Here is a 71,640-nt window from a genome sequence, read left to right as displayed (position 1 = left end):
ACCACGTCTGATTCCCATTTATAACACACTGACTGAAGTACATGTCAGGGCATTGCATATATATTTAGTTCATAGATTTGCATATCCTTTTCCAGTGAAAAGAGACCTTTTGACCCAGTCAGAACATGTTTGTGGATCATGCTGGTTACTGGTAAAGAGCATGTTGGTCACATAGCTGCTTTCCAGTCACCCCTCTGCCCCAAATGCCCACCACACCAAATGTCCATGGAGGTCAGATCCCTCCGTGGGAGCTTTGGAGGCACCACATGGATGACTAGAAGTAATGAAACCCAAAGAAAGGCAAATTCCCAAAGGATTTATGAATTCCAGCTTGCAAAGAGTCCATATTGTATAAATAAATACATATATATATACATACATATATATATATACACATACATGCATATACACACATATATTGTCCATTGATTCATCAAGGCAATTACTCTTTTGCATAGAAAATGTGTAGGCAAAGCACAAACTTCTGGCTATATAGAAACCTTTGTATTTGGTAAAATTCCATATGAAAGGCAGGTTTTTTTGTGTGAATCTGATCTTTTTTTCTCATTTGCAGACATAAATGAGAACATCACATGTTCCTTCTGACCCCTAGGTCCAGCAGCCAGTCCTATTTTTTTATTAAATCAAATTCTTCTTTGCTTTCCTTCCTTGCTCTGGGACAAGAAGTAGTCTTTCGGCTGTGGAAAAATAGAAAATATTGCCACAAAAGTCCTCTGGCCACATATCTATGGCACTTGTAAGAGACAATCCCATGTGCATTGGGAGAAGAAAACACATTTCTAGCTTTGTGTATTGTGATATTTCTTAACTTCTTCTCTCATTTTTTAGGCTGATCTCACAGTTTCTCTGAAGGGCAGAGTGTGGTGAATGAGTGTTTTAAGGTCTCTTAAAGAATCACCACTAAAGGTATTGGCAAAAGCAGATTTAATAAAAAAGTGAAAGTTGACAAAGTTTGTTGGCAAGGTTCACTGTCCTACTTACTGGATGGTTAAAGCACACAGAGAAAAAGCAAACTAGAATTGAAAATCAATCAATCTAAACCTGAAATTCATCCAAAAATTATCTACATGGAGGCTGTTGGGGAGTCTTTGTGGGGGAAAGGGTGAGAATAGGAAAGGGTAAGGATAAAAAGGACTAAGGAAGACCTTCCCGTTGAGTCAAAAGGTTCAGAGTAGATCCCCTTGCTAAACTACACCCCAGACTTGACCAACAGTTTAGGCCTAAAGGTTTAACAGCACTGAAATTGAACAGCACCTAGACTACAGCTTAATCTCAATAATTTAACAAATGATTCATATGAAATTTACTGCAGACACAACAGTAACTCACAGGCCTAACGTACTTAGAAATCTGAAGTGCATAGGCATCTAACTACATGCGCAGTGCATTTGCATATTCACACACATGCAGACCTAAAGGAGGGTATACAAGGTACATACCTGTGAAAATTTCCTGAATTCAGGGAAGTACTGATGCCGGATGCCTTTGCACCTTCTCAGTGGGTGAAGGGTTGAGTCTCAAGGAGTGGGGATCTCAGCCCAGGATCCCTCATTGTCATTCAGCTGTGGTCCCCCAAGTATATCCAACCTGGGAGCTGTGTGGCTCAGAGAAGGAGGTGCTGGTCTCAGCCTGCTGCAGTCCAGGAGAGCCCAGAGGGTCTCACTTTGGACCACTGCTTAGAGAGTCACAACAGACTTGGCTTTGGTCACAGTAATTTTCCATCCTGGTCACAATTTGTGTCAGTAACTTTGTTTGAAAGTTCAAAACCAAAAATGTTCCACCTGGGTGGTTATTCAGGTAAGAAAAATAAGTTCCCAAGGCTGTTAAAAAGCAGGGCTCCTTAGCCAGCACTAGTTGCTGGGAGCAGATAGTGTATCTGATCAGCTCATGAGAAGCTCAGCCCAGAGGCTGTCCATCAAGGCCGAGGCCTAATGAGCATTTCTGAGACCATGGTGAACCCCGAGGGGGAGTGAGGGATGCACCACCACACCGACATTTTGCCATTTCTTGTAATCTCCAAGTTAATAAATACCTACAAGTTTCCTCTAGAGGGCTGGGCTAAAGAACAAACACCTAAAGGACAAATATGTTTCATTTGGCTGCTTAGCAGCTGGAAAAGCTGTCCAGATAGTCAAACACAGTGAAGTGGTTGCCAGCTACATGGTGAAGATAGTTGTCAGGCCAGCAGCCAGCCAGAGCCAGCCAGGAGTCATGTGAGTTGAGTGATGGTGTTAGAAGGGGATGGAAAGTACAGAAATGAATTGGAAGCACCATTGGGAGGTAAGGGATAGGTCTGTTAGAAATACAGGAAAGAAGTAGGAACAGAGCCTTAGAGAGGACACAGGAGGACTAGAGCAGAGTCTAGGGAAGGTGAGGGGGCTTGACTGTTGCTATGGTGAGTGTCATAGGGAATGTGGTGGGACTCCAATACCTTGCAGTAGAAGGTGTTGGATAGAAAGCTGGGGAAAAATTCCTTACTTCTTTGGTTCATAAAACAACTCTTTCTTTTTACAGTTCTATGCTAAGCAGGTGGGAGGTTGCTAAAGAGTCCCAAATGCTCCTGCACCCTAAGGACTCTGGAGCGAGATGCCCAGGCCAGTAACCAGAATGTGGGACACAGCAATGAGCCTGGAGGCGGAGCAGTGGGTAAAGGGACCCTGGCTCCACTGGGGGAGCATTTAGCAGATTTTTATCAGTGTTACTGGAGGTGAAGAGGCAGTTCACCTGAATTCTCATCTAACAGAGATTTCCTTGTTTGCTTATAGTCTTATGAAATGAGGAAACTCTGCCCCGTAAGGGCAATAAGGAAGGGTAAAGTTTATTTTCTTGGTAGAGTGGAAGGAATCTGGTACAATTTAGTTGCGTATCAGGAGAATGCTGACACAAGCCACTCCCACTCCTCCCAAGAGGGGACCACCTGGTAGAATTTTTGCACTGGCATGTTTGAGTTGGATAAACTTGCACCAAGAGGCTTTGCTTTGTGCCTGATCCATGATGTTCATCAGTCCATTTGCTGATTTTTACTCAAGATAGATGGGCCAAAAGGAACTGAATTCCACTGCAGATCAAAACCACCAACAGATATGAAATGCTAGACAACATGTTACCCTGAATGTTCAAATGCTTTCCATTGGGATGGAATCTCTGGCACTGCTCCTTATTGACTTGCAACAGCATGTTTCCCAGGAAAATTTCAGTGAGAAATTCCCAGGAAAAGAAACAAAAAGGCATTTTCTGAGAGACCTAGAACCTGGATTACAGCAGTCTGTGTGGATGCTTAACCCACAGGGGAAGGAGAGGCCCAGTGCCAGGGAGCAAAAGAAGCTGGCTGCCCCACACGGCAGGAGCTGTGCCCTCACGGATGGGCACTGCCCTGTGGCACCTGGACAAAGGAAAGCAGAGCAGCTCTGCTGACTAGGTTAGGCCTCAGTCCCACCCCCAAATGAGCCCACAAAAGCTGCAGGTCCAAGGTGAAGCCAGGAGGTCATGTCAGCAAGTCCATGTTGGGATTAGCAGGGTATAAGGCTGGGCAGATGTAGAGACACAGTGTGGCTTGGCCAAGGACCGAGGGAGAACATAAATGTGGCTCCAAGCCAAGCCAGGGTTCCCAGTCAGGTGTCTCCCAGCTCATTCTCACACTTTGGCTGTCTTCCCAGCAGTGTGATCCCTGTTGTTACACAGCCTTACCCTTGCAGAGCTCATCTTGGGCAGAGGGAAGACTCAGAGGAATAAAGACTTGCAAAATTAGTGTTCTCACAGCCATGACAGTTGTCCTTAGACATTTGAATCTATAGGGAATGTCTACTGGAGGTATTTCAGTGCATAGAGATGCACTTATATGGCAAAACTTAAAGTTACCCAAACCAAACATCTCAAGAGGCATCACCTCATTTCTGAGCATCTGCTTCTACCGTAACACTTTTCCCTCAGCTCCATGTCCTGTCTTGCCATTACACACAAGAGGTAGTGGTTGCCTTGGGGCTCAGATCCAGCTGAAGGAAGAGCAAAGTGCTGTAGAATGGGTATTTGAGTACCAAATCACTTATGCCTTGATAGATAGAGGATCCTTCTCCCAGCAGCCCCACTTAGAAGCTTTTTCCCTGGTGGGGGCGTCGATTGCACTAATGGCTTCAGTTTGCAATGCTTTCTGTGGTGAAAAAGAAAGAAAGAAAGCAGAGCGACCAATAGGGGAAGACAGATCAGAACAGCCCCCCCAAAATTTTTTCTTAGCAAGGAAAACACTCATCTCAGTGTTAGAGAACAAAGGAGTAAATGCCAAAGGGGTCAAATGTCAGGCACGACCCTGATTTGCAACTCAGTTCCCCAGATCTGAGACCAAAGTTTGGGTTTTGATTGGCCTTTCTCTATTTGCTAATACCAAAAACACCGCTGTGGTATGGAGTCACATCAGTCTGATCCCTTAGGCTAAGCTTGGCATCTCTGCCACCCCTGCAGAGCTGATGTAGGCACTGTTGAAACAGAACCTGTAAGGGTTTGGGCCAGATAAGGATGGTAGTACAGACTCATTTACATCCCTTGACTCTTCTGGAACTGCAGTGTATTGGTATTTCTGAGGTAAAACAGGTATGGGGGTGAGGCGCTCTGTCCAACTGGCTGGAATGTGCTTGTGCTTTTCAAAAGAAACAATTCCCTGGCCAAAAATAAGTGTCTGTAGGGATGTCAGCACTTAATTGTCACTTCAGGTGCCAAGTTCTGTGTCCCTTATTAATAATAACCCACTTGACTACTTTGAAGGTCCTCATCAGCCATTGTCCAAGCCGATAGACACTTCTGCCTGCTCAGTACTTTTTTGGATAAATCCATGTTCAGCTTTGCAGGTTTTTGACAGTCCCTTCCTGAGAAGCTCCACTGTGGTGCTGTATTTCCACACTGTTCCCCCCCCCCCGTCTCTAGCCCTGGCCACTCCCTCCGGTTCTCCCTGTCGGTTCCTGTAGCCCAACTCTGCCCATGTACCGCCCTCGCGCCCTGAGAAAACCCCCCAAGCTCCCTGACCACACGGTCTCTCTGCCTCTGGGAACTGGCTGGACAACATGGAACAATAAAAGTTCCTCAGAGGCCACATGGAGAGACCTTCTCACCTCCTTGCTGTTACCGTGTTGCAGAGCCGACAGCCGCTCTGTCCTAAGCAGCCTTGCAGCGCTTTCTGAGAAGGCTGCGGCTTGCTCAACCAAACTGAGCAACACAACACTCCACCAGATCCAGATGTCATCCATGCAGAGAGGCATTTATGTGGATTACAGACTGATCCTGGCCAAGCCAAATATTTTGTGCTGCATCTTCCAGACTTGTTTTCTCCCAACAGCCTTTCAGATCTCACTTCTAGAAATGAGTGGAAAGCCTGTGGGATTGTGGCTCAGTACAGAACAGATCTGGACAGAAAACTCTCACTGCACATCCCAAAAACCCCTCCAAGAGAGAAGGGGGAACACAGGACAGGGCAATACCAAACAATCAGGTTGGCGCATCCCAAAAATGCCGTTTATGGATTAAAAATGTCTGTGTGTTTATTAACCAACACACCTGGCCCTTAGTGCAATGCAAAGGTGGTTCTTTCTGAATGGTTAGCACAGAAATGGATTAAAAATATCAACAGTGGACTGTGTATATAAAAATAAACCCCAATCTTAGTAGGCATTCAGCAAACTCAGCTGACGTTGAGCACAGGTTTGACCTTCTTACTGGTCCCAGCTGAACAGAAAGGACAGAAATACTTAGCTTGAATTTTCTCTCACTCCACTTTTGCACCAATATAATTTCATTGGCTCCAGTATAAATCCTTCATTGACAAGGGTGGATGGAGAGGACTATTAGACCTGTGGACTGGCAGGTACAGCTCCTCTGCTGGGACTCTTCCTCCTCAATCCTGTGGGAACCCAGAGTGCAGAGAATATTTCTCTGCCTGTTTTGAGGGGTTTCACCCCCCTGAACAACACAGCTTTTGACCTCTGTCCGTGGAAAAAATTGCCTACTATGAGAAAAGAACTAGAAATGAAACTAGTGTGAATTAGGTGATAGACTACTGTCTAAGATTGTCACAGGGTGAAAAATTTAGAGGTTTTGGGTTTGTTAATGTAGTAAATAGATAAAAGCAAAAAACATCAAAATGGAGGATTGTTGTTTTTCTCCAAACCTTCTTCTTCTTCTACTACTCCATATTATGCAGTAAAAGTAGTTTGGGATGATTGGACAAAGAATTCCGCAGTTCCTGGCTGTGTTACTAAATAATTGGTAGAAAAGTAAAATTAATGTACGTTTTTAGTAACCATTGGTTGATTTACCTTTAGAAAGGCTGTGTAATCTTGATAATTCGGCTTTCTCCTGTATTCTCTGCTTTGTGCTATGTCTGGATCATGCTAGTTACTCTTTTTCTCTGATAAGACTTAATAAACAACTATCAAGAAGCAGCGAAGGCTGGGAGTCCTGTTTGTCTCTGGAACTCCTAGCAAGGACTTTAAAAATTCTCTCCCGTCAGGAGAGATTTGATTTTGGCACGATCAGTGTCAAATCCCACATCCCTTACAGAAGGGCTGATACCTCACAGGCTCTCTCTCAGCCCAATTTTTGGAGTGTCCAGTCTGTCCAAAGGACTGGGGAATGGAGACTGAAGATAGTTCAGATTAGAGGTGGTTGAAAGCTGGATTTCCCCTCCAGCTGAAACTCATAACACACTGTAAAACATACATCCTGCTCCAGGGCCTTAAATGAGATTCTCTAATAGGGTGTCTAAGAGAAGGAAATGTAAGAAAAACCCCTCTAATTATCTGATAAATTATACTGGGATTGAAACAGAGCCTTATCCAAGGATGTGGATGATTTATCTCATCTTTTCCAGCTGGTTTCTAGCACGTGTAATGCTGTCAAGTGTTCCATCCATAGTTTTGTGGAGTCAGGCACATTTCCACAACACTTCATTTGTGATAAAGTAGTATTTCTTAGCTAAAAAGTGTCCATGAAGAAGACTCACAAGTTCCCAGCACTGGCTTTTCTCCTTGTTCCCATCTGCACACAAGGCTGATGCAGAGCAAACCTTCTACCTTTGCCTGGGTCAGTTGCACATTTCCTGCATTTATTGTTTGCCTGCTATCCTTCCTCTTACGAAAGGGAAGCTGGTGAGATAAATTTATTGGGACTGGTCTGCACTTGAAAGCACTGTCCCTGTCCTAACCCCGGTGAGGAATGCAGAGGATACGTTCTGTCCCCTGACACCCCTGGGAAGGGTCTCACAGGCTGAGGCTGTGCCAGTGGCAGCAGGTGAAGGGGATGTCGATTAGGGGGACATTGTTGGGTGGATGAGGCACATCCCCTGCTCTCCCTCCTTTCCCCAGATCCCTTATACACCAGCTGGCTCAGCATACTGCAGGCTCAGACCAGAGCCCCTCGCTGCTGGTGGGCTTTAATCCTGCCAAGGACCACACAGCACTACCAGCCAGTGCTTATTCATCTGGGCAGCACCAGTCTGTGCACACATGGCCACAATGTCCATTCCCATCCCCAAAAATCAAGGTCAGGTGGGACAGTCACCAGTCACAGTCACAAAGGATGCTCATAGGATGTCTCTGAGAGGCTTCAGATGAGCAAACTCTGTTTCTCTTGTCTTGAGTAAACAGGTTATGCTCTCTGATAAGCAGACAGGATAGAAGCAGGAAGGAAAACCTGAGGTATGGGTGTCCAGCAGCATTGCTGGCTGAGCAAGAAAATAAATCTTGCCTTTTTTTTTTTTTTTTTTTGTGGTAGGGAGTGTCAGGGAAGCCTTTCATCCAGCCTGCTTGTTTTAAAGGGAAATGTTTCCAAGAATGGAATATTTACTTAATACTAAAGCGCAGTCTTTGCCAAGCATTGAAAATGATAGGTTTAGCTGTAGTTGTCTAGCAAGAGCCTGTCTGACTACTTTTGTGTTAGAACTACTGCAGAAATCCTGAGTTTTGTACCAGGCTCAAAATTTGCCAGGCAACTCCAGCCATCCTTTCTAACTGGGAGAACTAAGACACTGGGAGCAGTAAGTTAACAACAATACTCAAAGCCCTTGGGAGACACAGCTCTTCCAAACAGCACAGTCATCACTCAGTCCTTCCTGGACCCCTGTCCCAGTTTTAAGATGAACTTTTAGCTGGCATAAGCCCCAGCAGGACTGCATGGCATGCTCCAGTCAAGCTGCCCTAGCAGGGCATCACTGCTGTAAGTGAGCCTGGCTGCTCTTGCTCCCTTTGGCTTCCCCTTCCCTGGCACCCAGAGGATGCCCTGCTGAAGCAGTGGATTCAGCCCACAGAGATGGCAGGCAACCTCCTGGATGTTTCCTGAGCTGGTTTGTAGCCAGTGTGGCAGGATGAAGCAAAGTAGCAGATGGAGGAACTGGTCGAGATGCCACATGTCGGGAACGAGAAATGGGTGTGGTTAAGAGTGTGAGGAGAAGAGATGATCAGCTCCATTCATCCCCCATGTGTCATGTAGAGGAGAGGAAATACAGTCACGTGAACTCACCCACATGAATTTTCCTGTTTGAGTGGTTTCAGTAGAAAATTTTTATCCTCCCATTTAAATATTATATTTAGAGGGGAATTTTGCCCAGTCCTACCAAGATGTCCTTGTTGCATTCAGACAAGCAAGATGTTTGCATAGATACTTCTCATGGGACCTCAGGCACAGCTTCAATGACTTTCTTTAGATGTGAAGGACAAATCCTTTTAAATCAGTTCATTCCTTCCTTTGGGAGCTGTGCAATTCCATTTTGCTCCCTGAGCAAATGAGAAAGCACTCCATGATGTCAACCCAGGGGACAGCTTTATACTGCAAATGAATTTTTCTTCAAGAAGGACCCTCTAACCCCCCATGAACATGGAAAGCAGTGAGTGAATTAATGAACATCTAATTTGTGCTGGTCTCTGAGTGATGCTTGCTCTCTGCTTCCCAGGGTGGCTCCGTGTGCCCAGTGCTAACTGCAGTGAGCAAGCAGCAGCTCTGGCTGTGCCTCTAGGTCTCATCCTGCTCTTGGGAAGCAGCATGCAGCTCTTCTGTTCCCAGTGTGAGCAGGAACTGGAGTTTTCCCTGTGTTGCAAGTCAAGGAGCACCTTCAGGCACAGAGGGACCCTGGGACAAGGTGCCCGTGGGAGTCAGGTGAGCTGATTTGTGTTTATGCAGCAGCACAGCTGTGCAGGGGCTCTTGTTTTCAGGGAGCAAAGTTCTCACTAATTTTATGAGCACAGCAGCTCTTGGCAAGCAAGAGCTAAAATTCCATGTACACTCACAGGGAGAGTGAGTTCCCCAGGCTTTAGGGCAGCCAGCGGTTAATAGGATTTAGTAGGTACCCACCAGAGGTGGGCTTAGATGGGGTGGATCACTAAGAAACCACCCATATTGAGTCATCCCAGCCAGAAACCTGGGAGAAGGAAACCAAACTAGGCACTGGTATGCTGGCAAAGGATGAATCAGTTCATTTAACAAACAGTGGGTTTTCAAAGGAAGAAAAGGAAAATGTTAACAGGAAGATAATGAGTTACACAGGATACCTAATCACTTCTGCAAAGCTTGATCTTAACTGGTGACTGTCCTTATCTCAGTGTCCTCAGAGAGGCAACTGCGAGAACAAAAGCTCTGGAAGTGGGAAGGTGGGTTTCTAGGGTGATGAGCTGCGCAGGTCTGTGAGGACCACACAGTGTGCAGGGGCTGGAGGGCATGAGCTGCAGTGGAGGAAAGGATAGATGCAGCACAGCCAAAATCTGCAGTCTCCTCCCACAGAGGGGTGTGTGGGAAAGGCAACTCCTGCGAGCAGTCACACATCAGTCCTCCATCAGCCAGGGGCAGTTCTGCCTCTGCTGCCCACCCTGATCCACAGCTGGCAGCCAGGGATGGGCTTGGCCCAGTGCATTTGTTCCAGCTTGCTTAAAGCAATTCTTGGTATTTATGGCTGATGCAGAGCCAAAAATGTGTCCAACACCCAGTCAGCTGGCTTTTCTCTGAGCCACACAAATCAAATCAGCCCATAATTGAATTCCCCTCTGTTGAGGCAAACTGGAGCTCGAGCACTGGGATTTCCTTGGATTGTTCCCTCTGGTGAGGCTGTTTCACTCATGTGCCTGGCACCTCTTAACGACCTCACATAGAGCTGTATGCAAATCGGCTTAATGAACTGGGGATGCTCTCAGCTGGCAAGAGGGAGGAGGAGCATTAAGCCATTAGTGTGGTGTGTTCAGGTGCCAACACCAGTGTCAAAGGCAGCAGTCTGGGCTCCTAGTGCCAGCATCTACGGTGGATGTGAGGCTGGGTGGATTAGACTGCTCTTTCTACAGTCCCACCATGCTTGCACTCCTTGCAATATAATCTAAATTTCCCTGTGAATAAACTGGACAAGGAGCCCCACGAGCCATGGGAAGTTTCTGCTCCTCTGGGAGCTCTGTGTTCCATGTGGGCTCTGCAGTCCTGCACCAGAGGCTGGTGGGGAGCACTCTGGCCCTCATTTCTCCCCTGCCAAAATGGCTGGTGCAGATTTGGTGCACATTTGATGCAGGTTTGAAGATAGTGGCCAGGTTCAGTCAAGAGTCCAAGTCCTCAGGCAAACTAAGGTGATGAGGTAGGTCCGAGGTCAAGCTGCGCAGTCAGCTTGCATGGCAAGGTCAGGGTCAGAGTCAGGATCAGAGTCAGGGTAATCAGGCTTAGAAACAGCCCAGTGGTCACCAGACAAATCCATAGAACCATTACAGTTGAAAAAGACCTCTAAGATCACAAAGTCGAACCACTAACCCAGCACTGCAAAGACCACCACTAAACCATGTCCCTAAGCACCACATCCTCATGCCTTTTGAACATTTCCAGGGAGGCTGATTCCACCACTTCTCTGACCACCCTTTCCCTACAGAATTTTTTCCTGATATCCAATCTAAACCTCTCTTGGTATAACTTGAGGCTGTTTCCTCTTCTCCTATTGGACACCCCTATGTGTGAGGCAGGCCCAAATAATGGGGTCAGCTCTCAGCTGTGCCATCTCCAGCCTGACCCCAAGCCCTGGGAGCCAAACCACTAAAGTGGTGAGCTGAGGGTGCTGCCAGTACCTAATTTCCAGGCAGCATACCACCATCCCCACGACCAGACCAGAGGCAACCCTCCCTCAGTCATCCTCGTTCCAAGCTGGAGGTGGTTTTAGGTAAGATCTTTTCACATCTTTTCACAGTATGTGATCATTCACCTCATACTCCTCCCCCTAAGTCACTCCAAGCCCCACAGGAACCTTGTGCCCTTTCTCCCTCTCTAAGAGGTGACAAGAAGGAGCCAAGCTTCCGTGTCACCACCTTTCTCTGGTGTCAAAGGACCATTTCTGGCCATTTCAGGTGCTTTGGCTGCTCCCCATCTTGGGGCCAGCCTGCCACCTCGTGTTCAAAGCTGGGGATTTTCAGAGTGGTTTTCCTCGGGGCATTGAAAATGCATCAGGCATTACGTGATTGGTTTGTATTCAGGACTCCTAAGGCCCAGAAATGAAGAAAACCTTGAGGAGCTTTGCTCTGTGGGGCAGCCAGGGTGCAACAGCAAACACTCCAGTGCCCCCAGTGCTGGCTTTGGTGGCATAGCTGATTTTGGGTAGTTTCTTGCCTGGTGTTTCACAACCCAAGCAAGGGTGAGCACTCCTGGATCCTCAGCAGCTGTTTTAGCCTGTCCCTGCTACAGTGCAGGATTTGGGTCCATTCTTGTTGTGGCATTCCCTGCAACTGGATGTGACCTTTCTTGCCTTGAGCCTGGCCCATGATTTTCAGCACCAATACAAAAAAGCCCGTGGAAGCTCAGTTGCTTTTTTTTACTGAAGGTCTCAAGCATTATTGAGGTGCTCATGGGCATCAGAGACTGAGATACAAGCTCCAGGTTCGACTTGTGGGGCACCAGTAACCACCAAGTGGTAGCTGGGGGCCAGGAGAGATGCTCAGGGTACCTTGCACAGCCCTAAATACCTCTGTGAGCCAAGGACTCCAGGTCCTCACACACCTCAGGGGCTTCATCTCAAACTGGAGCCTGCTCTCCTCCCACTTGGGTCCTTTTACTTTCACCACTCTTAACAAGCATTAAGTGTTCATTAGGAAGGATAGATGTTTATAGGGTGTAAGCTTTTTTTCCAGATTATTTTTTAGTTTTCCTAAATACTCCCAAGAGTGTGACAAATCCTCATAAATCCTATTAGTGGTTAATGAACCCAGAGGGACGTGTGCCATCATGTTGTTGAGCTCTGCTGTAGCTTTCTACGAGATTCTCTTTTATTGCTTCCATCTTTCATAATTTCTTTGATATTTCTCGTATCTTCACCATCACCCTTTCTACCCTTGGTATGCCATTTTCCTCCTGTCCCTGTCCTTTCTCAAGCAATGGGATGTGCCATATGTGCCCTACTCATGGGACAGGCAAACAGAACACGTGTGATGTACAGAGGCTCTGCAGGACAGCAGGTACGGGTAAAATATTCACAAAAAAATGGCACTTGCCCAACTGTATTGACTTTTGCAGCTCCCAGCCAAGGGGTGATGGCAGGGGAGTTGGAACTAGATGCTCTTTAAGGTTCCTCCCAACTCAAACCATTCTATAACTCCATGATCCCAGGAAGGCAGCAGTCTTCACTCAGCTTTCACAGTGGACACGTAGGGACAGCTGTAAAATGGTGATAGGTCAGAGACAGCTTAGAAATGGGGGAAAATACTGTTTTGTCCTCCTGGTTTTGGATTTAATTTCTCACACAGGCCTGATTCCTCTTCTTCTTCCACAAGCAAAGAACTTCCCACCTGTTTGATTACAGTTATCATTCACAGATATACACATGACTGCACAGTGGGTGATGACTTGACCAGGTACTACACACTGCTCAGCATGATTGTGCCAAAAGCCAATTTCTGGGGCTAAGTGGAGGCACCAGCTGCTTCCTGAAATGTGCTGGACATCACATGGTGTGTCTGTGTCTGGTGTAACCCGCAGATGTCACGCTGAGATGGGGCAATTCTGCCTCGTGAGTCACCACAGGCTGAGCAAGGCAGAGTTGTGCTGCTGTGTCTGAAGTGAGCTTCCCTTTCCTTCTCCTGTGGCTGGGCCAGATGGGAATTAGCCTGCAGGATCAGCTGTCTGTGTGTACTGAGATGAACCAAAGCAGAGCTTGACAGCGATGATTTTTCCCCATTAGTGGCAGGCTGCGGACACAGTCTGGCAGAGTGGCACCCATTGAATTCTGCCTGGGTATTGAAGAGCCTCTTGGCCGCCCAGCTGGAGGATGACTTATGGGTTTGTTTACTTGCTGGGCCTCCAACTCATGTTCAGTGCAGGCTAGACTGAGTCAAATATTCACATTTTGCTAATATGGCATGTGCACATCAGGCATGAGGAAACATGCTAGAACTGCAGAGACCCAGCCATGTGTGTGCACTCCTTGGGTTCCTTGCTCCTGAATACCAGTGCTCAAGGCAGGAGGTAAGGCCACGGCAGACCCTGTTGTTGGCTTGAGCCTTGGCTGCTGACCTGCTTATCCAAGTGCAAAATGGTGTGTAAGGTGATTAAATCATCTTCCAAAGAAGGTCTGGAATCCCAGCTTTTCCAGTAAACAACCAGGTAACTGTTTACTGGAACAATGTGAACCCCAGCCAAGAAATTGTCCAGAGTGCTAAAAATGTTTAAAATGACCCCGTATGTCCTCATAGCAGCAAGTCCTTTAATAAGATGAACAAAAAGCACAAGACACATTTCCAATTACTTTAACATGCATAAAAAATCAGGTTGTGCCTGGTCATGGCTCTGTGATCCTACAGTGGAATTGCTATTTGGTACTGACTTGCTCTTGCATCTTTATTGCTTATTTAAAATGTGGCACTGCTTGGACTGGAGTTTTGTAATAGCGGCACTTTAGGCTTCCACGTCTCTTGCCTCGGAAAACATCACATTAAAACTTGCTCAGCTGTACAAATCCCAGCCCTGCAGACAGAATACAAAACATCACTGGCGCCTTCCTGGGCTCCCTGCAAAGCACTGGCAAAGCTGACCCCAAATCTGCAGCAGTGATCACACCCCTGTGACTGTCCCCTCTCACCACACGCTGTGACAGTGCCCTGCTGGCTTCTGCTTCGATGTGACAACCTCAGCATGCACCAGATGTACCCCAGCACTGGAATGCCTCTACCTCCACTCCTCCACCAAAGTGTGTTTACCTCTGTTCTAGAGCACAGTTTTAAATTATTAAGCATTTTCCTGCCTCCAGGAGCTGGGAATGGTGTTTCTGGCATGAGGAGGGGCTGGGCTGCACAGGTTGTACAATAAACTGGTGTTGTCTATGGTACCCAGAACTGCTGGGGTTTTTGTGACAAATGTCTCCTGTCCCAGCTTTGTCCCACTGCTGTGTGGTGACATGTCCCTCTCTTTTGCTAAAATCTAACTTGGTTCATGGACACAATATCCCTTGAAAATGGGGGAATCTCTTCTCTCAGCTCGATCCCACAATGAGGGAGCCAATCTACCAAAACCCCCCTAAGATGGGAATCAGGACAGAACAACCTCAATAATGCACAGTAGGATCTGGTCTTGCTTTTTCATTGAGACAGAGGGAGCTGCAAGTGAATTTTTTTTCTTGTGGTTAGCCTTGTAGAATGCATTTTCCCAAGTTCAGGCCTATCCAAGCATGGAAAGAGTCTTGGAGACTGAAGAACATCTCCTCAAGTCCTGTAGGAAGACCCAGAGCACTGAACTCTTGGCTGTGTGGGTTCTGAAGGACCAAGAAACATCAAAGACTGTTGAGCCAAGCCCTGCACAGGCTTGCTGATGTAGGCCCCAAGGAGCCATGGTGGCTGGTGGTGGCCCTGGACAGTGATGAGCTCTTGGCCCAGAGCAGTCTGTGGGTGACTGAGTGACCTGTGGACCTTGTACTGGCAGCAGTGCAGAATCTCAACCAGCTCAGAAATGGGAAGTAAAATTAGTCCCACGGAGAAGTTAATTGCCAGCTCAAGCCTGGGCTGTAGGAATGGACAGTTGGCACTGGATAAATCTTTGTGACTTCTCTGGATCAAGGACCAAGAATGTGGAAAATCCCAACTAGGTTTTCCTTATGATCCCCCTCCTGTCTGGACTTTGTTTTCCCACAGTCTTTGGTTTTCCCTTTGGAAAAGATGTGTGCCTTTCCCTTCAGCCCTTTGGGATGGAGCTAACCCCATGCAGAAGTGTTGAATGTTGCTGAGGTGGAGGTGGACACCTTGTCAAGACTGGGAATTAGGCTGGGCAGGGTCAGAGGATGCTGCTTCATGGTGTTGCACACCTTCTCTCCCAGCCATAGGTGGTGGTGTAGAACTGTGACATTGGTGGAATATGGGAACTTTTCTGAGCTCTTGAGGTACAGATCACAGGTGAGCATTTCCTTCTTACAGATGAATGGACAGTAGGTGTCAGGAGCAAAGGGTAAAGGCTTCTGAGGCTGTGGAAATCTGATAATCCTTGATGCCCCTCATATCTGTTATAAGCTCTGTGTTATAGAAATTCTCTATAGAAATATAGAATGGTTTAGGTTGGAAGGCTGGAAGGGACACTTAAAGGTGATTTTGTCCAAGGTCTCTGCAATGAGCAGAGACATCTTCAACTAGATCAGTTTGTTCAGAGTCCAGTCCAACCTGGCCTTGAATACCTCCAGGGATGGAGCATCCACAGCTTCCACCATAATCACTGTAAAGCATTTCTATCTAATTTTAATCAATCCTCCTTCAGTTTAAAACCATCACCCTGTGTCCTATTCCAACACACACAGATTTTGTGTTTGTCCCCAGCTAAAACATTTGTCCTTCAGTTGCATTCTAGACAAAAAGATCCTGTGCAGAAATATGTTTAGGAGCATCATTCCTATATAGGCTCCTAACATGTGCCAGCAGCCATGGGAGTTCCTGTCTCTGGTAGGATCCAGGTGCTAGCTATTCACACATCTGGCTTCCAGCTGTTTTTTGGCAGATGTGCAGGGACCTGGGCTGGCTGGAAGAGAGCAAACACAAAAGGGCATCCTGCATGGGAACAGGGTTGGGAGGGGATGTTCTGTGTCTCTGCCTCCAGCTCACTGAATCACATCACGCGTGCTGGGACAGCAGCTTCCATCGGGCACGTTCCTGGCGTTGTGCCTCCATGCACAACCCTGTGTTCTCCCAAGACTCGTGAGGCTGAGCTCTGTGCAGCTTGACAGAGGATATAAAGAGACTGACAAGAAAAATCCATAGGAAGAGGAGGTGCTCACAGGCTATCACAGTCTTCAGGGAACTGGAGTGAAGTCATGGCAGAAAGACATAGGGAAATAAAGCCAGACAGATATGTAGATGCTGCTAAACCAAGCCTAGTGCAAAAAACCATAGAGCTTATGTTTTCAGTGTCACCTTTTCCCCCCTTCCAGAGTCTACAGTGGGCTTATGAAAAAGAGGGAGAATGACTTTTTTCAGGGGCAGGTAATGATAGGATGAGAGGGGATGGTTTTAAGCTAAAAGAGGATAAATTTAGATTAGATATTAGGAAGAAATTCTTCCCTGTGAGGGTGGTGAGGCCCTGGCACAGGCTGGCCAGAGCAGCTGTGGCTGCCCTGTCCTTGGAAGTGCTCAAGGCCAGGCTGGACAGGGCTTGGAGCAACCTGGGATAGTGGAAGGTGTCCCTGCCCATGGCAGGGAGGTTGGAACTGGATGATCTTTAAGGTCCCTTCCAAACCCAAGCCATTCTGTGATTCTGCTATTGCCAGGAGTCTGTGCCCAGCTTTTCAGTACAAGCACTTTGGAGCTCACCAGCTCTTCGTTGATTTATTCTCATGGGGACTGCCTTTCTGCAAGTGTAAGGTTTGAGCTTTTTTTCTTTTTAAATTTTGCATTTGCTTTGCTAATGTCAGCCTCCAGATGGCGAAAACCCTTCGGAAAGACGCTCGGAATCGCTCCAGCCAAGCTGGAGGTGATCTGCTTGCAAAGCCACAGCAGAAAGACATAAGTCATAAGAAATTTCCCACCCTTGCCCCCTCCCCCCCCACCCCCAAAATCGTGCATTCCGACTCATTCTGTGATGACGTCTCTGGCTCCCAAGCCTGACCACTGCTGGGAAGCCCAGGGCAGTGGACAGGGTTAGGGAAGGGGAACATGAGTTCCCTGAGTCAGAGCTTCCTGGAAAGCTTTAAGAATGATGAAACCAGCTGGTGCCTTCCTTCAGGTGGGAAGTTTTTTTGGTGGTTTGTCCCAGGAGCTGCTTCACAAGCCAGAAACCCTGGGAGATGCAGGAAAAGTCCTAATGCTGGTGATGCAGACGTTATTTACTTGGAAATGTCCTTGCAAACTGCTGTGGGGAAAAAAGGGGATCTGCCACTTGCCAGCTTTGGAGTGTGATACAAAATCCTGCCAGATCAGCACATCCTGGTGTTCTAACCCTAACCCTGAGCCCAAAGCCATGGAGAAATATGTCCCAGGACACCCGGTATTAAAGCAAGGGTGGGATGCTTTTAAAACAACACACACATTGCTGTTGTTGAAGACACCCAATTCCTGGAAGTGCTGAGTGCCTGCTCTGAAAAAAACAAAACAACCAACCCAAATCTTTTGTGTATGTCTACTGAGAAACTTGCAAAAGTAGGAAGTGGTGGGAGTATCATAGTCTTGGACAGTGATGTTATTGTTGAAAAAAAAAAGTGTCCTAAGAGGGTATGGAGATAAGATGGAATGAGACAGGAGCAGTCTGAGAATGAGGAGAAGGGAAATGGTACTGAGGAAGAAATCCAAAAAAATAGTATTGTTTGGGCCCTCAGTGTGTGGAGTAATCCAGTGTATATGTACACACACATCAGCTACACCACTAATAAACCCGCTCTAAATAGGATAATTCAGTTCTGGAGCATATTTATGGTGAGGTGGGAGGTCACAAGCCACAGGCTTGCCCCAGGCATGCTGCTGGGCTACGGGAGGAAGTTGCTGTCAGCAGCAGGGACCCAGCACTGCTGCATCCATCCTGGCACCATCACTGAAACAGGCTGAGTAATTAAATCATTCACTGCTACATTTCTGTCAGATCTCATTACACAGCACCTGAGTTATTTTTCCTGTTGAGTGACTGCCTGGATCCTACTGTGGTGATGCTAAATATCCCATCCCTGATGAAAACCCTGGCAGTAGCCTCAGAGGAGATATTTGGTCAGGGCTGACATTTTCTTCTGCAGCAATAGTGCTGTCAGGATATAATCCTGATGTGGAAGTGGCCTTGCCACATCCATCATCGCAGCTTACCATGGGCAGAAGGGGAGAAGTTCAAAGAAGGGATACAGGGAAGATCAAATATGAGTAGGTCAGGACTTCTTGTCCTTGAAAAGAAATGGGTGGAAACATGGTGAGGCTTATGGAACTGGGAGAGGACAGGCTGCTCAGTGCTTCAGCCAATGACAAATAAAAATAAATAAATAGATAGAGAAGGACATCAGCTGGAGTTGCCAGGCTCAAAACAGACAAATCAGCCAGTGTTCGGTACAAGGTCTGGCACAGAAGCTTTGGGTGGTAAAGGTCCTGCTTCCTCCAGAGAACCCTGGGTGGTCACAGGAGAGAAACTCACAGAGGGTTACCCAGCACCCAGAGACCCCAGGAGCTGCAGGATCTCCCCGAGCCACAAACAGTCTGAGACAGGAGGGTTTGAAGAGGGAATGACATTACCTGTGATTATGCCTTTCCCAGGAATCTGCTTCTGGAGCCAGGGACAGGACCATGGGGGACTGGGACATGGGGCAGCCTGGTACAGCAACCCTGTCCCATCCCTGCAACCCTTAGGCTGATCTAAAGCAACTGCAACAGAGACAGCCCTGGCAGAGCCTTTTCAGCTCACCTCAGCTGCACTATTTCTCACCTCGCTTTTGTAGCACAGGTGTGGGAAGTTTGTGCCAGCACAGATGCTGTCCTGATGCCAGTGCAGTTAGAGAAACACCTGGAAACAGATCCCCCATGTTCATCCATCTGTGATATGCCAAGCTAAGGGGTCTTCCCTCTGCCTCAGCTCTCTTTTGTATCCAACAAAACCTGAACGGTTTTTTGCACAGTCCAGCATTAACAGCACAGATGGAGCAACTGTACTGGAATATGCATGGCTTTTAGTCAAAAAGAATAAATTATAATGGACACAGAGGCCATTTTCTATGGCTAGGAGTGGCATAAATATCTCTTACAAAAAACCCCCTGAAAACTCCTTCTCCCCTTGTCTGCTTTCTCATCTGAAATAATCACCCTGGCCAAAAGCTTGCACAGATCTTGCTTGGGGTCACAACAGAGTTTTTAAAATCTCCATCTTTTGGTTTTTAATTTGCATGTATCTGGCATCAGAGGGGTTAAACCTGAGCACAGCTCGTGTGTTTTTTTCTTTGCCACTTTTCAGAGCAATACTGTGTTTTGAAGTGGTTTGTACTGAAGAAGTGTCAAATACAGGGAGCAGAAACAAGGCCGTTGTCAGTGCAAACCTACCTTCACAGCATTTCCCAAACATTTTGCCTATGTTCTGCATTTTATGTCAATGTTCAACATGCTCCTTTCATTTCCTTTTCCTTCTTCATTTTTTCTCAGAAAAAAATAAACCAGACAAGGTTTGAAGGCAGAGAACATGCAGAGTTCTTCAGAGAACTTTTCTAGCGAAGCTTGTCAGGTCCTTCATCTGGAGCTGCTCAGCTTGACAGCCTGTGAACTCTCATTTCTTTACCAAAGCCCTGAAAACACGATATTCTGCTTAAACGACCCTAACCCTTTAAACTAGTCTAACCCTTTATAGCTGTTTAAGCTGCTTAAGATTCAGCTAGGTTCAGATCAATTCAGACACTGAAGAGTGGTGGAGCAGCTGAATGCTATAAACTCTCCTGGCTTTGAAATTATCTCAAAATTGAAAATTGTTCAACTGGTAGTATTTAAATATTCATTGCTCTAAATCTAAGAAAATTTGCTTTTAAATAGGATTGAATTATTAGCCTCAAAGAGATTTGCAGCACAAAGCCTCATTTGCAGAGAGCCTGAGTAGCAGTTTTAAGGTTATTAGCTTGTGCAGTTAGGAAATTCCTCCTTAAGTGGCATCTTTAACAAATGCTTCATGAAATTGCCTTCAAAAAATACAGATGCAATTAATTTGTCTTGAGTTTTAAACCTCACTGGCATCAACAAAACGAGCTGTATTTTATCTCCCTGGCTCCCAAGCTGAGTGCAAAACCTGTCAGTGACATAAAATCAGTATGGCTCAATGGTTTTGTGCTTGTTTCCTCAGATTCACAGCCCAGTTGTGGTGGGGATGTGCAGTTGCACACGTGGACAGGCACAAATCCAAACTTGTCACTGGAGTGAGATGGAGTGAGCCCAACCCCAGGCACAGGGCGAGTTGTTCTGAAGTTCCAAGAGCCATGAGGGCCACCCTTTGAAACTGCAGCAGCCTGGGCAGTTGTGTGCATCAATAATAGAGCCCACAGGTTGGTGACAGTTTCTGGCCCTGTAGGGGTCAGGGGAGGTGACACCAGCCTGGGTGAGGAGCAGATGCCTCCTCGTACAACATGATGCGATGTGCTTGTGGCCAAGTGTTTTTCCAGCTAAAAGAACAGGATGTGATTTTCCTGGCTGAACCAGGGCGAGACCTCGTTGAGTCACCTCTCTGGCCTCCAGCTGACTGCAGAAGCGAGTTAAACATCAAACTCTCCAGCAGAACCCATTAACCAGCTCCATCACTGCCGAGAGCCACGGGGAAGCAGTGCGATGGGATGTGATGTGGCAATGTGCTGAGCATTGGGTTCCTTTGAAACGCCCAGCAAAACCCCGTTAGGACCCAGGTCTCAAACTGGAGGATGCTGGGGAGCCTGCTCACTGCAGCAGTGGGGATGGATGTCCTCCAAACCACCACATGTCCCACGTGGGGCTTGATGGGACTCCCCCTGTACCATCACCCCAGCTGACAGTGGGTGCAGGTCCTTGGTGTGGAACTTGAGCTCCTACATCCCACAAGGAGATCCTGCAAGCCCCACTCAGCCCTTTCAGAGATCACAAGATCATAGAATGGTTTGGGTTGGAAGGGACCTTTAAAGGTCATCTAGTCCAACCCCCTGCCATGAGCAGGATCTTCAACAAGACCAGGTTGCTCAAAGTCCCACCCAATGTGGCCTTGAATGTTTTCCAGGGATGGGTTATCCACCACCTCTCTGGGCAACCTATCCCAGTGTTTAACCCTCATTGTAAAAAGAGGGTGGTCTAAATCTTACCTCCTTTAGTTTTAAACCATTATCCTTTGTTCTATGACAACAGGATCTTCTAAAAAGGACCACTTAACCTTCACAGACTTCAGCCTGGAACTGGTGCCCAGGCTGGTACCAGTCATGGCAGTGTTGGGCATATGTTGGGACACAGGGACTGTCTCCAGCCTTTAATGAGGAATTGCAGGTGTTTTAGTGTTGCTGGTAATGGAGGTTTTCTAGAGCTTGTGGATAGGGAGTCTATGGGGTGACTTTAACGTGGTAACATCAGCTTGCCAGATGCTCCAAAACCCAAGAAGTACAGGAAAATAGCTGCTTACTCTGGTTAAAATATGCATTCTTTTTATCTTCAGAAAAAAGCTTCCTCTGGAAGGAAATAGCTTGCACATTTAGAGATGGGAGGTGTAAGATGCCAACATTTCAGTGCTGAAAATAACACCTTGTGCTTTTTATCCGGGCCTCAGAAAAAATGTAAATGAATGATGCAGAGGATGGGTGCTGCAAACCTTAATGTCACACTGTCATCCCTTCCCTCACTCCTGCTGGAGCTGCCAATGGGGAGCTGTCTCAGTTTCTGGAGACAAAATTTTAGGAGGAAGCGCTCCGGAATGAGCACGTCCTCCAAAGGGAAAAGGGCCTCCCCTTTTCCTCTGCCAATGAGGCAAATTGGTAACAGCAAGTGAAAGTGGGAAAAAACCAAACTGTTTATTAACACCAAACAAAACAGGGTAGAACAGGAAAAAACAAAACTCAAAATACAACAAATGCCCGGAGAGGAAACAGACACATGGGCTGGCAACTGGGCTCCCCCAGTCTCCAGGGAGGGAAGGGGAAAGAGAGGTCCACGCAGCAGCCCAGAGCAGGGCAGATGAAAAAAACCCTGTTGGCTCTCAGGTGTCCGTCCACCTCCCCACAGCAGGTGAAATGGTTCGGCGTTCCTCGGGCTCGGACCAGCTGGAGCCACGCTGCAGGCCGGCCGGGGCCACCCCACAGGCTCCCCGGACTGGAGAGAAGGCAAGGGAGGCAGTGAGGCAAGGGGGAGTGTAGTGGGTTGGGTTTCTATAACCAGCCGGAAACGCCAATTTAGTGTAGTGGTTTGGCCCAAAATACTCATTACTGTTTATCTGCTGTGAGATAAGAATTAGGAGAAATGCAAAGCAGGCATCAACTTTGAAAGAATATAAAGAAGTTTATTAACAGACCTAAAAGAAGGAAAAAAAAATTTTACCACCTTCAGAACTCTCCCCCTCCCCCCACCTTCCTCCCTTCTCCCACTGACAATGTAAAAAGACAACCCTTAAGATGTTCAGTCTGTTTACCACTTCCATAATAACCTTGTTCCGTCCATTTAGAAAGAGAGGTCTCTTCTTGCTCATGCTATGAAAACATTATCACAACGAGACAGCCGCCCACTTCCAAATATTGTTCAGTCCATTTAGGAAGAGGAGTCTCTCTGCCTGCGTGTGAGTCCTTTCCCCCCGACTTGCAGCTTTTCCCGCAACTGCTTTCGAGGGTCCACTCTTGAAGGTTTTTGGGGTACAATTTTAAGGTTGAGCCGTTCAGAAACAAAAGTTCTCTTCACCCATCTCTGGGAGCATCTTCATCTCTAAGAACAGAGGCCCTTCTCCTTCCCTGGGAGCAAAGGGTCTTCATCATCTTCATCGTTAGGACTGTCTCTGGGAGCATCTCTAGGGACTGAGGTTTTCTCCTTTCCCGTTTGAAGCAAAAGTCCTCATCTGGTCCATCTCTCCCTGTCCAAACTTCTCATGAAATTACAGCTGCGTCAGCATCTGCCTATCTCAGCACAGGTGCTTTTGCTCACAAGTTGAACACTCCACCCCCCATATCTTCATGAAATTACAACGGGATACTCTGATATATCATAGCTTCACAACAGAATTTCAGCTTTAAGCATCTCCTCTTTCTCTTCCCTCAGGTTTTCAGCTCTTCACAACACTAAAAGGGTTAATCTCACCTAGGCCTTGCAGCTGGAATGTGGCTTATCGAAGTGGAGAGGGGGGAGAGCCGAGCCCCTCCAGCTGCCCACAGCAGGGCTGTGGGGGGGGGTTCCGTGGGTGGAACTGGACCCATCGGCTCCAGGATGGCCGTGGCCTGGCCTGGCCTGGCCTGAGCAGGGCCTGGCCGGGCCCGCTGGCCCCCACACGGGGCCCGCAGCCACCTGTGCCAGCACCGGAAACGAGAGAGAGCTTGGGGGGGAGTTTGCCTATTCTTAAATGTGGATCACAGAGGTGTTCACAACTTTAAGTGGCTTAGAGAATTGTCCATATTCAAACTGGCCAGCTGATAGGTGCTGTCAGGTCACAGAGGAAGCTGTAATCACCCCTTTGCAAGAACATCCCTTCCGAGACTGTGCTTGCTAACCTATGACAGGGACGGAAGAGAAAAAGAACAAGAAAAACCAAGAGAACCTTTTTCCAGCTAGCCGGAACCCAAAAGAACCCCAAAGAGCAGCACAGCGCTCCCGGCGCGTCCCTCCCGAGCCCTGCTGAGACCCCAGAAGCCCCCGAGCCATTGTGCCGAGCCGTTCAACTGACCCGCACCCGGGCCCGTGGCTCCAGCCCCACTCCCCAGGTCCATCTTAAAGAAACAGAGTCTTTGGGCATTAAGCACATGGGTAAGGAATAAAAAAACCCAAAAACCCTTATGACATCACCCCAGGACAGGAGCATCTGGCCTTCCTCTGAAAACCACCTTCAGTTTATTGCTCCAGCTTTAAAGGCTGGACTGTGGGCCCAAACATCACCCTTGGAGCAGCTGGGTGTAAATCCATGCGCTGACCATGGGACCACCACTGTGGTGGGCAGCTCTTCGTGGCATCCTGCTGTCATCTCCAGCCTGGAGGAGGTCAGGGAGAGCCCAGAAGCTCTCATGCTTCTTGCAGCCTCATCTAAGAGATGTTAATTGTGCTGTGCTTGCTTGAGCCCTGGCTCTATAATTAACAGTGCTGCATCAGCAGGCACTGACGCCGCAGTGATGATCGTGCTGCTCATTTTCCAGGAGCTGTTGGGATTCCAGACAAACGAGGGGTTATTTCAGGTGACTTGCCTGTCATGGAATTTCCTTGGGTCTGTCCACCCTCTCTGACTGCAGGTTCACCATGTAATGGCAGTGGTGGATTTTTTATGGCAGCTAATCAATCAGTCTGATTGGGAAACGCTCCTAGAGTTTGAAACACGGTCCTGTGGGTTTTGTATGGAGACCCCGGTGGGTGACACTTGAGAAGGGAGATGGGACCTGGCCTGGGGACCCACGGCAGCACTGAGCACAGAATCACAGAATTGTCAGGGTTGGAAGTGACCTCTGGGGATCACCCAGTCCAATCACCTGCCAAGGCAGGGTCAACCGGAGCAGGTCACACACGAATGCATCCAGGTGGGTTTAGAATGTCTCCGGAGAGGGAGATGCCACGGCCTCCCTGGGCAGCTCCAGGGCAGTGTTGGAGGGGCTAACCCCAAAAGGAGGGTTTGCTGCCTTAGGGAAGATGTTTTCACATCTTCAAACACCCAAAACCCAAACTGGAGGGTCAAATCCCCCATGGTTTTTGTACATTGGGGCAAGTGTGCCAAAACCAGTGAAGCTGAGAGCTCTTTTAGGATGTGCACCAGGTGCTGTATCACTGCCTCTCCCACTGATACACATCTATTAATTTAAAATCTGGCATGCCACCCCAGTTTGGTTCTTCCAGAAGTGTCTGGAATGGGACAGAACACCTGTGGGTGTGGGTGTCAGGCTCAGTCCAAGACCCACGCGGCCATCCATGGCAGCGAAGCACTGCTGGCATTATTCACCCACAGGGATCAGGTACAGGAGTGCATCACCTTGGGGGTGGATGCAGGAAAACAGCCCACTCCAGCCCTTTCCACCCCATATCCTTCCACTCTGAGGTCCTCAGGGATGCAGCTGTAGGACACAGAGCAGGGGAAAGCAGAGCAAGACAAAGGGAGTGGGAAACAACAGTAATGACTTGAGGGTCTTTCAGTATGAGGCGCAGAAAAAACAGTTTACTTTTAATTTTGCCATCAAAAGAGCATTTTTTAGCCCCAGCATGGACTTGCTTAGGTGTCCTAGGGGCACACTGATCTTCTTCCACAGCACATGGCCACACTCGTGGGTTCAAAGATTGCGTCTGCCAGGGACCTGCCAGAATTTGGTCCTTGCCAGACCAGCTTTTATTTCCCTGCCAGATCCAGAAAATCTCGTTGATTCCACTCTTTGGCTCTTCCTCCCTCACGCTCATGGCACGACTGAGTAGCTGCATTTGCCGAGCAAGTGTCACCCTCAGTTTGTGTCACTGCAGGAGGGAGAAGAGCCAGGGCTATTACGTGTTTATTATATTAATGTCCCTGTTTCTAGGCTAACAGCAAGACCAAGGGGTATTTTGAAGAAGCCTGTGCACTTCATACCAGGCAACAAATCCTGATTCAGCCTGTTACATAAATTATTTATCACAATCACAGAAAGTTAGAGGAGGGGAAGGCTGGATTAGTCCAGACAAGGCAGTTGATGGAGGTGCAGTGAAAGCAAAGCCACGGTGAGGAAGGCTCCTGATTTCAAAAGGGCAAAGCTCACAAACTCACCAGAGCCTGGCTGCAAATGCCACCAGTGTGAGGGCAATCAAGGCCTTCTCAACCTGAAGGTTCCAGGGAAACCTCACTGTAACCTTTTGTGTTTAAAGGGGGTTTATAAAAAAGAGGGAGAATGACTTTTTACGTGGACAGATAGCGACAGGACAAAGGCGGATGGTTTTAAATTGAGAGTGAAGAGATTTAAACTAGTTATTAGAAAGAAATCCTGTACTATGAAGGTGGTGAGGCACTGACACAGGTTGCCCAGAGAAGCTGTGGCTGCCCCATTCCTGGAATTGTTCAAGGCCAGGTTGGACAGGGCTTGAAGCAACCTGGGATAGTGGAAGATGTCCCTGCCCATGGCAGGGGGTTGGGATGAGATGAGGTTTAATATCCCTTCCAACCCAAACTGTTCTGTGTTCTTCTGATTCTGCAAGATCCAAGGTTAGTGCAGAGGTGGATGCTATTTCAGCTTTTATCAGTGACGTGTGCTGATGGCACGTGGCCATCTCCATGCATGGGGCATACCAAGGAGGACCGAGGTCCAGAGGAGCAGCAGTAAAATGGGAACCTCTTAAATGCCCAGGCATGACACAAAACCCTGAGAAAGCTTGACCTGAGCCCAGAAAAATTAAACACAAAAGCTAGGGAATGGGATCACAGTCTTCAAATACCTTCAGGAAGGAGCCAAGGGGCAGTCAGGGGAGGATAAATATCAGGCAGGGAAAATATTTAGTTTAGCTAAAGGACCATATTGACACTTGAGCAAAACAGGATTATCTGTCCACAGATACATTTAATTGAAAGAAACTTCCCATGTATTCGATCAGAAGAAAGCAGAGGTGAGAGGGAAAAGAAAGGAAAAAAAAACAGGAAAGCCATTTTGAAGTTTAAATGTAATTTCAAAAAATGAAATTTTATAAGATGGCAGCAGCAGGGGTAGGGGAAAGGGTGGATGTCCCATTCCTACACCTCCTTAGGGGGCGTGACTAATGTGGGTGGGTTAATTCATCTTTTACTGTCCAGACTGTTGAATTTTTTGGGTGGTTCCCATGCCTTATCTCAGCTCAGGCCAACTCACAGGCCCTGCCTGCAAGGCCTATCTGGGGACCAGAGGGCAGGTGGGTGTTCCCTCCCCACAGGGCAATTTGGATGGGTCACCTGTCCTGGAAGCTGGCAGAGCATCAGTGCATCCTCTTCCCATCACTACCAATCCCTGCTCCACCATTCTCCTGCTACAGAAATGATGGCCAGGTTCAGACTAAGGTCCTTGGGAAAGGAAGAAAAGGAGAAAAAACACAAAAGGAGGGAAAAATTGAGGCTGTGATTTTCAGGTTTGAGGTTCCTGGTCCCATGGAGTTGTTTTGCTTTACAAAGTCAATTGCTCCACACCCCAATTTTGTGTCTTTCTTCCATCAGTGTTATGGGCATCACTGCCACGTCCCTCACACAGGGCTGAGAGAAGGAGCATCTCTGCTCTGGGGAGACAGGACAGGCTGGGGAAAAAGGCAGGAGCGACTGGTTTTCTCTAGGAGGGATGGGGACAGGCCTGTTGGCTCAGCTCTGGAGCTGGACCTTCCTCCCAGCTGCACTTGCTGAGATGGGGCAAGAGGAAGGCAGAAGGTCTAACCAGGGAACCAACATGGCCATAGATTTATTCCCAGCTCAAAAATCTAATTTAAAGGGCAAATTAATTAATGGAAAGCATGGTTGGGGAACACTGCCTCCAACCTTCCCCTTTTGCTGGGGCTCATCACTTCACACCCCAAATCTCACCCATATGCTCCTCAAGGGAGACTGGTACAGGAGCTGTTGGGGCAAGACTTTTCTCTGAGTTTCACCCTCAATTTTCTTCTGATCAGCTTGCTTATGGGGAGTTTCATCTCTGTCCTTCAAGGTTCCCCACTTGTAAAATGACAGTAACACTGTCAGCCTCAGTAGAAAGGCACCTGGAGCTCTGCTCACCAGGGAGCTGGTAAGACAGCTGGTTATTCTTTAAATAAATTATCAGTAAGAGAAGCCACAAAAAGCATTCATCAGCTATTGAAGGACCCTGGAAGATCAATGGTTTAGTTAATATCATTCTTGCCAAGTACTAGCCTGGAAAGATCAGAGCTGCCAGAAACAAAGTCAGGCAAATTAATGTCCTGCCCCAGTCCGTTTCCTGCTGAGCCTGACAGGTCCTGGCAAAAGCTCCTGTGCCCAGAAATGTATTTTGAGACCAGCATGCTTACAGATTATTTCTTTCAAATTAAATCCAAGCAAAACTAATCTCATCTGTAGAGGGCCGGGAGCAGACAGGTGAAGCTGGTGCAGCAGCCCAGGGGTCCTTGAGGGGATTGGAGCAGAAATTGGGGAGCAGGAGCAGAGACACAAGTGGGCTACAAGGGCTTGGGGTACGGTGCAATGACGGTGAGCTGCCAGAAACACCCCCAGCTGCCACAACAGGCAGGTCCTCCATTATCCATCCAGCTCCCTCCAATCCAGAAAGTAAGGAAAATTAAATTAGAATGTGTCAAAAGAAACTATAAAGCTCATGGATGCTCACACAGAGAAGCAGCAGCTGCATTCTAAATGGTGTGATAAACACCTCAGGGGTTGCCACCAGGCATGTACTTAATGAGTACACAAATGATGGTTCCTCTTCTTTCTCCTCCATCTTCCCATTTCCTACCAGTTGCCCTGGAAAATTCCCCCTCACAGCACTCACAGGAGCAAAGTCCAAGAGGAGAAAAAACTAGCTCCAAACCCTTTGTGGTGTAAAGCTCGTGGCCAAGTGAAGCCAGAAGAGGATTTTGGGGTGAGCTGTGCCTGTACCAACCTGCCTCCCTCCCACACACTGCACAGCTTAGCCCTGTGACCCCAGTGATGGCACAGACCACATCCCACAATATCCCCTGCATCCCACACCGAGCCCACACTGCTGCCCATCTCTCCACATGGGGTTCACACAAGGGCTGCACGGACCATCCCTCCTACACAGACACTGCTGCAGTCCACGGAGAATTGGCTGATGTACAAGGAGCCAGAGGGGGTGAATGACCTCCCAGAAGACCCCAGGGTGCTTTTCCAATGGGGATGTAAGCAGCCACACCCAGAGGCTTGCAATTCATTCCCAATTAGGATAAACACCAAATTGGCTAAGGTAGGAGGAAAGTACACCAAGTGTAGTGTCTTGTTCTTCTGGAGAGAGCTCCTGCAATTCATGGGGAAAAAAAAAAAAAAAGAGAATAAAAAATACAATCCCAATGCTCATTTGCATTGGAGGAATTAAAAGGCAGAGCCAGCCTATCTCGAGGATGCCAGGCCATGCTGGAGGTGTCTCTGGAGGGTTTTGTCCCAGCAAACACTTATCACCCTAAGGGTAAATGCAATGTCCACATCTCATGTCCCAGCCCCAGCAAGGAGTGCTGGGGCAGCAAATGTTTTGTGCAATCCACACAAGAAATTTTGGTCTCTGCTCTGAAGCAAGATGCCCACAGCAGGCAGAGGAGGCTGTGCTCTCATCATGCTTCCTTGTGCCCTCTGATTTCACATGCTCTGCTGTTCAGAACTGCCACCCCAGCACCCAAATCCCACACCGCCTGCCTGTCCCGAAATGGGGGCACCACAAAGGGCAAACCCCACTTCTCATCTATAATGTACTCTCAAGTACATTTTCAATGCAGATTTTGTATAAAATGCACTTTTATGCATATTACATGTATTTTTAAAGATCTTTACATTCACAGCTTTACCTTTTTAGCCAGACTTCACCCATCTGAGCTGCACATCACAGTTTGTATTTTGCCCACGATGCCTCGAGTAAGACAAAGATGAGAACAAGGACAATCTCTGCTCCTGTGGAGTTAGGCCTCCAGGTCACAAACCCATTGATCCCACCTGCCTGGTTTATTTTCTTAAGGCTTAAGAGAGCTGGCTCAGAGGAAGGGTAGGGGCACAGGGCTTGTGGCTCCTCACACCGCCCACGATGCCAGGAAATACCCTGCCTGTACATGGGGCTCAGCTGCTCTCAGATATTTTTCCTTGCACAGCCCCAGAGACAGAAAATATTTATGTATTATAAATACAAAGTAATAATATAGGAAAATATGTAAATATAGAAATAGCACAATATATTAAAATATTTATGTAGTATATCTAAATAGATAATGTATAGATAAATATATAATAAATAAATATATTGCACACATATACATAGGAATACAACAAAAAATTGAAAACCTGAAATGATATGAGCCAGGGAAAAGGTCAACATCCAGGTGCAACCAAAGGAGGGAACAATGCTGGAAGTGTGCGCAGCACAGATGGAGCCAAGGATTGCCCAAATCTTGGCTTGTTCCATGACCTGCCATCAAGATGAATTAAATGCATCCCAACAACCCAGGGACCAAACAGCTTCTTTGTGCCTCCCCAGCAGCTCCAGGCCAAGGCACCTCCACAACACGCCTGCATTGTGGTGTCTCTTCAGCTGGCTAAATCCTCAGGACCATTTTTCTTTTTGCTTTACCTTCAGAGCCCATCAGGAAATGTGAGCGGCTGCCAGGACGGGACATGGAGCTGCAGGGTGGGGTTGGTGGTTCCCTGGGAGGGCAGCATGATGGCTGTAGTGCTTACAACCCATGCGTTTACCTGGGAGAACCTGGACCACCATAAAGGACAATTCCCAATTTCCCAGCTGGACTTGCTCCAAGAACCTGCTAAGGTTAATTTAAAGCCAACTATTGACTGACCCCAGAATTGCACACCCTCCTTCCCCTTATCAATTCTTGCCCAGGTGGATCAACCACCACTGCTCCTACCACCTCTTGCCAACAGGCCGATACTGGGCTCCACCTCAGAACTGCAGGAAGCAAGAGGTAAATGTTTTATTGCCACCAAGGGAGAACTCCACCCCAGAGCATCCAATAAAAGCTCTTGCTATGTGATACTGTATTTCATCTGTGCATGTGTTGAAAAGCTTTAATCGTGTACCTATGTATAGTCCTGCACCAGCACTTTCCAGTGACAGCCAGAAGGAAAACACAGAACCCTCGGTAACAGAAAACATGCTGGAGCCAAGTAAACAAGATGACAGTCTTATAAACCAGAAGTGTTTGTGCCATTATGGATTCAATTTGTAGACAGAATAACAAGGGATGAGTTATTTGGAAGTGCAGACTTTAAGGACATGGGTAATGTAACAGCAACAGAAACGCTGTGACTGCAAGACCTTCGCTCAGGAGTGACTCAGCACAGCAGCTGCTTCCTGGAAAATTAATACTTCAGCCTCCCCAAAATGCCTGCAAAGCCTTTGAGAGCTTGCAAAAACTAACCCTGGAAGCTCCATCAGCCATCTGATCTGTCACTGCTATGGGGATTAACACAGGGCCCCGACCCTGATCAGCACAGGGACCTGCAGGGAGCTCCAGTAGCAATCGTGGGGACTTAAGGCAGTGCTGCCAACAGAAAGCAACCATATTTTGGCCTCAGAGCTACCTCCCCATGACCCCCACACTCAAAAATCTCCCTCACCACCACAGGCACCCCAAGCAAGCCCCTGCCCCACCCAAGTGTCCCTGAGCAGAGGCAGCTGTTAAGGAGGTTAACACAGAATCATGTCAAGTAACAAACACCTAGTATTTATTAATAAATTAGTACACCGGAAGGCAATTTTCCCCTCTTCCCCCACTCCCACCCCTTCCCACGGGGCAGCTCATGCCACCCTCATACCATTATTTCTTCAAATTGAGCATAGTACAGACTGTTCGTTACGGGAGCATAATAATTGCAAATATAATCAGACAGACTTCTTACGATGCAGCTTTTTGTCCCCCACACCCCCCCGCCCCCGACCTCTTTTAATAAAAAGTGAAGTGTGATTTGAAGAGACTATTGAGACCATAGAAGGTCTTTGGAGAACTTACCAGCCACGTCTGTATAAAAAACAAGAGACACGAGTGTAAAAGCATAGCTTGGTTTAAGTCTTACAGCACGAGGAGAGCGGGACCACCGGCGGCCTTCGCCTCCCCACGTCCAGGCTCCCTTGGGGGCCCCACCATTCCCACAGATGGCAAGGCAGGATAACTCCTTACATTCGACTGGAGGCAAAGGACCTTTCCACTGCCTCAAAGGTTGGTGGGGCTTGACCCTTTTCCTTGCGGTTTAAGCACTTCTGCTGTAGCGTATTAGGAGCGTGATACGTTGTCCGGGTGAAAACCATACAATAAATAACCGTGCTAGTAAAATCTCAGCAATGGATATGAGACAAACAAGAGTACATTAAAAAAAAAGTCAGCTCGGGTGGGAAGCTTAGCTGCATTAAGAGACAGTAACCAGCAACAATTGGGGTGGGTTTTTTGCGTGTTTTTGCCATTTACTGCCCCGAGGTGAAGGGAGGTGGTGGGAGATGGTCACTCCGAGCGACAGCTTTGACAGAGGAAGGGGGTTACAGAGCAATCCCCAATTTGATGTGTTAGATTACACCAAATTCATGGTCTTTTAGTTCATTAACTGCAATTTTGGATTTTTTTGTTTGTTTTCTTTTTTTTAAAGTGCATCAGCTGATCTGACTGGAATGAGAACAAGGAGAAGAGAGGCTCAGGGAGGGGGCAGAGGGTGCAAAGACTTGGACTGAGCGATAGAGTTACTGTGGAGGGGTGCAATGCTGGCAAACTGCACCCTCTCCAAAAACCAAGGACACCTCAACGTAAATACTGGCCGTATATTCTACAACAAATCCTGCCTGCGTATTGTTGGTCATCTTAACGAGTGCCAAGCTAGCTCTAGCAGATATTCGGAGAGCGTGCGGTGACCCAGTGCCTACAGTAAGTCGGGAAGGTGGCTATAGACAGAGTCCAGGAGGGTCTGGCTGGCTTCCTGGCTCTTGACTCCAGCGATCTCAAATAGCCTGTCCAGCTTGTCTTCGGCCTGCGGGATCTCCTCGATCACATGGAGCTCCTCGGGGTTGAGGATGTGCAGCATGTCGTCAAAGATGGGCTGCAGGTCGCACGGGTCCAAGCGCACCTGGCGCAGGACGGTGTCCTTCTTTTCTGAAGGAGGAAAGGGGATTGGTCAAGAAATTCCTCAAGAAACCTCTGCTAACCAGGGCTTTTTCTCCTCAGTCCATCCCCTGGTGCCACCTCTGGAGAGGGACATGCCACAAGGAGAACTGAGGGAAAAGGTGGAGGGTGACAAGTGATGGGGAGGGGAGAAGAGGATCCTGCAAGATCCGGCCAGGATCCTGCAAGAGCAAACACAGCACTTGTAAATGCTGAATGGCCAATTCGGAAAAGTGAGGGCAGGAGGGGAGCCAAAAGAGCTGAATTCTGCTCTTTCAAGTTGTTTTCATTGGGTCAGCTTTATTTTTGCACCCAAGTATAAATGTGGTAGATTGACTGAGCGCAGTGTTTCACCTTCATCAGAAGTTAAAAGGTGATTAAATGCAACAAGTTAAATACAGTAAAATAAAGCCCCTAAAATAAAGGAGGGTGACTAATGGTACTTTACACCTGCAGCAAAGATGACCAAGAGTGAAAAAAAAAATTTAAAAAACCAAACAAAAATCAGTCTGGGAATTACATTCTCTGGTTTCATCTCATGCAGAAATGCACAGGCAAACACGAGAGCCCAAAGTCAGGAAAAACACCCCCCAAACACCCAGGGATGCCAGAACTTCCCTGGCAGAACTTCAAAGAGTTAAAAGCCTTTAAAGATGTTTTTCTGTCTCAAATCTTTATCATCTTTGCTAACAGGATATTCTGGTCTGGAATGAGGATGTGATAAGTGTATCCTGGAGAGCCAGTTTTCCCAATTATGTACTTTAATGATACTGTGTGTTGGGCAGTTCTACCACGTGTGCTGACCATATGGGACATGCCATGGTGTCCCTTCTGTCCTCCCATCCACCCTGCGTTGGTTTTGATACCTTTGGTAATAAAAGAGCCCGTCCGGCTGAGCGCGGAGGAGCCGCTGGAGGTGGAGTCGCAGCGCAGGAGAGGCTCGGCTTCATCGACAAAGAAGCATTTCTTCTCTGAAGGAGAGGGCTCCACGGTGAGCACGGCCGCCTCGGGGGGCTTGGGGCTGGGCATGGGCGCGGGGCTCACTGGGCTGGGGCTCACTGGCAGCGCCAGCTTGTCACCTTCCAGCTGTGGGGGGAGGAGAGAGAGGGAAAATTAACGTGGGGGGACGCTACACAATGAGCAACGCCCAAACCCATTTGCACCCTGGCTTTCAAAACACCCCAGCCCACCCTCAGCAAGAGGTGACCCGTTCTGCTGGCCTAGAACAGGCCCAGGAGATGACCCAAGGTGGGCATCAGCACTGGCATTTGGCACATCAGGCAGGAGGGGTAACACAACCCACACCTGGTAGCAGCAACCACTGCACCAGCATGGCACATGCAACCACAGCAGAGCATTTTAGCTTGGTTTTTCTTCTCAGACTCAGTTTATTAAAGCATAAAGCACAGCTCTTGGGGCAAGAGGTGATGATGCCCAAAACCTGCTCCACACCTATTGTTTGCTAAAAACAAGGCACAGCCTGGCTCAATAGCTCAAACCAGTGCCAAGGCAGCAGGGTGAGGGGCTGTGAGATCCTTCAGGGATCTCCAGTGCAGCACATGGCTCTGACCAGCTCCACTGATCAGCTACACTTCAAATTAATGATTTGTTTGCCCCATGTCACCCTTGCTCCTGGGAGCACTCCATTAAAGCCTGATGGAGAAGTCCACCCCACCAGACTCCAACTTCAGAGCAAGGAAGGACAGGCAGGAGCTGGCACTGACCACAGTGTCACCCAAGTGCCTTTGCTTTTTCCTGTCCTAATGTGAGCCAAGGGCAAACGTTCAGCTCCACAGCTTCAAAGACATCAGGAGCAGAAAGCACTGCTGGGAAGCAGCACTATTTGACAAGTGACAGGACAAGATGAAATAGTTGTGCCAGGGGAGTTTTAGACTGGGTATTAGGAAAAATTTATTCACCAAAAGAGTGGTCAGGAATTGCAACAGGCTGCCCAGGGAAGTGGTGAAATCACCATCCCTGGAGGCATTAAAAAAACATGTGGATGTGGCCGTTGGGGACATGGTTTAGTGGTGGACTTGGCAGTGCTGGGTTAAGGATTTGACTTGATGATCTTAAATGTCATTTCCAACCTTAACGATTCTATGATTCTATTATTTGGGTGCTGGTGTGAACCTGCTTCCTAATTTGACTGGGCTCTGCATGTTTCTTCTTGAAACTCCTCCCTACTTCCATGGCAGCAGCCAACATTATCTACCTTCCTCTATCTCTCAACATTCCCCTCAGGGTGCAAATCTCAAGCAGAGCATTTCTACTTCCTGTTCCCTGCAGAGATGAGTCCCCTGGGCCAGCATCCTCACATCCCTGGCTAGCAGCTTGGGCATCTCTGCAGGTCACCAGGTCCCTCTAACCAGGTTGCTTTAAGGGCCATCCAATATTTAACCTTTTTCCCAAACCCTGTGTCCCTGCTTGACCTGCCAGGGAAAAGAACTGCAAGCCCTGTCCACATGCAATTCCCTCTCCCGACAGCATTTCACAACCCTGTTTTCTCCTTGTACAGAGGAAAGATCAGGCTATTCCTAACAGGCTTTTGCCTACAACCCAGGAATAAAATGCAAAATTGGGATTAAAGGCTGTGGGAAAGGGAGCTGCTGAGCCACCTCCACGCCAGCATGGATGTGCCTGAACATTCCTCATCCGTGTCAAGGAATTCACCACCCACAAATCACATGTCTGCTGGGGCGCCCATTAGTTCACATTAAATTAACACTGAAGCCTGTTCCTGGTAGAATAAAAGGGGGGTTTTTTTTCTCCACTCATTGAAAATAAACAGGGGAGGATTTGTTCTAGCTCAGTGCATGATGCAATAGGCATGTTAAAAATAAAAGTCAGCTTTAATTTTTAATTAAAAGAATCTGCCTTCTCCTCTGAAACTCCCTTTCCAGTATAGGTCATCATGGAGAATCAGCTATGGCCATTAAGGGAGAATATCAAGGGAAGGACCAGTACAGCAGCTGGCCACTTTCCAAATTGTAATATGCTCTGATATGCCCTTTTAAAATAACACAGGCTTTAGGGGTTAGTTTTCCCTTGTGCAGCTCATCTACCTAATATCCAACCACAAACCCACCTAACCAATTCACAAAAAAGAGCCTGATGACTGAGCAGCAATTGGCCAAGGGAGGGCAGGGAGCTGACAGCTGCCCCAGCTCTCTGTCTTCCCAGAACCAACTCATTTCGAGTTTAATTAAACAGCTGCTAAAACACGCTAGGAAAGACAAAATCACCCGAGGTTATTTGACTGTAGCCCCCCCGGGAGCCCAAAGCTTTCCAAATAGCTGAACAGTTGCAAGCTTGAGGCAAAGCAAACAGAATGCTTGGATGCGCGTTAATGTTTAAACCACGGGAAGAAATCAACTGGGAATCAGGGCTTTGAAAGACCAAGGAATGCAAAAGGTTGCTGGGAGGTGAAGCCTTCGGAATAGGTGTAAAAACACACTATTCACAGCCTATGACTCACTGCCTTGAAACCATCTTGGCCATTCCTGTTTTTATGAACGGTGGTGATTGAGTGAAACCAAGCTCTGGCTGGGAAAAAAGCCCACGAAAAACCCTCTTGCAACCCTTTTGCCTTTCCAGAGCCATGGGATTTCTCACCTTTACATCCTCGTTGCTGGGCTCCTGCACTTGCCACTGGGGCTGCATCTGCACCTGCACAGAGAGACACGGGGGACGCTGTTAGATGCAGTCCAGAATGGAAACCAAAGGCACTGCAGTGGCTTTGTCACATCAGCAGCCTCCTACAACCCATCAGGGGTGCTCTGCCAGGTATTTTTTTGACGTTTTGTTTGTTTTTTGAGCACTGCATCAAGAGATTTTCAATGACAAAAAAATATTAATTAAAAAAAAATCCTAAAAGCTCCTGTGTACTTGCAGCCCTTTAGACTGCGGTTCAAGCACCAGCATCCTCTTGGATCCCAATGTTGGGAAGGTGCTCTAGGCAGCTCAGGGTGTCTGAAGGTCCTTCCTACAAGGAAGAAAAGGGGGCAAAAAGGGATGGGGCAGGAGAAGACATAGGCTTGGCTTTGTTTTCTTTCACAGCTGCTCTCAGCAGCTCTGTTTGAATGGGTTGGTCCCATTTGCTGCCTCCGTTTTACAGTACTGCAATAAAAGCTCAGCTCAGACAGAAACTGCAGCTGCTGTGCTAATATTAGGAAGGAGCAGCAGTAAGCACTAAAAAACACCCTTCCCTCAGGCGATGCTTCCCAGCAATTCCTCCTGCCGCAACCAGGCAGGAACAAAAGCGAGTGGCAGGTTGGCTGCTGCTGAGGGTGGCTGTGCACCCTCCGGGATGTGGGGGGATAAATTTAGAACCAAGGCAGCCGCTTCCCAGATTCCCTGCCAGAAGATGACACCCGGCTGACACCAGCCCTTATTCCCAGGTCTGTGATGCCTTCATAGGGAATGCAGGAAGAAAAACCCCAGCACGTGAAGCAGGGTGGGCTGGGCAGCAGCCTGGCACAGGTGATGCTCCAGGCACAGAGTGGTGCTGCTGTGGGATGCTTTTGCTGTGAACCCCACAGGCATAGGGAGGATCCCTTTGGATCAGCAGCTTCATGGTGCACAGGGTGTTTGGGATCCACCCTGAGGGCAGACGGACCCTGGCAGGTTAAACACCACTGGCAGGGTCATGAGCTCTCACGGAGGTGTTGGAGAGGGGCAGTGATGGTGTGTGGTACTGCAGAGCAGGAGGCATGTCCTCTGCCAGGATGGGAAGGCCAGAGGATGCTGGGGTGGGAAAGTCCAAATTTCCTCTCTGTGCCCTTCACCTCACCTGTGTGGTTTCAGGAGAATGCTTGAGCCACCTCTGTGGTGGAGCCTCCTCCCTTCACCACCATGCAGCCCTGGGGAAGAGCTACTCAAGTCAAACCTCACACAACTCGGGATGGGAAATGCTGGCTCTGGGGGCGGGTTTAGATGCCACAACCAAAACTCCAGCCACCCACAGAGGAAGCAGCTCTTCCCCAGCAGCCCTGCCCTGGCTGTCTGTGGGCTGAGTGCTTCTCCAAGCAGAGTCCAGGAGAGCCCTTTCTATGGATTTGCCCACTCACTCTTTAACTCAAACCATAATGAAGAGGTGACGAAGCCCTGATGAGGAGTCGATACTGAGTTTGACTAGTAGAAGAAACCATCTTCTCGTTTCCTCTTGTGCTCCCAAACCCATTACATTGCAAACACAGAGACCCCAGGAGATGTGGCCACCACAGCAGGGAAACCTCAAGTATCTTGCATATATAAAGTTTACATTGTTTCTCTTTGCATTACTTTATGAATGATTACATTTTATTTACTGCACGTTCCCCGGCACAGTTCAAACCCAACCTCAGTCTGCTGAAAATTAAGTCATGGCTTAGAGCAAACCTGGAGCAATGCCCACTTCAGCAAAATCCAACCAGCCCTACGCCTTCCACAGGGCTCTGGCCACTTCACCCTACAACTTTGTGCCTCAAGTGAAACCTGATGCAAGTCCAGAAAGCAATTTTATTCTTTTTCTGGCTGCCTGGGCACTTCCCAGTCCTCAGACCGCAGCCCCCTCCGGCTAGGAAATCCATCCAACCGCTTTACCCTCACTCCACTGCTGACACGTGAACGCAGCACAAACTTAATTCCTAATTACTGGACCCAGCCCAGTCCTACACTGCCAGAAGAGGAAGTGAAGGGGATGGGTTGGAGCTGACAGGGGCCACGTCTGAGGAATGCTGCTCCAGCCTCTTGACTCCCCCCTCTCAGGGTTCTGACCTGTGAAAGTGCAAGAAACAGAGCCACAAGGCACTGCCACAGCCACGTGCCTGGACATGGGGTTGCTTTCACACCCTCTTCTCCTCTGAAATACCCCAAAACCCCACATCTTAACCTTGCACCAGCCCCAGGTCTGACACATCTGCTGACTCATGGGATTATCTGCAGCATGAAATTAGCCACAAAATTAAACCTTGCTGGGCTCGGGGCTGCAGCCTCCCCCTCTCCACTTTCACCATCTCCCTTATTCATGTTTTGTGCTTTCTTTCAGCTTTGCTGAGGCTGCGCTGCTGAATGCCCTGAGAGAGGCTGTTTGCTTCCTTCCATCCAGCCCCTGAAATAATTCAGCCGAGGCCAGCAGAGCCATAAATAAAACGATAAGAGCTTAAAGCACTGCTCACAGCAGGAAACTCAGGGGAGCCAATACGGCCTGGCTGTGCCAGCTCCACCCCAGGCCACCCCAGGTGAGTGCAGAGCGCCTTGGTAGCTGCAAAATGCTGTTATGCACCACAAAAAAAAAAATGCTCATTACGTAGTGGATACTGTTTTTTTTCTGATTTTAACCCCCAAAATGGAGAACTGAAGTTTGCTGGGATGGCAGGGAGAAACCTCTCCCTTCTTCCCCTCTCTTCCTCCTACTTTTGTTGTCAGCACCACTAGTTTGCAATGTGCCTATGCTTGCTATGTAGTGCCTAGGCTTGCTGCTGCCTGGCAAACCTGCCTGCGACGGGACAGATTTTGCAAACCTTGAGTCCAACAAACATGCCAGGGGCAGGCTTTAACAGGAGCTCTGTGAGCTAAATGCATCTCCAAAAACCTTCCCACAGCTTCTGCACTTGCTGTATTTTCTGGCTCAGATCCAAAAAACCCCAAGCAAAATGATTCAGAGGGCTAATCCCGGTTTAACCTAAATTCATCCAGCGCCATGCAAAACCAGCATAATCTCCCACAGCTAAAAAAGCAGGCAAGTCTGCAGCAGAGCTGTTCTTCACCTGAAGGAAAATGTTCCTGCCTCGTGCCGTAATGCTCCAGAGACTCCCAGTAATTCCTCTATTCCTATCCGGAGTTGTAAATATTTGGATTTGGGAGCACAAAAGGCTGCCAAAGGAACCAGGCACTACAGGAGAGAGCAGCTTTGCCTCCACAGGTTTTACAAGATGAAGGCAGACACCAGATAAAGGATTTAGGACAAGGATGCAATAGTGGGTGGGATGGGATGTGTTTAGGGTTCTAATTTGCCATCTGAGAGCTACAGCGTTCAGTAACAATTTTTACCCATGACTTGCAGATGTCAGTGCTTTCTTATGACATACGGATCATGGGGAGAGATAGGGAAACTCCATTTTGCACCCGGGGATGCTGGGCAGAGCCAAAGGCATCCCAGACAGCATAGCCCTCATGCATCCATCCCTCCTGGGCTCATGTAGGACACACCAGCATGCATTGGAGACTTGCTGTCGGCTCCGGTCACCCTAAGGGCATCATGCTGTTACTTGGACTCACAAAATGGTTTGGGTTGGAAGGGGTCTTAGAGCTCATCTTGTTCCAACCCCCTGCCAGAGACAGGGACACCTTCCCCTGGACCAGGTTGCTCCAAGCCCTCTCCAACTTGGCCTTGAACACTTCCAGGGATGAGACATCCACAACCTCTCTGGGCAACAGCTGCAGGGAGGATGCGTGCATTTGCATTGCTTATGAGAGTCCTCACTCCCTCCACAGCACCAAAACCTCTTTTATTCTTTTTTGCTGGGTTCTGGGCTTTTTTGAAAGACTCCTTCTGCAGGGCTGGAGAGCACAGACCCACTCACCACCAACAGGGTGACCTGCTCCTCTGGATCAAACCACTTTGGTGCAGAGAGAAACTGCCACGATTTGTCTGCGTTTGGATAGACCAATCACCCAGAGTCAAACCTCGGTTAGTGCTAATTAAAGGCTTTCCAACCAGCATATTAAGAAACTCCCGAAGATCGACCTCCATGCCTGTTCTTGGCATTGAGCTCTTGGCTTCCTGGACTGCTGTGATGATGATGAGCCACCAGCACAATTCTCTGGGGATTTGGTCTCCCATGCACAAGCTGCCTCCCGCATCCCCTGCAGGGCCATTGTATCACCACCCACATCAACAGTGCAGGAGCCAGCTGAGGGAGAAGAGGCAGACAGGTTCCAGTAGGTAGCACCTCACAGAAACACAGTGTGCTGTCGTGCTGTATCTGTACCCTGGGCTGCTGCCAGGCTGTGACAACCCACACACAGCTCCACAATCTCAAGGGCAGGGGAATGTCCAACTCCTAAGGTTGATCATGAGGGATGCTCATCTGAAAAAGCCCAATCAGATGAATAGGGAAAGAGGATGTGATAGCTTGGGTGTATTATAAATAAAATTGGTAATTCGTGCTTGTGTTCATAAATGTATATATTAATTGTACGAATAAAAACGCCTAAGCCCAAACCCCAGGCCGGGGACTGAGAAAATTTCGCAAGCCTTGGCAGCAGCAGAGAAGACAATACGGCCAGGAACTAATCAGCATACGAAAGAGTCTATCTCGGGGTGGAGGTAGACCTTATTGGAGCTATTAACACCACACCTGATGAAACTGATTAACATCTCGGAGTCGTTAAAGGAGTATCCCATTCCGGGAACTAAGAATAACTGTTCCAGGGATCAGAGATGGACCATTCATCATCCAAGATGGACAATTCATCAGACCCAGGAAACTGCTTTGTGCAGTCCAACTTCAGGACAAGAAAACATCATGAATATGCTAAACTGTGAGAAGAATAGAATTAATTCGGACTCTGCCCAAGAACTGTGTAAGAAGGAACCAGCCAAGCGACATTTGTGAACGATCTGACAAGACAGAGGTCAGATCTGTGTTCACCCAGCTCCTCGGGGCTGACCTTTTTCCGATCGTGGCTTTCTGTGTGACCGATCTTTCAGCTGCGGAATAAAATCTATTTCTTTATTAAATTTAATTTGGCTGAATTTCTTTACTTCAGGTGAATTTGTTAAAAAACAGCTCCTTTGCTGAAATAAGCCAAATTTCTTATGTGGACTCGAGACACCTGCTCAAAAGATCAACAACCCAGTTTTACCCATTTCTAGAAAAACAAGTGAAACTGATGGGGAACCACCCAAGGATCCAGGTGTGCATGCTGGATACTGGAGAAGACAACACACTGTTTTAAAAAAACAAAGAGACACAGGAAAGCTGGTTGGGAAATTCAGGAGACTTGCATACAGTTATCCCTGAGATTTGGGTTTGCTCATTCTCTGGAGCATCTGCTCACTGTATTTTCAGAGTTATGGGCACAGCTTGTGGTTACTGCATCATTGGGAGTCCTCTACTCTGACAGGTCACCCCATAAACCCTGCTCCTGGAGCCACCACCTGCATTTCTGTGCTGTTTGATAAGCACAACCTGATGGTCTTGGCCAAAAGAGCCAGGGGCATTCAGCACTGCACAGCCCAAGTCTGTTAATTATGCAATTATGCGTCGTGCTGAGGAACAAGCCCTGTGTTTTATCAAATGTCCTTGCCCAGAGCTTTGTCACAGTATTCAAAGTCAAAGCAATAACTACAAGGACAGAGGTTACTACCTGCTCCAGGAGAGCAAGAGGACAACATGTCCTTCTGCGACACTGCACATGCCAGGAACTTTAATTCACATGTGCAAAATGGCAATTTTCTCTCCCTCTCTTCTCTCCCTAAACATAGCTTTGTCTTGGGTTTTTAATTATATTTTTTCCATCAATGAGAAGGCCACATGCTGCTTAGCTACTGGGAGGTGAAAGGTAAAAACCAGCAACTGAGCAGGAGAGATCAGGCAGCTGGCAAAGCCAGCTTATCCAAGATGTGGGCAGGAAGCTCAGCACACAACTGACTCAGGGTCTTGGAAACACAAGCCCAGGGCTCCTGCCAACACATCCCAACTTCTGATTTCACACAATAGTCACAAGGGAACAAGGTGTTTCATACACTAAACAAAATAATTTATGTGACACAGTGAAGGGATCAAACAAAATAATTTAAGATACGCAACACAGTGAAGGGATCACAGTCCCATGTATAGGGGAAAGTTTGTGATGGTCAAAGCAGGATTTGGGAATCCCCTGCCCTGACAAATGCTCTGCTTCATAAGCTCTCCTCTAAGTGAAGGTCCACCTTGCCAGGTCCCCACCAAGAGCCCAGAGAGGTCTGCAAGCACCCACCTACTCCTCTTTGGGTCTGGGTCACAGCTAAGACAATGGGAAATGTTTCACCAACCAGTTTAGGGGGAAGAGCTGTGCCTCAGTCACCCCCACCTCCATCTGTATCTTGTCCCGTTGGCTTCTATGTTCAGAAAAAGCCCCACTCATCACCTTTAAAACACTTCTAGGAGACCACCGAGTTATCAGAGCCAAAAACTGAAACAAGTAAGGCAGCAGTGGCCAAAACAATCTGCAGAGGTCACTGAAGCACCTCCCTATGTCTTACACCTGGCCAAGAACCTACTGCAGAACTTTCTGCAGCAATTTATTTATTCTCCCGAAATATGGGACAGTTTGTTTTAAGGCCAGAAGTGCCAAAGAAGAACAACTTTGCAAGACTGCATGCATGGCCTCCCCCATGCCACCAGTCACCATCTTGGAGGAAGCAATACTTAGTGCTCAAGGATACTTGGCCCTTCTCACAAATCCACGGCATTTGAGAGCAAGTTTAAAGAGGGATGCATTTTCCTCCATGTCCCCGGCACAAGCGCTCAGGTACAGATCCTCCTGGTGATCTTCAACAGTATGTGCAAAGCACATAGGACTCTAGAGCTCATCAGAACATTGACTGAGATTTGAGGCAAACCTAGGCAAAGCCTTGCTCAAAAGCAAGGCACAACTTCAACATAAACCCCTGAAGAGAGGGAGCAACTTGGCCACGAGCTGCACTCGAGGCCACAACTGCATCCCATCCCACCACATCTCGCAGGGTGTGACCCGCACCAAAGCCCAGCCCGGCGTTACCGGCGTGGTGTCCTCCATGAGGCCGCGGATCTTCTCCACCACGTCGTTGCGGCGGTGCTGGCGGAGCGCGCTGATGAGCTGGGCCAGGCTGGCCTCGGGCCCGCGGATGGTCCAGTGCTGCAGGGCGGCGTAGGCGCGCTCGTGGTCGGCCGCGTAGCCGTTGGAGAAAGCCGCCACCTCCCGCTCGCTGGCGTTGCACAGGAACTGGTAAATGTCCTTCCACTGGCTCCCCACCTGGGCTGCCACCAGCTTGAGGATGTCGATGCCTGTGGGACAGAGAAACCACAGGTGAGGCAGGGAGGTCTGCAGACATCAGCTCTAGCAAAGCTTCTCTCACCCCCAAATGGCCACACTTTGCTTTTTTTGGGTAGGTCTTTGAGATTTTATTGTTGTTAGGATTATTTTAAGACCTTGATGAGTCCAGGTTGCAGAGAAGCAGCACCCGTAACATGCTCAACAGCTGCTATGCATGTAAAGGGTGACAGACCGCATCAGTTAATCCAACACACTCTAAAATCAATAATTTAACTGTAAAATTTCCTGCACTCTTCAGCACAGGAAGACCCTGGGTACTCATCTACCACACAGCTGCAGGAACAGGGCAGAAGAGCACACGCTCACCCACATGCCTGCATCGAAGCCACTGCCTTGAAAAAGAGCTGGATTAGGAGGTGAGTCACCAAAGCACCTCTATAAAGATGAGTATTTCCATAACAAGCAGCTAGGATTGCAATCAGAGCCATTTCCAGTGCAGACTGGTGGGATGACTCAGTCATGGGGTGGAAGACACTGCACCAGGTGAGCACTGGGTGAATGGAAGATCTGGTAGGAAACCAGAGAGCAAAAAGGCAGTTTCCCCCAGAAAAGCATTTGAGACATCCTGGCTCAAGACAGTGAGGGTTTTCTGTGTGTAGGTCAGGGAGCAATGCAAACAGCACACCTACCCTTGAGCCTCCTACAGGTCAGGAGTTAAAGATTCAAATAAAGCTGTATCTCCTCCAAAATAACTAATTAACCCTGTTTTATCAAGCTGAGCAACACCCTGCTTAAAACACAACATGAAGGGTCAGCATCGGTGAGCCGCAAAGAGAAACTCACTTTTTCCAGAGAGATAACCACACCTTGGGTTTCCTCCTGAGCCAGTGTGCCCCCGTGGCTACAGGGAGCACTTCTCTTTCCCTCTGCAGGCACAACAGCAAAAATAGCTGCTTACAGAAGAGTATCATAGTCAGGGTCTTTCCAGCTGGCCTAAAAGTTAACAATTTCTAATGCAGTTTAGCTCAACCCTTCCAACTGCACCTTCAGTTCACAGCTCTGATACAGCGAAATGTATACACACAAAAAAACCTATAAAAATTATACAGACTGATATAGATATCCTTTTTTATATATGTACATGTGTATATACACACGGATATATGGTACACATCTTTATATCTCACTGCGTATTACATAAATGTTTTATAAAGGTATGTGTACGTATATGGCCTAGACACCAGGTGCCCACCAAAGCTGTTCTATACCTGCCCTCCTCAGCTAGGAAGGGGACAGAAAATATAACAAAATATAACAAAAGACTCATGGCTTGAGAAACAGGTAGGGAGAGATCCCTCACCAGTGACCTTCATTAGCAAACCAGACTCAGCTTGGGGAAATCAGTTTGACTTTTTGCTAATCAAAGCAGAATAGGGTAAGGAGAAATAAAAACTAAATCCCTTCCCACCCACCTCTCCCTTTTTCCCAGGTTTAACTTCACTCCTGAATTCTTTCCCTCCTCCCCTCAGCAGTGCAGAGGGACGGAAAATGGGATTTGTGGTCAGTCCATCACACATTGTCTCTGCTGCTCCCTTCTCCTCAGAGGGAGGAATCCTCACACTCCTCCCTTGCTCCAGCACGGCTCCCATCCACAGGTCCTGCCAGCAAACCCGCTCCCACATGGCTTCCTCTCTCGCCCTCCTTTTTCACTGACCCTGGTGTCTGCAGAGCTGTTGCTCTCACGTGTTCTCACTCCTCTCTCTACTGGCTGAAGTGAACAGGTTTTTTTTGCTCCACTTTTTAAATCTCTTGTCCCAGAGGCACTCCCACCCTCCCTGATGGGCTCAGCCTTGGACAGTGGCGGGCCCATCCTGGAGCTGGCTAGCATTGGCTCTCTTGGACATGGGGGAAGCTTCTGGAAGCTTCTCAGAGAAGCCACCCCTGTAGCCCCCTGCTACCAAAACCTGACCATACAAAGCCAATACAATATACACACACGTATAAAGTATCTATTCAGCCTGATATATTTTTATATGTGTTTGTGTATATCTGTGTATATATTATTCGGACTTTTGTATATCTCTATATATAAACATAGGTATTTTACATATATATGTATATATGCTTATATAAAAAGAAGTATATAAAAACATATAAAGCTTCACTAAGATATTTTTGACCAAACCTCTTCTCACTTAAGGAAAGCTTATCAAATCTGCTATATATACACTTTAGTTTTCACTTCCAAACTAGATAACACAGCCATGAGCCCACAGTTCTTGGAGCATCCACAGACAGTGCTAAACCTGCTCTAAATCAGGAACACCAAAGTGCAAACCACATTTGGTACTTCCCCACCCTCCTCCCACCACAACCACCACACCTCCCTCCCCAGCTGTTTACAGACACGTGCTTGTACCATCTCACATGGAGTTGTGAGAGCCAGGACTTCTCCTACCATAAAACCTTGGCTCACCTGCCCAGCATGGGGGATGCAGCCCACCCAAAAAAACCCAAGCCAACCACAGGGCTTGGTTCTAACTACGGAGAAAAGGCTGTGAACCTGCTACTGGGGTTTATTCTGGAGTTATTAATGTGACTCAAATCATTAGATGCTGGTACCCATCGCACTATGACAGTGTAGCAGGAATTAAGCCTGGTTTTGTTAATGCTTCCCATTACTCAGATGAAAACCTAGTGGCCCTCAGCTCAAGGGACTGAGCTGTGTGCTTCCAAGCAAATCCCAAATTCCTCTCCATCCATGAGTTTGCATCCAGGTTGGCTGTCCAAGACAGGCAACCCAGACCACGCTGGTAGCCAGGCCCTTGTGCCTTCTGATATCACATTCCTGGGTTGTTAAGAAGCCCAAAAGACAACTCGGGTTTCAAGTCAGGTCCTTTAAAGCAGCAAATCCAAGTGCTTTTAGCATAAAAGCAGCAAAATGCCAGATTTATGCAGCACTGTTTGATTTTATCACTCAGTCCAGGAGATAAAAAAAAAGTAAAAATCTGTGAATACAAGGGCAAAAAAAGCTCTGCAAGGCTTGTGCACCAAGGTAATGACAGCAATGCAGAGAGGGATGAGCATGTCTGGTACTGTATATATCCATATATAGATATATATATAGATAACAACTTATGCAAGTTACAGAGATATATATAGGTATATATAGAGAGTATTTAAGTCATTATCTCACTGTAGAAATCTTGAAGAGCTTCTTTACTCTCATATTCAGCAATTATTTTTTGCTAGGTTGATACATACACCCACAGAGAGAGAGAGAATGCTGCCTATTTTTTATGTACACACACACACATCAAATGAGCAGCACCAGGTCCCCCTGCCAGTGCTGCCCTGCAGTGAGACAATGAGTTATGGCTGGGTGGGAGCCTTGCCCACACCCACTCCCACGCACACCAAACACACAGAAGGATTAAAACATAATCTGCTGGTTTATGACCCCCGTGTGGCACATCTAGTCAGCCCAGAAAAGGAAAAACCCATATACTACCTGCTCCCATGTATGTATTTAATGCTGACAAATCCCAGTGTTTACAACTGCTGTACTGGTGAGAGAAGTTTGCAGCTGCTTGCAGCTTGATTTGCACCGGTTTTATGCGGCAGCACAACATTTACGTCCAAATGTTCTCGCACAGGATTTATGACAAAGCGCTCATGCTCCTACTGACATTTTCAAGTTTAGTATATTTAATCTCACCGTTCAATAAATTGGGCCCATAAACATGTTTATATCCCTCGGCAATAACATCCCAGGGCACGAGAACACACCAGGCAGCAGAGGACTTAATGGCGCGTAATAATCTTTGGAGAACAAATGTTCCATTAAAAATGAATTTGGAAATGTCTACCTTAATACTATAAGAACCTTAAACTCATTTTGTTGCAACTATTAAATGAATTTAAGGCCCATATGTTCACTACATCCACTACAATATTGTGCAAACAAAACCCCAGAGAGATATGAAGAGACGCAGTCGAGAGTGCAGATTTGGCTCCAGTAAGTAAGAAAAACACTGCTCCCTCTGTTCTTAAAAAATAAGATTAAACCCATTACATGACAAGCTGCGGCTGCATGCCACCAAGTATTACTGCTCACACTAAAATAAAATGGTAATGCTTGTAATAAGCTTACCATCCTACTACTTCCATGTTTCCAGAAGTCCTACAAGTTGCTTTGCCGAGCACTAAGACTGCTGGAGCATCCTGTTGGGATGGGAAGGTGCCTACCACAGCGCATGGAGCAAAAATCACAGCTCCACCATAGGCCCTGGATCTTCTCCCTCTCCCTGAACCATGTGGACCTGCTCCCACCACGCTCAACTGCACACCAGGGCTGGAGATGGTGCTCAAAGACACCCAGACCGCAGCAATCCCAAGTAAAATGGCCAAACTCAGCAGAGATGGTGCTTTAACCCACCCGTTTCATGCTTCCCATGTGAGGCTGGTCACAGCCACATTGGTGCTATGCTAAAGCTGCTCCGAGCTTGCCACAGTCTGAATCGTCCTTCTTTTTACCACAGGCCACAGGAACAGCCTGGGAGAGCTGTCACCATCCTGCTGTTAAAGTGGGAGACACCACCACCACCCCTCTCCATCATGATGTCAGGAACCATCGCCACTGATCACCCAGCTCTGCTCATGCCTCAGACAGTGGAATTGAAGAGGAATGCCCACAGCTGCATCTGGCTGAGCTGTGTTTTCCATGGTCAGCCCAGAAGAGGCAAGGACAGATCTGAAGGATCCAGGACATCCATACGTGTCTCAGGTACCTGAACAGGTGGCATTTCAGTTGCCATTATCTTAACACTGCAAGTCTCTAAATGCTGTGCTGGGCTACACCATGTAGCCCCCTATTATTTTAAGGTGGTGATGAGCACTCCTTCAAGCCAGGACAAGGCCAAGATGTTGTGCACAGGCCAGTGAGAAGCCCAAGGGAGTATGTACACACATGGGAACACAAGCACAACCAGGCCCACCTACAGCCAGGCCAAACTGGGACAAAAGGAGACAAGTCTGGAAATGGACAAATGCGTCCAGAGTGGCACAAGCAAAGAAAAGTCCAGCTCATCTACAAAGATGCTGAACTGAAGGAGGACTTTTCTGGAGAGGCAGGGCCCCAGTTCTCTACAACCTTCTGTCAGGCAGCTGTAGAGAAGGATAAGATCCCCCCTGAGCCTCCTTTTCTCCTGGCTAAACTCCCCTATCTCCCTCAGCCACTCCTCCTCAGACTTGAGCTCCAGCCCCTTCACACCTGCTCCATTGCCCTTCTCTGGACACTGCTCACCTGTCTCATGTTCCCCATAAACACAATTTCAGTTTATTCAGTGACTTCCACTTGCTTGTTTTGAATCTGGTTCAAGATTTTTCTCACTCATTTCCTGCTCCTTCAGATGTGCCCCGCCTCACTGCAGTATAGTTTGATGTAGACAGAGCAATCAGTCCTTCTACGTCACCAAGATGGTCATCAAACACGCACTTGGGACTTGGCTGAGCTTTAATGCCTTGTTCTGGACAAGCCTCACTGGTCTCCCAAGCCGTGCTATTTGCAGGTTGGACACAGACCCAGTTCTTCAGCATCATTTGGCCTCAAGCAGGGCAAGGAGCCAGTGCGGTGTGGGACTGTGACCAGCAGTGCTGGCATGCTCACATACAGCACCTGCAAGGCACCATTTCTCTTCTCTGCCATTATTTTTTCACATCTTCAAGCAAACTTGAGAGCAGAGGAAGAGCTGCCCCACCAAGGTGACACCCCAGCACCTAGCAGCAGATGCTCAAACCACAGCCACAGAGGTGCTGAGGCTCCTTCCTCTCCCCACCCTCTCACAAATGAGATGTCATTGTTTTTGTTCTCAGAGCTCAAGTCAAACAACATTTGGTGTTTTTCACAAGAGTGCTCCTTAAGAAAATGCCACCTTTAAGGGGAAACCTCATGCTCAGAGAACCCCCAAGCCACGTGTCCTTTCACCCCATTAGTACTGAAGGGACAAAGGGCATAAAAAAGGATTAACACAACATCAGTTCAGGTCTTATAGGTGCCTTATACAGCTGGGAAGGAAAGCTCAGGAGATCTCCCAGGACCTATGGCATACACAGTCTCATGGAGAGAGCAGCTCATCAGCCCAGGGTTCCAGAGACAGCTTCATGAAAGGCTGGATTTCAGGAGACTCCATGCTCCAGCTCTTCATCACCAGGGGCAGGTCCCACCAGTTCACTCATGACAGCTGGGGGAACTGACCTCCACCACCTCAGTATCAATCTGAGCCGGAGCACCTGGAGCTTCCACCACCTACAAGCTGACAGAGGTATTCCAGAGACGGGCAGTATTAATCTGTGCACCACATGCTGTGACAAATCCTGACTGTGACAGGCAGGCTGGATGAAACACCACAGACAGAGCACAGCCCAAGGGCACACGTAAGTCAGACAGAAAAACCACAGTGATGCAGCCCAACCCTCCCCTGCACCCAGATAAAAGCTCCAAATCACTGCAAAGCCAGCTCTGCTCCTGAGCTCAGCCCACCTCCCTTCTCCAAATATCCTCCTGACTCATGTGAAACACAGCCACAGCAGCCTATTTTTATGTCTGAGCACACACTGAGAGCCTGTACAAGCGAGCCAGGATGCGGCACATCCACTCTCCAGCTGACAAGATACCACAGCTCAGCCAAACCAGGACTCAGAAATCCCAAGTGCACAACACACCTTTCCAAAAAGCAAAAATTCCACCAACCACTGCCAAAAAGGGAAGATTATTGGAAATTCAGTTCCTCCCCCTGCCACTCAAAACACACTTCAGGTCCTAAATGAGGAAGTTTGAAGATGTGCCAGGTCCTGCACCTGGGTCAGGACAATCACCAGTTATTGGCACAGGCTGGAGGATGAAGGGGCTGAGAGCAGCTCTGCCAAGGACTTGGAGGTGCTGGTGTGCTGCGTCCAGCTCTGGGGTCGCTAACATAAAAAGGATGTGGACCTTTAAATCAGGTCCAGAGAAGGCCACAAAAATTGTCAGAGAATTACCTTTCCTAAGAAGAGCATTTGTTCAGTCTAGAGAAGAAAAGGCTCCAGGGTGACCTTACTGCAGCCTGCCAGTAGCTGGAGAGGGACCTTGAACATGGGTGTGTAGTGACAGGACAAGGAGGAAAGAAGGAATGGCCTAAAACTCAAAGAGGGAAGGGTTAGATTGGAGATTCAGAAGAAATTCTTCCCTGTGAGGGTGGTGAGGCCCTGGCACAGGTTGCCCAGAGAAGCTGTGGCTGCCCCATCCCTGGGCAGGCTCAAGGCCAGGTCGGATGGGGTCTGAGCAACATGGTCTAGGGGTTGGCATCCCTGCCCACAGCAGGGGGGTAGGAACCACCTGATCTCTGGAGGTCCCTTCCAGCCCAAACCTTTCCATGACTAACAAGAACCTTTGTCAGACAGAAAGAAAGGACACACTCACAAAGACTTTTTAGTGATAGGGTAGTTTTCCCAACCATGGAGTAGAGGGCTGCTATCAGACCGTCTCAGGAGCCAGTGATTCATATCCTTAGCAAGAGCTGTTTGGGCAACAAACCACAAAATGGTATGTTTGGAGTTTGGTTTTGGTTTTTTTTTAAAGGCAAAACCTAAAATCGTGCAAGGCAGAAGGGGACTTCTAACAATCATTTCCTACAAGCTGTCTGGAAAATAACCAAACCAGGCAGTGGAGAGAGGTCTGTGACCAGCCACATGCAGTTATGAACATGTTTCCAACCTGGGAACTTGAGAATCAGCACAAGACCTCCTTTCCCAATACATTATGTGGAAGTCACCTCTGTAACAACACCTTGGGCCAACCCTCCTGGGACCCATCTGAGCTTCTGCCCACCACCACAGGATGTTACATCAGGGACCCACAGAGTGGACTTGCTCTTGCTTTAGTTTGCATGAGAATGGCCAGCATAAGTATTTTATGCAATTATTAAATTTTAAATGGCTTTTGCAGAGTTAATCTTCATTATAACCCTCTGGGACAGCTGGTAACCCTGAGCACACATACTGCCACAGCCAGAGCCATATAAATATCCAGACACCCACTGATGCCAACCCGAGGATTAAATTCACCTCCTGCATTTTTTTTTTTTTCTCCCAGTCTTGGAGAGCAAGGAAAAAACAACAAAAAAATCAACCTCGTTATTCGAGGAGTGATGTGTGAGAGCCTCACTGATGTGTGAAATCACAGTCCCCCCCGGCACTGGAACTGGTGTCGGGTTTTTGGCAAAACCACCCTGGGCTCAGAGCAGTTTTCTGCAAGGACAATCCTCCTCTCCTGCAGAGCTGCCCTGCCTCTCACGCTCAGCCCTACACCTTAATGGGCAGGCACAAATCCCAATCCCTCATTAAATTAATACAGGGGCCACCCAGGAATTGTGACCATGGGATAATTTGGGTTTTCTCTCCTTTTCTGAAGCAGATTTGGGAGCAAATGTTCCAGCTTCCCAGGGCAGCTCCCCACAGCCCTGTGCATGCTGCAGATAGATGGCTTGTGTAGCAACACACATTAAAAGTGATCTAGCACCAGTCTTTAGTGCTAACACAATAAGGCTGAGGAACAGGAGATGATAAAATCTGCACATGATTAGGTTTCTTCTTCTCTAAGCAGAACAGCAGCTTCCCACGTTTGCACTTTCCAAGGCTCCCTTTCATCATGAAGCCCTGGTCAGCTCTTGCACATGCCCTCTGGAAATCACATAGCTTCCCAAAAGGACAAGATAATTTTTGGGCAAACCTGAACAATGTTTTACATTGGGTGTTTTGAGGAAGACGGTGTTCTGAACTTGTCAGATGCCACCCCAACATTCCCATGCCAGAGGTTTGTACTGCAGATGAAGAGTTGCTCCATCCCACCCGAAGCAGAGCACTGTGCCCGTGCAGGAGCAAACACAGCACAAAATGCAGCAGAACAAGCTCCAGTGAGGGAGCATCCATACTCCTTGTGGTACCCGGTACATTCCTGCCTCTTCCAATTTAACTACCTCCCCTTCTGCCCAGGTCTCACCCTGTGGAGGTGGACAGGCTGTCATCAGAGGACCAGCAGTGATCTCCACATCATCAAGCTGCAGATGCCAGAGGAGAGACTGCTTTGGAAAACAAAAACAAACACAACACCTTCTGCCTCTCTGTTTTGGCAGGAGGACAGAAATCAATCCCTCATCTCATGCTCTGCCTGCCAGAGCCGTATTAGGGTTTGCACACAAGCCCAGGGCTGCTCCTCTCCAGGCATAGCTGCAATTACCAAATTATGTCAGCAGCAATGGACACACCTGCCCTCCTGAGATGCTCTGGGCATCTCTGCCCCACCTGTGGCCTGGGCACAAAACCTCGAGGCCACCACAGTTTGAGCTTTTTAACCACAGCTTTTAACCCCATCACTCTTCCTCATGCTCTGCAGAGGTGCAGAGGAATTCCCAGGGGTGTGTTTCCACAGCAGCTCCCCCATTCTCACTGGGCCTCCCAGCATGATGCTCCTGACACCAGCAGGGACCTGTTCAGGAGCTGATCACAGGGAAAACTATCTCTACCAAACAAAACCATTACAGTAAGAGGCTTTCATCTCATTTACCCACACAAGCACTAAGGAAGGGTCCTAAAATAGCATCCAGAGTCACCCCATAGACCTGCAAGTGTCAAGCCTGCAGCAGTTTCCTTATTCAGAGTAGCAGTTAAATAGGCCTGAGGAATAACACCCTCAGCTGGATTGTTTCCATGCACTTGCTTCCCTTCATTAGGTGACGGATCTCTAGAAAAGATTGACTTCAAAGCCCACACATAACATTAATGTGCTGTCTCTTGAAAAGAATCATGTAGTTTTACTCCAATAAGCATCTTCCAACTAACCACAAATGAGTACCTGATTCCATTTGAGGACCAGCCTGCAATGGCCCAGCCGTTCCCACACCCCCACGGGTTATATCCACATGGGGATGCTTTGGAGCTGCAGCTCTCTGAGGTACAAGATGTGGTCCCCTTTCAACACCCTCACTGACTTCCTTGGGAGCAGACGAAGCTCAAGCCTAGCCCTGGTCTGTCAGCAACCAGGATGAAAGCCAAGGACTACTCCCTACAAATTGCCAACCAAGAAGATCCTGGCCTCCAACGTGCTGACAACTGACCAACCAAGACCCCCAAATCCCAACACTGCCCATCTCTCCAGCATCACGTCTCTATTCCCCACTTTGATTTTCTCCCATTTTTTAGCACATGCTCTTCTTCTACATGCAGTCAAGCCTCGGCTCCACCCCAGCTGCAAACGGCTTTTGCAGAACAGTTAATTTCTCTGACTATTTAACCAGAGGCTTCCTGGCTTTGCTCTTACCACCCACTGCAATAATGTGCAATTACAAGACTTGAAGAAAAATAAAAGGGAAGTGGCATCTCATGCCAGGCCAGTGCTGCCAAGATCTGTTCTTCAGCCTTTCGACTCCAAAAAACAAAAACCACCAAACTCTTTTCTTGCCTCCCGGCGTAACATCTCAGACAGCTGCTTCCTATACACAGGTTTTACCCTAACATTTTGCAGTCTTTGTCTTTCTTCATCCTCTGCTACTAAATGGATGAAAGCCAAAGGCAACAGTATCAGCAATTTCTGCAGAAAGAATTCAAGCCCATCTTCATGTTTGGCATAGACTGATGGCAAATCTGGCATTTCCAAGGCATTTGAGAGACAGGCTCCAATTCTCAGCTTTTACTGAAAGGTTTCTGCAAGCTCATTTCCTCACCTCTGGAAACGTATGAAGAAAGGAAAAGGGTATTTGCTAAAATAAAGGCATGAGCCCAGTGTGTAGGCCGTCCTTGATCTAAAAGAAGGAAGTCATACAAGGTTAAACCACAGAGCCCTATCAGCCCTGCCCCTACGTCACTCAGGCACCACATGGATAATTTCTCAGGAAAACTTTGACAAACTGACGACTGTTGGATTCCTATCTGCAGGGCTGCAAAGTAAGAGCCAGCTGAAGCAGCAAGAGGTCCAGCTTCTCCAACCACACATGTACACTGTTCTACCTTCTCAATCTCTCTGGACAGCCCCTGTTCTGAGGATGGACATGAGGACAGACGTGGAGGTAGGCTGGCTGCTAATTCAGGCCATTAGTCATTGCAAGCTCTTCCCAGACCTCTGAACCATTTAATCCAGTGAGAAGCACTGGCATTTGCTGCCTTGGCTGGAACATATCCATGCTAAGGACATGGGTCTAGTTTTAACACCAACCTCCCAAGCTACTTCTATTTTTATGTTTGGGCAGTTATTTAAGATATGTATTATGACCAGAGAGAGGATAGGGCACAGATACCAGCTCATGGGGAGATGAGGACAAGTGAACCTCCTCCTGACAACAACTGCTCATCAGGATTACACACCTATTTCAATTATTTAAACAATTCAGGAATCAAGTCCCTTCAGGAACTTGGTAAGAATTTGAGCCCCTGCTTCCACCCTAAACCCCTCCTCTTTTGGTAAGGAGACCAACCACAGTGCCATGTCTTTACTCCAGCACTGAGCAGTGCTAGTGCCACCCTGACCATGCTTCACCCAGCACCCATGGCCTTGGAGCAATCAGTAATAAAATACCCCAAAGAGCCAAAGCCTTGGATGCCCACCTGGTGCCTCGGGAGGTTCAGGGGGGTTGCCAGTGTGAGGGCAGGAGCCCAAGCACAGCTCATCTGAGGAGAGGCTCCAGTGCCTACGTCAGACCCGAACTTTCCTTTCAAAGGTTAAAGCTGTTGACTGAAAGGATTAGGAGGGAGGAGATGGTAAACTAGGAACAAGTAGGGGTAGACTGTTTGCAAGAACTACGTAAACAGGCAATAAACACACCCCAGAGCCTTGCTGGTGTGGCAGCCAGCCTCTGGATGGAGGTCATACAGATGTGGGTGCACTGCCAGCAGCCAGCCCAGGAGCTGCACCCCCAGCCACAAAGATAGTTCATACACTAATTGATTGTTCTCTACACTCCTAGTACAACCACAAACCAGGCTAGCACCTGAACCTGGGGAGCAGCTGTGGTCCTCACATCTCAGGAGGCTTTGCTCTGGTTGCCTACCATGGAGGGATCCACACAGCAGCACAGGAGGGGAAGGATTTCCCCTCTGCAACAGCCTGAAGTTTGCTCCTGGCTAAACTCACCCCTGTCTGAAATGCTGCTTCAGGATGAAGCACCATTTGGGAACAAACACTGCTGGAGCAGTAGAAAGCTAAGCCATGATGCAGCAACTCTACAAAATGTCTCAGCTGTACAGCCAGTTATTAAATAAAAGGTCAATTCCTTTATGGCACTACACCTCTCCTTTCAAGTAAACAGCCTTAAGAGCCAGATGTTTCAACAGAAAAGGCAGAGAGGGATTTATGCACCACCGCAGAGGAGAATAATTTGCATTCTGACACGGCAGAGTAGCATCACCAAGTAAGAGCTAATGAGCAAGGCTCTTCCAGCTAACGCAACACGATTTGGTTTGCACTAAAAGCAAGACAAAGCATTAATTGGTTTGTGCCTGTTTGCCTGCCTTGATTGCACAAAGTTCATCTGAGGACATTCAGTGGCAGGAGGAAGTCACGAAGCCACCCGTGACAAGAGGGAACCTGCGTGACTGTTGCAGGAATGACTGGGAGTAACAGAGCCATTCACCTCCAGATCGGAGAGGTTCAATCACACCAAGATGGTTTATCACCTAAGTGTGGTTTTACTGTTACATCCAGCTTATTTCCTGAGACAAAGGGAAAACTTAGTAAGGATCTTGCGAAATTGGTGCAGCTGTTAATGTGACAGACAAGGCTGGAACAACTCACCCTGGGAAGCACAGGATGACACATGAATGATGCTGTCCCCCAAAGGATGATAAGATCTGCAAGGTGAGGTTTTATCTAAAGGGGTTAAAACAGGTCATTGCTCTCCACGTGAACCTTCTCTTACCTACATGGTTTCTTTAACCTGAATCATTCTTAGTGACCCAACACACAGCAGTGCCCACAAAGGCAGCTCTAATGTGGCTTCCAGAAGGCAGCACGGGCACTTCAGCATGGTCTGAAATGCCAGGATAGAATCCAGAGCTGCACTTGCTGAAAGCAGCATGGTCTGGTCCCTGCACTCAAGCATTCCCGGTCTGGTACAAACTGCCCTGCTCTCAGGTGTTTCAAGAAACAGAAAATCATCAGAAATTAACCAACTGCTAATTAAAGTCTTGGGGGGAAAGGGTTACTACCACTCGTTTTTGACCTATGAATCATGGCCAAACCCACGTATTCCTGGTAGTGCTCACAAACAAGGATGTCTAATAAGGTTCTGCAACTCCACTGCAGATCACTCATCATGGTGTCACAGACCATGCTTTGGGTGCCACAGATTTTAGGGACAATGGAGTGCAGGGGTTATGGGAAAAAGTTTAAGAAACTGCAGCCCAAGAACACAAAAGAGTTAAAAGGAAACTGATAAGCAACACAAATATAAGAGAAGGCAGAAAACCACTTCCAACAAGACCTTACTGGTTGTATAAATGAATTAATGAGGGCAAACAAAGTGTAGGTCTATTAATCAGCAGGAAGGTGAAGAGAGTACACTACAGAAGACGCCCTATTCAAAACCTTCTTTCTTTGTACTTGAGCACTCAAGGATGACTTTCATCAAGGACTGATCTCTCTTAAACCTTTCAATCTTTGTTCAATCCATTCTTTGTTTGCCCCCCCCTTGTTAAATGTGCTTTTCTAAAGGTTAACTGTGAACGGATGTTTAAGGTTGAGCAAGGTCAACCCCAAGTAAGGACTCGTCACTCTACACAGGATAAGCGAGGGCCAAAATTGCCATGGGGGCTTTGCACAGGAAGAACTGCGCATCCCACTAGGGAGATCATGGCTGCTTGGTGCTCACAGTCATGACACCATTAGTTTATCACTGATTTTTACAAATTTCAGCTTGAAGATCACAGTATGTCATCTTTAAAGTCTCATCAGAAAGCTGACAGCAAATCATCCACTAAATCAATAGGATACACTACCAAAAAGAGAGTCCAGGCAGACCTGACGACACTCGTGGAGCTGTACACATCCACGACTCAGCCTTTAAGGATAACCTTTCTGGCTCCAGTGCGAGCAAAAGGCTTGGGACACAAGCCAGCAGTTGGGATTTAGGGCTAAGAACTGAAATTGAGGCGGTGCCAAGAGGTGGGGGATGACTCAGCCTTCCAGAAACAGACGGGTGAGGGGATAAAGGACAACATGAAAGACAACCAGATCCATGCCTGGATCACTGGGAAAATAAGGACCATGTGAAACAGAAGAAAAGTGGAAAGGGAAGAGGGAAAAACAAAAGGTGCCTTCATTCAAAATCAGTCACCAATGGAAGAAGGGTAGAAGCTGGAGAAGCTGGGTGAGAAGAAGAGAAGCTGGAGCAAGCAGGCGACACTCCCTCCATTAACCCTTCCTTCAGGAGCAGGGACACACCACGGGAACTGGAAGGAGTAGCCAAGGATAAAGAAACATCTGAGAAACCATAAATGGGCTTTGTCCTCACTACAAGACCCACCAAATGAGGAAAGCCACTAGTCACTGGCTGTGGGGGCAGCCCCTGCACAGCCCTGGGCTGGAGTGGAGAGGATACCACAGTCTCTACTGCTCACCGTGCCCGTTGCAGTAATAGATCCACTTCTCCCTGTTCTGTGTGGGGGTGGTGGACTTTTTCATAATAGCTTTTTCCACAATGGCACTGGGATCTTGCCGGGGTCCCTTCTTCAGAGTCCGTGAGCTCTTTCTGACGCTGCAGACCACGATCACCACCAGGACCAGCAGCAGGAAGAGGACGATCATCCACGGCAAGTGCTCATTGATGTCGAAGTGCTGGTGGACGTTCTGAGAGCCTCGCCGGGGGGGCCTGTATGGGCCGCTGGGCTTCTCGCCCCCCATCATCTCCAGGGATGGCTGCTTCTCCAGCGCCTGGCTGGTCTGCTTGTGCCGGTAGCTCTGGGCCTGACTGGTGGTGCCGGAGCCCATGAGGGTCCCGCCGATGCCGTCCGTCTCGTTGGCTGAGGTCTCGTTGTAGTACCGTGCCCGCTCCACCATGCTGCTGGACGCGCGCGGCGCTGGAGAGGGGACAAAATCGGGAACTGAAGAATTCAGACCTGCGGGAGGAGAGGAGAGTTGAGTGTCACGGCCCTGGAGATGCGATATGGCATCACATCACGGGCTAAGACCTGCCTGAGCATCGGCTTGGCCAGCAGACAGAAACCCAACGCCAGGCAGTGAGAAAGAGTAGAGGTGAAGTTGAGGTTTGCCTCTGGGAACAGATGGGTACAGTTACAGAGGGAGCTTCAAGGTAAAACTGACCCTTGCTGGTTAAGGCCAGAGGCAGCTTATTACAAAAAATGAGTTATTTAAGGCATGTTGTCAGTCTGTGTTTGTCCCACATTCAGCATTTATCAGAAAACCAACAGCTTTGAGCAAGTTGTTTTTACTTTCTTAGGTTTATGAACACTGGTTTTAACTCATTTGTGGAATTTCATGTTTGGACTAAAAGTACAAAAATACTGGCAATTTGTAGGCTTAGTATCTCTCCACTGGGTTTGTTAAGGAAACACAAACATTTTTTTATCAGCCCTGCAAGCAATTGCAGATGAATCAACTATAAAATAGGTCTCTGAAGCAACCAAACTTCCTCCCAAGAGCTATCTTCCATCTTTATTGAGTTTCCTTATCAACCAGCACCTCGCAAGTCCCAGCCAGACATGAAATACGAGCCAAAGCCTGGCGAGAAGTGGAAGAAGGGCTGTTGTGGCAAAAACTATGGATTATTTTAAAAGTCATCTTTTCAAGATTGTGTCTCATCACAGCTGAGACAGAGTGGGTGTATTTGTCCGAACCTGGTTTTGCCCCCATCTTGGTTACCCTAAACACCCTAACCAGGACACAAACAGTGAAAACTTCTACGTAACTGTTGACAGTTGAATGCAAAGTTCAGGAAACACCCTCCTGTACACTCCCAATGATACCGACACTAGGGCAAGCTTTGAGACTTAACAGAGGTGAAGCACTGGAAGCGTATGACTGTCAGCACTTCCCTGCTATTGTATTTACCAACTCAGCTGTTGAGGTCATCAAAAGTTGCATTTTTAAATTAAAACGCCTCATCTGAGACACTGCAGGGAAGCTGCTTTCCAGGGAGTGCAGAATACCACCTCAAGTGGAGTCCTACAGCACCCCTGAAACCAGACACAGCTAAGGCATCACCATAAAGGCTGTGATGATGAGCCACTTCCAATTAAGCAAGAGAAGGGGAAATTCCATATAGTAATTTTAAGAGAGTGAAGGAAAAAAGTTACAGGACAGCCCAGGCTCCTGCAGGGCTGTTACAGCAATGGTTCCCATTCAGCCAATACTGTGACACAGTACAGAGTGAAATGCAGCAAGGAAAGCACAGGCACAAAAGCAGTGAATCCATCAGAGGAGGAATCTCCCTGCTGCAGGGAGACCATAGCAGGGGTTTTCCTACTGCATCCCAACCCAGGTTCACCACAACTGCACAAAGACTTGTGCCAGCACATCACAGAGGTGGGAAAAGAGGCTGAGGAAAGTCATGTCCTTTCAGCCCAAACAGCAGGACAGCCAGAAGTCCAATCAGGACTGCAGTCTTAGTGAAAATGTTACTAAATGTGGTTTAACACAAGTGAGGGCAACCCGATGCCATGAAGCAGTAGTACCACCTTTAGACCAGGTTGTTTTTAACAGCTTAACACCAACCCTGACCAAGGAAGGAACACAATCCCTCCATCAAAACCACACCTGTGTTTCAGTGGTGGACATTACCTTTGGGAAGATCAGCAGTTGGTGGAACTTCATAGGGCTGCTCACCCGCTTCGGTGCTTGCTGAAGTCAAAGCCGTGTTCGGAAGGGACGCTGGAGAACCACAGATGTTGTCACTCTCCTTCGTCCCTGGCTTGATGACCACCATGTTTTTCCCAAAGCAGTCAGTGTAGGGTTTGCACTTCATCACACTAGAAGGCACATCAGAAAAGGTACCACGAGGGCACGGCTTGCACCTGACATCTTCAGTCTCGGTTCCTTTCTTGCGGACGCCCCAGCCGACCGGGCACACCGTGTAAGGGACGCAGGTATCGTTCGTCTGAAACGTACCAGACAGGCAAGTGCACTCGCGGTCAGTCAAGGCAGTACAATGAGTTTTCTCAATCATTGGCAGTTCACAGGGTTTCCTACAAGGGTGGCACCGCTCTATGCCATTCTCATGCTTGGTAAAGGTCCCATCTGGACAGGGGCTACACTCTCTTAGGGTACTCTTCGTACAATGTTTAGACACGTAGGTTCCTGCAGGACATTTGTCACAGGTCAGCTCTTCGTTGGTGGCACGGTCGAGGTGGCGGTACTTGCCAGGGGAGAGGCTGATGGCATTCTGCTCAGAGGTCAGCTTCGACTGACCATCAGCGGTGCCAAGGAGCATGAGCAGCTGGAAAACAAACAGGAGGTATCAGCCAACAACAGCATGCAAACAGAGCCCTCTCTGCCAACGACCCCTTGTAGGATCACAAGGGATGTGCCAGTGCTGTGGGACCATGGACAAGTTACTATGCCCATGGGAGGGACCTCAGCAAGGCTGGAGTGGAATGGAACCGGTGCAGGTGGCAGCACGCTCTCCAGACACCTCCCCAGCTATGATTATAATTGCTTAAATTTGACACCACGCTTCTCAGTGAAACTAAGCATCATTTACACTGCAACCCTGCCAGGGTGGTAAATACTGCTAATTGTGTTTCAGCAGTACGTGCTACCTGGCCACCCCAGGAGAATTCAGACCAGCTTTGCATTTCAAGGCTGAGAGGCTCCAGCACGAGGCAGGCACTCACCGACAAGACAAAAAACACATGCAGATGGCAGCTTTGACCTGTAAAACTTTCCTTCTCTATTTGTTCATCTGCACTTGTTCAAATAGTTACCTTTCTGAGTAACACAAACAAGGATGAAATCCAGGCTAGCAGCTGTTTCTGGACTATTTCTCAGCTCCTCTGCCTTTCCATGATTTTTTATGGCTCGGTGCAAGTGTTGGGTTTGGCGAGACCGCAAGGGATGTTCTGCTTTGAGCCTCCAACCACATCTGAACCTACTCTAAACCAGCTGCATTAGCAACAGGAGAGAAAACCCGGTGCTATTTTCACACTCTTCAAAGAACTCTGCTGTAACTCAGCTCCTCATTGCATCAGACACAGGTAAAAGGACAACAGTTTTTAGACACTGAACTGGAAACTGGGCTTTGCTATAAATCCATCTATCTCTACTGACTTCCAATCCCAAAGCTTTATTTCCTTAATTCCTTTGCAACAATGCCGCTCCATCTACCAAGAAGTATCTCTGCTTCCTCCAGAGGATCTCTGGTCCATGGATTTAATGTCAGTTATGGCAGCGAAGATAAGTCACCAAAAACAAAAGACATATCAAAAGAAAGACTGACACAACCTCAGACAGCATGCAAAGCAATAGGAAACACATTTCCAAACAGCCATAGGCTAAGTTCAGAGGGAGAGAGGGAACAAGTCAGCATTACCTTGAATTTTCAAACATTTTCTACACTGAAGGTGAAAAGACCAGAGACCCTAACACTACTCAGCTACAGAGCCAAGCACATAAATCACTTGGCTGTGTTATACAATCCCTCGCCTCTTGCTCTGCTACCTATTCTGGGCTATCAGCCAGCAAGAAAATATTCAGAAGGAAAAAAAAAAAAAATAAAAAGGGCTCCCAACGACATGACTCTGCAGAAGGCACATCGCAGCAGAGCCACAAGCTGCGCCGCGTCATTTTTGGTGCAGTCTCTTGCTTCCTGGAAACACATAGCAAATTTTTGTTTCACTTGCTAAATAATTTACGGCTTGGGATTTGTACAAAACACTTCACTTTTTAAATTTTTTTTTAGTTAGTTAGTTTTCTCCCCCTGAAGCAGCAATTACAGAGCAGGCAGAAGCGGGCAAGCCCGCAGGAGCTGACGAGGATCCTGCAGCGGCCAGACTAATTACGGCACATCAAATTAAAAAGCGGGGCTGCCCTGGCAGGCAGCAAAGGCTTACAGGATGCATTTTACTTTTCCCTTCCCCTAAGACATGATTTAACAAAGTGCTTAGCTGGCTCTAAGCAAACCTCCCACCCTCCCCTGTAATCTCCATGACGAATCCCTGTATTAGCAAACTGGCCACTTAAGGTGGCAGGAGGGGTCACCTGTGTTACTCACCCTCCTCCCGTGCCAGCGCTGAGCAGGACAGGGTGACAGAGAGGCAGAACAGGCAGTGGCTCTCTTGCCTCACTGAGAGTGAGCCGTGTGCTGCTGTCTCAGATCCTAATTTCTCCCTCTGCATCAAGCCAGACCTCAGGAAACCCATGGACAGCCTCACTATAAGCATGTGGTACAGGTTCCCTCCTGTTCTCCCAGTTCTTCCCATCTTCCAGCATCTTCCCATCCCTTGCCTGGGTAACTAAAGTCTGTAATAGCACTAGGTTTGAGTTGGCTTTTTTGAGGTTTTTTTTTAAACCCTATCTCAAGAAAAGCAGTGCTGGTATTTTTGAACATCTCAAGATCTTAAGCTGCACATGCACTTCCAAGCTTAGGGAGAACAGCGAGTTCCAGTGGGGGATGGCTAAGCAGCATTGAGCATCTGCTATTTATTCAGACTGGCATTTCTGGTCCCTAAAATAATCCAACTACTCAGGTTGTGCAGCACTCAGATCTCTGAAAGAGAAGTCCAGAAGCAGAAGGACATCTTCAGCAAAAACGGGTGTCTGCCAGTTTGGTCCCTCACCCTCAGGGCTCCCCAGCAGCACGCAGACCTGGACCTTTCTGGCTGACACTCCCAGTTCCAGGAGAAAAAGCAATCAAGTAATGAAGCGAGCTCTGCTGAGCCACTGCACTTCATTTCATTACTCTGGTACCAAAGGAAGTGTACAGGGTAACAAAAAAACACAGGAAAAACCACAACTGGTTCAAGACAACGCTAAATAACAGGTTTGGTTTCAGCAGTTTCAATGATGCTCTCCATGCCCAATGCAGAAACAAAGAAGGGCTTTTAATGGGACAGGGGTCCCTTTCCACAAGGGTCAAGCAGGACAGTGTGGCTGCAAGCCCAAAGAGCATCCCAACTCAGCACCAGGGCCCTGCACCACACGAGCAAAGGCACCTCCCAGCCACCTTCACCTATTTCAGCACATGAAGGCTTCATGGTGTGGGGAAATCAGATCAGGCTGGGGGACACCATCATTCTGACCTCCCCACACCAGGAAATGCTCAAACAAGGGGACCTTCACATTCAGCTGCACACAAACCTTTGAGGCAGCAGCACCCCACAGCTGGTGTGGGCACGACCCACCTCAGCACCACCCAGCCCGATGACCCCATCTCAGTGGGTGGGTGCCTCTGTGCTGTGCTCCCATCACCCTTTTTCAATAACTGTGCTGCAGGGAGACCTGACAGGCAATCTGCACAGGAAACAGCTCTTAGGGGGCACAAACTACCTTGGCATGTGCACAGAGGATGCAGCTGCAAACACCTGAGAAACCTGTGGCTGGCATTTCTGCCCATGGCAGGGGTGTTGGAACTAGATGATCCTTAAGGTCCTCTCCAACCCAAAGCCATTCTATGATTCTATGAATACTGCATCTCATTCAGGGACCCAAACCTGCACAGTGAGTCAAAACACCAGCAGAAAGTTGGTGAATCAACTTTCTGTCCTGGAATTTGTGCCCTAAAATGCTGCGACACCGAGATTGTCATAATCTCAGGTTGTGTACAAGGCTGCCCTGCTGCCAGCCCTGTGGGGACACAGCAATAAACCTAAAACTAAAGTAAAAATTAAAAAAAAAAGAAATTAAAAAAAACCCCAAAACACAAACAGCAGCTAAACACAGGGCACTTGATCCTGGTAGAGAAGAGCAGGAGCAGAGACCTGCAAGTGAGCAGGGACCCACAGTGATAAACTGATACTCTGGGAATGGTTTCCAAGCAAAACCAGCAGAATTTGGTAGAAATGGCAGCTGGCTCTGTGGCAATGCCTTGGCACAGGCTGGGGATGAGCTGCACTGCCTGCCGCCCTTCCCGGAGGTCAGCTGCATCCTTTGCGGACAATAATGGGAAAGTGCTTGCAACATTAAAGTAAAAGAAATATATAAAAACACCAGAAAGACAAATAAACTGGTCTGGAAGTTTTACAGTAACTTGGCGGACAGGAGGAGCAAACGTCCTGCCCCGATCACTGTAAAAAGGATCAAATTACTTACTTAGTCCGAAAAAAGTTGCCTGTGAGGAAAGTACTGAAGAGCAAGGCAAGTTTCTGCTTCTTGCAACATGACCAGCTATTTCAGCTGCTTCGGGGTTTGTGAAATGAGAGCTCAGGACTCACTGCTCAGCAGTTCCTTTACTCCATCTCAAGAGTGAAACACAGGGAGACGAACAAGCCAGAACAGCAGCACCACAACATCTGGTCCCCATGACGGAAAACCCTGCAGCCAGCGCAGACCAGAGCTCGGAAGCATCCCCGCCAGCCACGGTTTTGCTCCGAACAGATGGAATCCCCCAGATTCCCAAAAGCCCCAAATTGAAGTATGGTGATGTTGTGCTGGTCCCAGGCAAGGACAATGGGGGAGATGGTAGAAACCACCTTGCAGCAGTCAGTGGGGTCCCAAAAAATCCACCAAGCAAAAGAAATCACAGCCAATACCAGCCCCACACAACGGCTGCCAAGCTGCTACTGCTCCAAAACCCAGCAGCCAGGCAGATTTGGGTTTGCTGCACTAGTGAAAGACCCACCAGCTATCAATTTGAACATACTCCCTCGCACAAACTTCCCCCAGGCTGGGAAGACATTAACTTCTTGTGTGACCAAAGGGAGATTCCCAAAATGTTGAAGGTATCAGACGAAAACCCCGGGAGGATCCTGCCACCTCACAAGCAAATGGGAATTTTGCCTTGCTTCCCTGTATGATCACACACATACAGGTGCGAGAACACACATGCACAAGTAACACACTTGTGTATTTGCTCAGAGTCTCTCTTCATGCCCCAAAATTGCTGCTGTATCTCCCCACACCTCTATATCACTACTTTTTCCCACCTCTTTCCTCTACACCCACCATTCCCAACTGACCTCCAGGATCCCGGCTGGAGCTGCATATCTCAAGCTCCCCATCAGCATCTCATCTTCCAGCAGCAGCACTGGCTTCTGCGGGCTCGCTTCTCCCAGCGGGAATCCAGCATTCGGGAGTGCACAGCCAGCACTGAGCACGGACCCCGTCTGCTCCGCCACTGCGCCAAGTTCCCCTTCGCCTTCAGAACAACGAGGCTGTTTCCCGGCTAATGCCCTTCCAGCTTTAGATTATTTGTTGTTTACTCGGATTCCTGTCGAGCCAGCGCCAGCTTGCTCAGATCCACCTTGAGTTTAACAGCAAGTGCTCTCCTCGGTTACACAACCCAGCCGCAGCAGCTGCGGCGTCTGCCTGACACACCGAATTACTGTCTCTCCCCAAACAGACGGGATGTAGCCCTAAAGCGCTGACTGGGAAGTGCCCTACCCGGGAAAGTAAATGGGGAGATAAAGCTCCCGGAAAACATTTCCGTGATAAGTCAGGGCAGCCGCCTGCCATTCGCAGCGGGGAGGTTTACTGCCTGTCCAAAGGGAGGCAAGAAAAGCAGCTGCGGAGGGGGATGGATGGATGGATGCATGGATGGATCCCTGTCCAGTGCCGAGCTTCAGGAGCAGCGCAGAGAGCAGAACAAGGACCCGCTCAGCTCTGGCTGTGCGGCACAGCCCTGGCTGGGGGATGCCGCCGCCGCCTGCGCTAACATAGGCATGGGGAGCACGGACACCGCAGGGAATATCGCACCCAGCCGGCGTCACCGACCAGGACCCGGGGCTGCGAGGCTGGGGCGGGCAGCAGCCCCGGGGAGGGCGCAGCGGCGCCCCGCACAGCCCCCGGCGCGCGGAGCGGGGCCAGCAGGACAGCCGAGCACCCGCCCCTCCTGCCACGCTGCCCCAGGCCGGGCAGGAGGCGCGGGCGGGCAGCCCCGCACTGCAGCACATCCCCACCCACGCCGCGGACACGCGGATGCTGCGCGGGCGGCGCAGGCACGGACCGATCCCCTCGCTCCGCGCACACACACACGCAGGCACGCAACTCACCGCGAGGATGCCGGCGAACCCGGCGGAGCTCCGGCTCGCCGCGGCGGCCCCCATGGTGGCGGGGCCGGGGCTGCGGGCGAGGCGCTGCCCGTGCGGCCGCGCTGCCTCAGGCGGCGGGGCGCGGGGCCGGCGGCGGCCGGGCGCCCATGGCGGGGGCCGGGCCGGGCCCGGGGCCGAGCCGGGGCCGGGGCCGGGCCGGGCGGGGCGGGGGCCCTGCCGCGCTCCCACCTGCCCTGCCCTGCCCTGCCCTGCCCTGCCCTGCTGAGGGGCCGCCGCGCGCGCTCTGCCGCGGGGGCGGCGCGCACGTGGGGGCGGCGCGCGGGGCCGGGGCGGGGCCGGCGGTGGCGTCACCCGCCCGCGCGGCAGAGCGCCCCCCCGCGGCACCGCGGGGACAGCGCGGGGAGGGGAGGGGACGGAAGGGGATAGAAGGGGACAGAAGGGGACAGAAGGGGACGGAAGGGGACAGAAGGGGCCTTGCCCTGAGCGTCTCCCACATCGCCCGCCCCGTCCGTGCGGCAGCGGCAGCTCCTGTTCCCCTCGTGGTTTCGGTTGGGTGGAGCTCAGGCGTCCCAGGGTAGCGGGCGCGGAGAAATCGCAGCGGAGTCGGTGTTCGGCACCGTGAAATCTTCGGGGGGATTTTCGTTTGTTTTATTTTTCGTGTTCTCCAATGTCAGACATATAGGGAAGAATTTTTTTACAAAAAGGGGGGTGAGGCGTTGGCACAGGTTGCCCAGGGAAGCTGTGGTAGCCCCTTCCCTGGAAGTGTCCAAGGCCAGCTTGGACAGGGCTCGGAGCAGGCTGGTCTAGTGGGTGGCATCCCTGCCGTGGAATGGGGATTGGAACTAGACGGCCTTTAAATGTTCCTTCCAACCCAAACCATTCTATGACTCTATGAACATCTAGGACATTTCCTGCAGTGGAGGAATGCCATCAGGGAGCAAACACATCCCTCCGTGGGAGAGGATTAGCTGGATGTTGAGGGTGGCCACAGTGCGAACAGTGCCCTCACACCCATCCTGCAGCATCTGAGCAGGGTGGGCAGAGCAGGGTGATGGTCACAATGTCCATTGATAGCTGTGGGAAGTGACAGAAACAGGTCCAGGTTTGGCCAGGGAGTCAGGGGGAACAGCGGATGGGCCCAGAGTCAGGACTGGAAAGGATGCAAATGCATCCAAGGTCCTTACAGGAGATGGGAACTGAGGTGAGACTTCAGGGTTGTTCCAAAATCTGAGCAAGAGACCAGGGCAACCCCAGGTATGGCTGATCAGGGCCTTCAAGGTTTATGAGTGCAGCAAATCAAGGGTATTTGTGACTCTCTAAATTCCTGGTTGTCTGTTGAGGAAAACGCCCAAACACCTGATTTCCAGAGCCTGCAGAAATCCTGCTAACCAACAGTCACCTTCTGGAGACATGCTGAAAGCAGATGAATCAAGAGAGGGTTTCAGTGCCACAACAAAGGAAACAGCACAGAACTCATAAAATCCCGTCTAAAAAAAGGGAGGGGCAGGGGGAAACATGGGGTTCTTGCTCTAAAGAAGTGTGGATTTCATCCAAGCCCTTTTGAAGCTCACAAGAAGCCTCATTCTGATTCCAGGGAGTTTTGAGTCCAGCTAGAAGTCTCCTCTCCCAGACAAAGTGGAGTTTTTTTCCCCACACTTTCTCCATCTCTAATGCTGGAAGGGAGCTGGAGAGGAGTAATGACCCTTGGGAGCCTGGGAATGAGTCTGGAGAGCTTCCCTCCCAGAGCTGGGGTGGCAGTGGCAGAACTGCTGTTCCCAGGAGGGGATAAGACCATGTGTGTCACATGTGCAGGGAGAAGATGTTCCTCCACAGCTGGCTGTGCTGCTGTGCAAGTGCTGCAGAGCCCTGTCTTGGGCTTTCCCTTCCCTCGGGGCCCCCAAACCTGGGAACAATGTGCTCTTCCCAGGAGGTCAAGGAAGGGGAGCCTCATCCCAGAGAGAATGCAAACCAAGACACAGTAAGGTTGTTCAGAAGAAATGGGATGCCCATCGCTGCTTTTAATTCAAAATAAATTGGGCAAATAATAAGCAATAGCACAACTGGGTTAACACCAGGCTCATGGATGGTGGAGTGAATTTTAAGTTTAAAAATGTGTAGCTCATGAAATACAGGGCAGATCTTTGTGCAGAACTAAGTAGGATGGTTGTGCCTGGGCTAAAAGAGGGTTTGAAATGCCCTAACAGCACCAACCCATGCTGGGTCTATCAGCACTGTGAAGGGCAACCTTCGGATTGTATTAGGGAAAAGCAGAAAAATAATCATCTGGGGGACGGAGTGACTCAGGGGATTGGCAATAAGATGGATCATGTTACTGCTATGGAATGGATTCCAATTAGTTACATCCGCTTTTAATTATTATTATTTATGCAGAACCTAAAGGCAGTCCACAGATTATCCAAAAGTGCCTGGGCTGATCTGTAAATCCCCTGTCCCTCTGCCCCACTCAGCCCTTGCAATGACAAACCCCAGTCACGCTGCCTGGACTGGGACAGGCTGAGACATAAATTGCTTATTAGTGACCAACTTGCTGTTTCCCCACTTCTGTTACTCTTCGAAAGGAAAATAGGGAAGGGATGACTGAGGTTGGAGTTTCGTGTTAAGTGTTTTTGTTGGTGGCAGCAGCCGCTCAAGAAGTTCCTCCTCACCTCCCTGCATTCAGTTCCTTTTTCCTACTTGTGCCACTCTCTGAGTCATGCAAATACACCCAGGTCAGTGAACTGGTAACTTTAAAAAACAAGAAGGAAGGTTTTTTTAATCAGAGTTGGTGAAACTCACTGCTCATGTTGACCAGAGACTTCTGGGTCTTCACTAAGCTGATGGTGGGAGGCCAAGTGGGCGTCCACTGAGAGGCATCCACTGACCTCATTTGCCAGCAGAAATCATCTTCTCTCCAACGGCAAGATCTCTTGTCTTGTGAGGAAAGCCAGTGCTCCTGGTTAGTCACCTGAGGCTGGTTCAAGCCTGTTCATTAAATGGGAGGAATTGTTTCACCAAAAGAAGCTATTTGGGAAATTTGAAAGAATACACCACAGAACCATGGAATCACAGGATGGTTTGGGTTGGAAGGGAGCTTAAAAATCATCTCATTCCAACCCCTGCCATGGGCAGGAACAGCTTCCACTAGACCAGGTTGCTCAGGACCCCACCCAACCTGGCCTGGAACACTTCCAGGGATGGGGCACCACCACTTGTTTCACCCTGTAGAAACCAGAAATATTCCAGGAAGTGGTTTCTCATCACTGACTTGCACCAAAAGCTGTCAGGCTAATGGGGCAGACATCACTTCCTTTCAGACTCTCTCATTCTCTGTACATGGACCATTGCTTCCACATCTCCCATGGAAACAGAACATTTCTATGTTGGTGTTGTTGTTATGGGAAAGTAGCTGCTGCATGGGAAAGTTTGTGGTTCCAGTTCATATAGAAACCACAATTAGAACTTCCATTAACATAAATTGTGAAGTTAAATCAACAAAGCCCATAGACTTCCCTGGGTGAGGGAAAGGAGAGTTTGGGTGGGCGTTCTTACCCTTCTGACCCTCCTTATGATCTCCAGGAAACTGGGAAGGGAAATGTCTACCAAGAGCAGATGTTCCCAGCAGGAATATATAGATATATACACACACACACATATACATAAACACAGTGTTTTCAAGCCAGGTGTGTTATCACTGATGGATTTCAGAACCCCATGGGGTGTCAGGACCAGGAGCCAGGGAGCCAGGGGTGGCAGATGGGAAGTGAAGTGTGGCACTGCTGGATGCAGGCTTGGTTGCCATCACACCTGAGCTGATCTCTCTTCTGGAAAAGGTGGATGCACAGCTGGAGAGCCTGTTTTCCCAGGGGACTTTAAGAAAGGAGAAGGAGCAGCAGATGGCCAGGCTAAATGCATGAACACCACCTCAGCCCTGTGCCCAGGGCTGTGAGATAACCAGCAGGTGGATGGGGAGGTGAGGCTGCAGGTGAAGCACAGCTGGTCCTGCATCTTCTGCCCTGGTGAGATGGGGGAGAGGGCTCATGGGGCTGGCATCTCACATCCTTCCCAGGTCAGTGACTCGCTGTGAAGAAGTTTCCTTCCTGTCCCCCAAGCCATGCAAGTGCTGTCAAGCAGGACAGCTTTTATCTGTCAAAGCCACAGCTGCCTGCATGCCCGGTTCGGTGCATGTGGAACAAGCCCAGCAGTCACATGTGCACCTCTCCAAGTTAGAATAGTGGATGCATTTAAAGCTTCTTGTTTTGGGGTTTTATCCCTTTGGAGTCTTGTTTTGTGGAGGTCCTTTGGCTCAGCTGCAGAGTTGAGGTCCGGATACAAAAGCCTGAACTGTCACCTTAACCTCAGCAAAAGCATTGGGACTCCGGGCACCTCATCCAGTGCCCTCATTCACCTCCCTCCTCCCTTCCTCATTCCTTTCCTTCTCCTTGGTGCAAGTGCTCTGGGGCTGAGGCTTGAACAGTGTGTAACAAAGCTGAGCCTTGCTCTCAGCTGGGGTATTTAGATGGTCATGAAGCTGAAAAAAAAATCCTGAAGCTGGAAATGAAAATTGATGAAGAGAATTTTTAAGGATGAACCTGAAAGC

At 48.6% G+C, this 71,640-nt stretch overlaps 1 protein-coding gene across 1 annotated transcript; it reads right to left on the bottom strand.

Annotated features, from left to right (window-relative positions):
* Positions 1-31,755: 31,755 nt before the first annotated feature.
* TNFRSF21 (TNF receptor superfamily member 21) lies at positions 31,756-67,199 on the bottom strand. Its single transcript, XM_082303180.1, has 7 exons — positions 67,044-67,199; positions 60,682-61,336; positions 58,503-59,000; positions 43,605-43,870; positions 36,471-36,524; positions 33,722-33,941; positions 31,756-32,846 (listed from the first exon to the last, which is right to left on the bottom strand). The coding sequence occupies exons 1-7, from the start codon at positions 67,095-67,097 to the stop codon at positions 32,617-32,619; spliced, it is 1,977 nt and encodes a 658-aa protein (XP_082159306.1). The 5' UTR covers positions 67,098-67,199; the 3' UTR covers positions 31,756-32,616.
* Positions 67,200-71,640: the final 4,441 nt, after the last annotated feature.

The sequence above is a fragment of the Coloeus monedula genome, assembly GCF_965178545.1.
Source record: "Coloeus monedula genome assembly, chromosome: 2".
NCBI classification, from domain to species: Eukaryota; Metazoa; Chordata; class Aves; order Passeriformes; family Corvidae; genus Coloeus; species Coloeus monedula.
This window is presented reverse-complemented; position numbering and strand designations above follow the sequence as displayed.

Excerpts from the sequence above, each read along its gene's own strand:
- TNFRSF21 (XM_082303180.1), bottom strand. The coding sequence starts at position 67,097 with ATGGGGGCCGCCGCGGCGAGCCGGAGCTCCGCCGGGTTCGCCGGCATC. Across the intron at positions 43,871-58,502 it reads CTATTACTGCAACGGGCACG|GCATCGACATCCTCAAGCTG; the intron begins GTGAGCAGTAGA and ends TCTGTCCCACAG. Across the intron at positions 32,847-33,721 it reads GGGCTCTTTTATTACCAAAG|AAAAGAAGGACACCGTCCTG; the intron begins GTATCAAAACCA and ends TTCCTCCTTCAG.